General features: G+C 47.1%; 2 protein-coding genes across 2 annotated transcripts; one reads left to right on the top strand and one right to left on the bottom strand.

Annotated features, from left to right (window-relative positions):
• Positions 1 to 30,929: 30,929 nt before the first annotated feature.
• Positions 30,930 to 31,858, bottom strand: LOC147960414 (uncharacterized). Its single transcript, XM_087533337.1, has 3 exons — positions 31,852 to 31,858; positions 31,492 to 31,779; positions 30,930 to 31,414 (listed from the first exon to the last, which is right to left on the bottom strand). Exons 1-3 carry the CDS (start codon positions 31,856 to 31,858, stop codon positions 30,930 to 30,932), a joined length of 780 nt encoding a protein of 259 aa, XP_087389463.1.
• A 1,911-nt stretch (positions 31,859 to 33,769) lies between these two features.
• On the top strand, positions 33,770 to 40,713 carry LOC147960413 (uncharacterized). The gene is made up of 2 exons (XM_087533336.1): positions 33,770 to 33,864; positions 40,023 to 40,713. Exons 1-2 carry the CDS (start codon positions 33,770 to 33,772, stop codon positions 40,711 to 40,713), a joined length of 786 nt encoding a protein of 261 aa, XP_087389462.1.
• Positions 40,714 to 72,089: the final 31,376 nt, after the last annotated feature.

Raw genomic sequence — 72,089 nt, 5'->3', positions numbered from 1 at the left:
ACCCCGACCAGATCGATCTCAGTTGGCCCCATTTTTCCATCCCCGCTCGCGAATTTCCCCATTTCGGTGCCTGTTACCCTGAATAGCATCGCCGGTGCCAGCATTCCTTTGGAGAAGAAAAAGTGGAGGGGTTTAGCTTGAATCGTTCGGCAGCAGGGGAGCCCGAGTGTGTGATGTGGGTAATTACTAATTAGTACTCCCTCCGTCCAAAATTCTTGCCTTAGATTTGTCTAAATACGGATGTATCAAGTCACGTTTTAGTATTAGATACATCCGTATCTAGACTAATCTAAGACAAGAATTTTGGGACGGAGGGAGTAGAATTATGTTGAAATTCGTTCAGTTCAGTTGAGGATTCATGTTATTGTGGTGAAATTCAGGTGTCAAATCTCTGCCACACTCACGAATGTTTTGTGTCAAATGATCTCTGTAGCATATGTTGTTCTGAAATTATGGAGGTTGAGATGCAGTTTTATCCTTTTCGGCTCATTCTTTTTGTATTCTTGATTATTGCAGCCCTTCGCCGTGCCGAGGAAATCTGGAACTGTAAGTTGAGCTTTGGTACTCTTGGATGGAGTTCTCATCAAGTGAAGACCATGATCTTGTTGAAGATTTCATGGATGTTGAGGATGATACAGGCACCACTGATGTTGATCAAGGAACTAGTGTGATGTCTTCCCAGATTCATTGCATTGATCCTTCTGAGGGATCCATGTCGACTGCTGTAAATGAGCTGCTTCCGGCAGCTGACGAGCTGGGCAAAAATGCGGAACCGTACTTGGGCATGGAATTTACGTCTGATGCAGCTGCACGTGCATTCTACAATGCGTATGCACTAGGCCTTGGGTTCGGCATTCGTGTTGCCCGGTCCCGCAGTGAACGGCGAAAAGGTACCGAGGTACTTGTTATGAAGCGTTTTGTGTGCATGAAAGAGGGACATCACAAGAAGAAGAAGGATGTTGACTCTAGCAACAAGAAAAAGAGGAAGCGCCTCTCTATACGGGAAGGCTGCCCAGCAATGATGGAGGTGGTGAGGAGGGGCCCAGAAAAGTGGGTCATCACGAAGTTGGTGCTCGAGCACACTCATGTCATTGTTAGCCCAGACAAGGTGCGGGAGGTCCAGCTCCTTCGCCTCTCTGGGAAGGAGCATGCGGACCAATTGCAGGAGGCGCGGAGGAATGTGTTTGGAGACACAGGTGCATCTGGTCTCTTCACCTACCTGATGAGAAGGCAGTCGGAGAACTCTGGTTTTTTCTATAACGTACAAGTTGACGGTAGAAACTGTTTGAGGAATGCAGTTTGGGTTGATGCAAGATCTAAAATGTCATACAAGTACTTCGGAGATGCTGTTTACTTCGACACTACTTATACTCAAAACGAAAATATGTTGCCTTTTGCTGCTTTCACAGGCATGAATCACCATGGTGATTGTGTTGTTTTTGGTTGTGCGCTTATCTTGGATAAGACAGAATCTTCATATGCTTGGATTTTTGAGACATGGCTGACAGCAATGGATAAGCGGCTGCCATTTTCATTTACAACAGATGAAGGCAAAACAATGACAGAGGCAGTTGCCAAAGTATTTCCTCAATGTTTCCATCGTCTTTGTAGATGGCGAGTTCTTTCTAAATGCAAGAAGAAATTATCTGATGTCTACATGAGATTTCCTGAGCTCCATAACGAGTTAAAAAGATGTGTCAATGAGTGTGATACCGTGCCTGTTTTTGACATGTTCTGGGGTTCTATTCTCGACAAGTATGGTCTGAGGGAGAACACTTGGTTGCAATCACTGTTTGAAGCAAGACATAAATGGGTTCCTGCGTACCTAACAAGCTCCTTCTTTGCAGAATTGTCACTGACCCGTAGAGCAGAAACGATCAGTGGGTTTTATAGGAATAACTTCAGTACAAGAGCTCCCCTCCTTTCTTTTATCACTACATTTGATCAACACATAGACAGATTGTATATGAATGAAGCTCAGAAAGATCTTGCCTTGTTTCCTCCTGAACAACTCCTGAAAACCAATTCAATCTTGGAAAAACAAGCAGCGAGCATCTACACCAGGGCTGCATTTGAATTTTTCCAAACGGAGTTGATTGAATCACTGCATCACTATGCTGTGAAGGTTGAGGAAAGCCCTTATGAAGCCAAGTACTATGTTGAAAGAGACGGTGATCCTCCTACCAGGCACACTGTTGTCTACAATGTTGCCGAGAAGAAGGCTTGGTGTGACTGCTGCAGGTTTGCTTTCTCGGCGATATTGTGCAGGCATGTGCTGGGAGTATTCATCTTGGCTGACATCGACATGATTCCGGAGCCATGCATCACGAAGCGATGGACAAAAAAGGCGAAGACAGGGCCAGTGTTTGTTGGACGCATCCTTGAAGATGAAAACCAGCACACAGATTCTGTGACTTCGAGGTTCAGTGATCTCGTTCGCGACGCCATGAGGTGTGGAGAGAAGGGAGCTCTATCAGAAGGCTCCTTCAAATTTGCAAAGGAAGTACTGCGCAAAGCCTATAGAGAAATAGATAAACTGACCAAGGCTGGTCCCCAGCAAGTTGGCAACAGATAACATCAGTGGCCTTGAACATTGCTACCAAGGATGAAAACATGGTCTATTTCTGCTGTGCTACCATGAGCAAGAGCTTGCGCTTGCCGCCGTACCATGTCAATGACCAATGGCACTTTACCTTGTAAGTTGATGCTGTAAATCCAATCCTATTGACCTAGTGTTGGCCAAGTGATGAGTGCTGGCTGCTGCTGCTGCTGCTGCTTGCGATGTCACAACACAAACACTGGTATAGTGCAATCACCATTGTAGGAAACATTTACAATTTTATTTCGTGTGTCAAAATATCTAGCAAACCTTAATTTTTCTTGTGAATTTAAAAAAATTGAGCAACGTTTACAGGAACTAGGGTCCTATATGAACCTTTTGCGAGCCTGACCAAGCCAAGCCACGAGCCGGCTTGGCTTGGCTCGGCTCAATTCCACCCCTAGTTTGGACCATTTACTATAAAGATGACATGTGTGATGTTGTGGTCTTGATTGAAGGGGTGAGGGCCATCAATTATAACCAACCATAGATGATAAACAGGTTCTTGGTATTACGGGCATTAAGGTTCCATAAATGATGTTGGATGCAGGTTTTGTGCTCATGCATCATCTAAACTAACTGAAGAGGGGCATATCATTCAAAAAGTGAGAAGAATCTGACATAAAAGATAAATGGTTGGAAGATGTGAGCCAACGTGAAAGACTAGGGTAACTTGAAATGCATGCTCTAACTATGACCCACTCCCAGCAACCAGAGAGGTGAGGAACCCCTGGGCCGTAACACCACCACCTAGCAATGCAGTATTCTCCCGGTTGGCTTCTATTCAGGGATCACTTGAACTCCATGGGATCACCATCAGAACCAGGGAAAACTTTGTTGACACAGTGGCTAGGAACTGGCCGGTTGGAGCCAGAAGACGTGGACGATAGCGATGTGAGAAACAGATTGCTTCCCTAGAGAAGAAGGTGATGAAGAGGGCTGGACAACTAACCCAGATCTGGCCTGACAAACCCGGGGAGACCTTACCTTACCAGCTCCCCGACGAAGCCAAAGTTGACTATATACACTTCGTCGGTTGTAGGAGGAGCCCAAGGACCAAAACACCAGTTCACTCCGCTAGACGACGCCTTCGAAGACCACCTGCCAAACACAAACACACAGCCAGATCCGCCGCTTCGGAAGAGCAACAACCAGACGAACCCCCTCCCTCTATCTCTAAACAATAACAAACTCTGTAAGTTAGGTATCCAGTTTTCTGCAACTGTTAACTCGCTGAGAGCATAATGATAACCAAACTTGGTATTTCCCTGTCGTACTTTTACATAATACCCATCTTGTCCTCATTGAGACTCGTTGAAGCTGGTATGATCCTCCTAAGTGTAGTTCCTTCATTGTTCAACCCCCTGCTGCAATACCATGGCCGATAGCATCACCTAGACCTTGGTGCTCGCCTTCCTCATAATTCTTCCAAGCCTTGTCGTCGGTATGCTTCAGCCTTGTCTCATTGCTTCTCTCTCATTACGGGGTTCTGCCTCTTGGCATTCAAGCAGCCAAGACACCTTCCTCTTGCTACCACCTGCTGGAGTTTGCCGCTGCATTGCCAGGTTATGGTCCTAGCCTGCCATGCCATGGAGAAGATAAACATGAGTTGGGTGGAGCCAGTCTGATGAGAGCCGCAACCCTACGTACTTGTTTTTGTGTGAAATTGAATAACAAATAACTACTATCTAGAAATTTACTGTAGTAGATTGACATGTGCACATTGTACTGAATTCAGATGTCGAATATTTCGAATACTCTGTGCTTATTTCATGCCTTCCTGGCTTTCTTGAGTTTTGCTCCTGAAAACATAGCTTTTTTTTTTTTACATTGGTGAGTGTCTGTCCTTGGTTTTACAGGCAACTGAGTTACGTTGGAAGGAGGGCTCTCTTGAGAGTGGTCGACATCATCTCTTAAAGGTTTATCCCTACTATCCTGAAAATACTGTTCTCAAGTATTTGCCCTTGAGTCAAAGCTTAGCACAGTCACGGAGCTCCTGATTTGCTAACCACCTATTATTATCCTGCAGAGTGCAGACTAATCACTCGTATATTGCTGATGAGAGAGTAGGACGAGTGAAGCCTGCCGAAGGAGTGGAGCTGTGCCTCTGCCCTTCTCAAGGGAAGGCAGCTCAGATACTTGCTGACCACCTGCCAAAGGAGCACTCGGGTAGTTAACCGTGCCTGGAGCATCCATCGTCGGAGTCGTTGTGTGGCGAAGACCCCATGCCTCATCTAGGGTGCCCAACAGGCAAGAGGACTCCAAGTGGCAGGCTGCCACTTCTGGTTCAGCTATGCCCATGATCTCTCAGCCATCATCTCGCTCTTCCAATGCTTCTCATCAGGAAATTGTAACCGCTGATGTTCCTCCTGGCTTTGGTTCTGGTGTTGTTAGGGATGATGATGGCCTACCTGAATACAATTCTGTCAGCGTCTCAAACTCATCTACCTCACGCTTCTGTCCCGATAGAAGACTGAGCGAGGGAATTGGTTCGTAAGTATGGTGACAGACCTTCTGCAGCCCAGCCGTGGAAAGGCGATGGCAACGATGATGATGACATGCCAGAATGGGATTCGTATTATCAAGGTAATCTCCAGCAAGCGCCGATTCGGCAACCACGTTACCCTTATCAGCAGCAGATGCACTAACATTCCATGATTCGGCAACCATGAACCAGGGTCTGATGGCATGGTATCCAATCCACGGCAGTTTTGTGCAATCTGCAAGCGTCCGTTTTGATGGTTGCCTCGTCCTACCCGTCGATTCCATTGTTAGTTTGTAAGTCCGAGTTGGCTCAGGATAGAGTGACTCCGAGTCCGAGGTGAGCATGGATCGCATGCCATCATGCCGATCCGAATTGGCTTAGAAGTTAGAACTGAAGATCCGGCCGAGAGTTCACCGACCTGCCGATACCCATAAAAGGAGTCTCCAGGGCATACAGGAAGGCAACAACAGCCGCCGCGTCCTCGCAATCCAGATCAAGGCGAGCGCCGGGAGACCGTCGTCGTGACCGCAAGAAGAAGGAGAGGAGCGCGTCGGGGGCCGCCGTCGTAGCCGCAAGAAGGAGGCGACGAGTGACAAGGAGATGACGGAGGTGTCGCCGGCGGACGTCTTGCTGGGCAGACTGGGCAGGAAGCTGTCAGCACCTCAGCTCCACTGGGCGCTGCCGAGCCAGGCAGGCGCAAGATGAAGAAGATAGAACTAGGTGGCGACTGAGTCAAGGCGAGTAAACGGACTAAGTTGGGTCGGTGGGCCATGGGCCGTCTGGGTGCGAGCGTGTGTGTTGTAATGGGTATATATCCCCACAGTCTGTACTGGTTTGGTATCGAAAAAGAAGGAAATGAAATAGGCTCCGTCCTTCCTCTCCTTTCCCTGCTTTCCTCTGCTCCCCTCGATCTTCTTCTTCCCCAAGTCCCAAATCCTAGGGTTTACCCAAGGCAAGGACGTGACAGTTGGTATCAGATTGCCTTGTCGATCCGTTGTTCCCCGCTGCCTCGAGATCAGACTGTAACATCGACCGATCGGTTGTGCGGCTGCTTCGGTGGCTGCCTGTAAATCCGAGATCGGCGTTGGTCTGGTTCAGAGAGGGTGACGACGGCTTCGTTCAAGCTGAGCGCGCAAACTAAGCATCTGACGGAGGTCATGGCAACGTTCGAGGAGCGCGTGCTCAAGGAGCTGGCCGCCCTCAAGGAGATCGGAGAGAAGTTGTCGCGCATCGACGAGATCAGCGCACGACTCGACGACCTCGACACAAAATTCTCCGAGCAAGTACATCGCCTCGATCAGGTACAAGCAAAAGTCGATCTATCAGTTACTTCGATTGGGGAGATTCACCAGGAACAAGTCCATGTCGCACGGATGATCAAGCAGTCCCACAGCACTCGGGATGCAGAGGTAGATCGCTTGGTGCTGGCAGGGTGTTTGGCGGCATCTCCGACGGCAGTACAGGCAGGGTCATCAGTTCAGGCGCCACCACCTCTTCGCCGACCGTTTGACCCAGGCAGGACTCCCCCATCACCGCGTCCCCCTGATGAACAAGGTTCCAAGCGGCCCTGGATGCCGAAGATGGAGTTTCCTCGTTTCGATGGTGAAGGGGTTCGCATTTGGTTGGATAATTGTGAGGTATATTTCCAGTTGTATCAGATTCCAGAAGGATTTAAGGTCATGTCCGCCTCACTGCATTTGCAAGGGAATGCAGCTCATTGGTACCAGGCAAACAAACACACTGATGGGTGTTCCGATTGGCCGCGCTTCAAGACATCCATATTGCAGGAATTTGATGTCAACATACATCGTAACTGTTTGCGTGAGCTGTTGTTGTTGAAGCAAGAGGACTCAGTACAGCAGTACCGTACGATGTTCAGTCAGTTGGTGTATCAAGTGCGGCTATATGATGCAACGATTAGTGAGACTATGCTAGTCACTCAGTTTATGCTTGGTCTTAAGGAAGAAATTCGAGCAGCGGTGGAAATACAATTACCTCACACGGTTTTATTGGCTGCTGAATATGCTCTAGTGCAGGAAGCAGTCTTGGAAGACAGAAACTACAGGCTCCTAAAGTTCAGAAACAATGGTCTCCTTCCAAAATCACCGCCCCTCGCCAGGATAACACAACTAGACCTCAGTTTGCAGCTGGGAATCTTTGGCGTGCCAAACAACTCAAAGAGTTCAGGAGAGCCAATGGGCTCTGTTATAGCTGTGGAGAGAAATACAGCCAGGGACATATGTGTGCCCCAAGCCACCATTACAGTTAAAAGCATTGGAAGCCCAGGAAATTGAAGGGAGACTATCTGATGAGATGTTGAATGCTATCACAGTGGAGGAAGCTGTAGATGATGTAGCAGCATACTTGTCAGTCAATGCCTTGGCTGGGTCTGACAATCCCAAGACCATCAGATTGAGAGCTTTGGTAGAAAACAAAGTTCTGTTGCTGTTAGTGGATTCAGGAAGTTCACACACATTTATTGACAAACAATTGGCTGACAAATTGAAACATGAGGCAACTACTCTGAACAAAACCCTCACAGTCAAAGTGGCAAATGGAGAACAGTTGCAATGTAACTCTGAACTGCAAGGGTTACAATGGTGGATCAGTGGGCACACCTTCACATCAGACATGAAAGTAATTGATCTGGGTGGTTATGATGCAATATTGGGCATGGATTGGTTGGAGCAATGGGGAGCTATGACCTGTCATTGGGAGGAGAAATGGTTGCAGTTTGACAAACAAGGCCAGCAAGTAAGACTTCAGGGCATTGTTGAGAAACAACAAACAGAGCTACAAGCCATCACCATGGACCAGATGCTGAAATGGCAAAAGGGCAATGATATTTGGGCAACTGCAGTGCTGTCCCCATCTTTACAAACTGAAGATCATGTGGTGCCTGAGTGCATTCACAAGACACTTGCTGATTTTGCAGATGTATTTGAGGACCCGAAACAACTTCCTCCCCATAGAGTGTTTGACCATGCAATATCTCTACTGCCTGATAGTACACCTGTCAATGTGAGGCCTTACAGATACAATCCACAACAGAAGGATGAGATAGAAAGACAGGTGAATGAGATGTTACAAGCGGGACTGATTAAACCTAGCATGTCTCCTTTTGCCTCTCCAGTGTTACTAGTGAAAAAAAAGGATGGCACATGGAGATTTTGTGTGGATTATAGAAGACTGAACACCATGACCATTAAAAACAAATTTCCAATGCCTATAGTGGATGAGCTCCTGGACGAGTTGGCTGGAGCTAAATGGTTTTCCAAGCTTGATTTGAGAGTTGGATATCATCAAATAAGGATGGTCGAGGCAGATGAGGAGAAAACTGCTTTTAAAACCCATCATGGACAATATCAATTCAGGGTAATGCCATTTGGGCTCACAAATGCACCAGCAACCTTCCAGTGTCTGATGAATGTAATATTTGGCAAACATGCCAGGAGGTTCATTTTGATCTTTATGGATGATATATTAGTGTTTAGTGAAACCTTGGAAGATCACCACCAACACTTACAACAAGTCCTGCAGATTTTGAGGGAAAACCAGCTTTATGCTAAGATGAGCAAGTGCTCTTTTGCTACCCAGCAGTTGAGCTATTTGGGCCACATTATCTCTGACAAGGGTGTTTCTATAGATCCTGAGAAAACGAAGGCAATGGAGCAATGGCCTCAGCCCACATCTTTCACTGAGTTACGAGGGTTCTTAGGGCTTACTGGGTACTATAGGAAATTTGTGCCCCAGTATGGCATTATTGCTAAGCCCCTCACGTCTATCTTGCAACAAAAGACATTTCTCTGGAACCCTACAGCCCAGGCAGCTTTTGAACAACTGAAGACGGCCATGTCATCCACACCTGTATTGGCTCTCCCTGATTTCTCTTTGCCATTCAGCATTGAGACTGATGCATGTGACACTGGCATAGGTGCAGTCCTCAGCCAGCAGGGCCATCCAGTGGCATATTACAACAAGGCACTTGGGGTCAATAACCAGAAGTTGCCTACCTATGAAAAAGAATTTTTGGCAGTAATGATGGCAGTGGATAAGTGGAGATCTTATCTCAACATGGGGCCTTTCATCATCAAGACAGATCATAAGAGTTTGTGCAATTTAGAAGAGCAGGTTCTGCACACTGAACTACAAAAGAAAGTATGGCAAAGTTAGCCGGTCTACAGTTCAAGTTCCAGTACAAAAAAGGAACTAAAAACAAGGCAGCTGATGCTCTTTCAAGAGTGGGCCATGTGTTTGCAATTCATGCCGTGTCGACTGCTCAGCCTTTGTGGTTGCAGGAAGTAATAAATTCCTATACAGTAGATGACAAAGCTCAAGAACTGCTCACTAAACTGGCAGTATCTCCAAGTGCAGAACCAGACTTTACTTTGACTCAAGGCTTACTTAGATACAAAGGAAGAATTTGGGTGGGAACTAATTCAGTGCTACATACCAAGCTCATCGAGGCCTTCCATGCATCCCCTATAGGAGGTCATTCTGGGATTCAAGCAACGTATCAAAGAGTTAAGAAGCTCTTTCACTGGAATGGCATTAAACAAGATGTTCAGAACTTTGTGCAACAATGCCAGGTCTGTCAGCAAGCAAAACATGAAAATTGTAAGTACCCAGGCCTGCTTAATCCACTTCCCGTTCCTGCTCGGGCTTGGGAGGATGTGACTATGGATTTTATAGAAGGACTGCCCAAGTCCAATGGTTTCAGTGTGATTTTGGTGGTGGTGAACAGATACACCAAATATAGTCATTTTATTCCACTTAAGCACCCCTACACGGCTGCAACAGTTGCTCAAGTGTTTATGCAAAACATAGTGAAACTACACAGTATGCCCTTAACAATCACTTCTGACAGGGATACCATTTTCACAAGCCACTTTTGGAAAGAATTGTTGACTATTTGGGGCCCCAAACTGCAGATGTCCACTACTAGACACCCTCAAACTGATGGTCAATCAGAGTGAATCAATGTCTTGAAATGTACTTGAGATGTGCAGTACATGACTCTCCCACTAAATGGCACAACTGGTTAGTATTGGCAGAACTTTGGTACAACACTGCTCATCATTCCTCCTTAGGGTGCTCTCCATTTAAAGCTCTCTATGGACAGGAACCTCATATGGGACAGTTTCTGAGAATTTCTGCGGATGCATCTCCTGATGTGCAACAATGGTTGCAGGACAGACAAGCCTATTCTGAGCACTTGAGACACCATCTTCAGAGAGCTCAACAAAAGTTTAAGGCTGATGCTGATCGACATAGATCACCTAGGGAATTTCAAGTTAGAGAATCTGTTTTTCTCAAGTTACAACCTTATGGCCAGCTTTCGTTGATCAACAAACCATGCCCCAAATTAGCTTTCAAGTACTTTGGGCCCTTCCAAATTCTGGAGAAATTGGACCAGCGGCCTACAGGTTGGATTTACCCTCTGAAGCTCAAATACACCCAGTGTTTCATGTATCTCAACTCAAGCAGCATGTGCTAGATCAGACCCGTGTGTTTAGATCTCTCCCTAAACCTCTGTCTCTGGATACTGAAGACTTGACTCCCACTGAAATTCTCGACAGAAGGTTGGTCAAGAAAGGAAACACTGCTCTATTACAAGGGCTGGTTCGCTGGGCAGACCTGCCACCTGACTTTGCCACCTGGGAAGACTACACTGCCCTGCAAAAGAGATTTCTAGCAGCAGCAGCTTGGGGACAAGCAGCTTCTCAAGAGGAGGGCACTGTCAGCACCTCAGCTCCACTGGGCGCTGCCGAGCCAGGCAGGCGCAAGATGAAGAAGATAGAACTAGGTGGCGACTGAGTCAAGGCGAGTAAACGGACTAAGTTGGGTCGGTGGGCCATGGGCCGTCTGGGTGCGAGCGTGTGTGTTGTAATGGGTATATATCCCCACAGTCTGTACTGGTTTGGTATCGAAAAAGAAGGAAATGAAATAGGCTCCGTCCTTCCTCTCCTTTCCCTGCTTTCCTCTGCTCCCCTCGATCTTCTTCTTCCCCAAGTCCCAAATCCTAGGGTTTACCCAAGGCAAGGACGTGATAGAAGCCCGCGGCCGAGGAGGCGGGGGGCAGGAGGAAGAGGATGAAGGTGGTCAAGAGGAGGCTGCCGCAGGCGCTCATCGACCACATCATGGCCTACCCCTACAAGATGGAGCACATCCCCGCCGACCGCCTGGCCAAGCGCTCCAAGTTCTTCCGCGAGTTCTACGCTGAAAGCAAGCAGACGACCGACAAGATCGTGGCCTACCAGCGGGGACTCATCGACCAGTACAAGGCCAAGGGCTACGTGGAGGAGGATACGGAGGTCACCGACGACGAGGAGGAGACGGTGGAGAGCTAGGGCAGCAGCCGTTTTTCTCTCTCAAAACTTCAATCTAGGGGTTGATTATCTGCAAGGAGACTACGTAGTACGGCGTCCGTGTTTGGTGCGCCTGTCATGAGTGTCCTGACTCCCTCAGTAGCTACTATCGTGTAATCATTCTCGGTGTTATCTTCGAGTGCCTTAGTGACCTAAAACATCTTACATTTGTTTACAGAGGCGATATGTTGCCTTGTAAAATGAGAGAAGGTTACCTTCTGTCAAATTCATAGAGGTTCGGGTACAGAATGTGATACCCGATGGAGAGCTAGGGCAGCAGCCATTTTTTTTCTTTCTTTCAAAACTTCAATCAAGGGGTTGATTATCTGTGAGGAGCCTACGTAGTACGGCGTCCGTGTTTGCTCCCCTCACTAGCTACTATCGTGTAATCATTATCTTGGTGTTATCTTCGAGTAGCGAGTACCTTAGTGATCTAAAACATCTTACATTTGTTTACAGAGGGGTATGCTATTTATCATGTTGAATACCTTCTGTCAAATTCGTAGAAGTTCAGGTACAGAATGTGGCCACACCCGGGTGAACAAAAAAAATGACAATATAAATCAAATCCAAACATTCTGAAACTTTGTGACATCAAACACGATCAAATGTTTAGGGAGATATATAAGCTATGGTTGGGATGAAGCCACACAGAGCTGTCCAAATATTGCCCGGCCCGGCCTTTACTGAATTATTTTGCTCTCCACTTCACCGCAAGCAGTGCTTTGCAGCTTGGTGTGCTTTTGCCCGAGTATTAATCATCCTGATCGTTTTTGTGCTGTGTTCAGAACACATATACATCGGTGGTGAGTTCAGAGCAATTTAATAGGAGAAGCTACACCAACCAATACAAACAGAACTAGTAGCCCAAGATGAGGAGCTAGCTTCATATTGCTACATTTTATTTTGACTGTGCCGGCGCCTGAAGTTTTTGTGAAGTGTTGGACCGACAACTATCCTTGCTTCTCCACAGCTTTGCACTGTCCTAAAATTGTGTGCAATCTGCTGCACAGCAAGCATCCATGTTTGAAGGGGTGCTTTGCTCCCTGTAAGGTTTGGAGGAATTTTGTAGAATATAATTTTTATAGGAATCTTTCCTTCATAGAAATGGATTCCTATTCCTACATAAGATTGATTCCTATCCTTCACATTTCAAAGAAAAATAAACAAAAGTCTAGATTCAATGAAAAATTTCTTTGATGTGAATCAAATGACATCTCTTTTTCTATTCTTACTTATAGGATTTGAGATACATGTCATCTCATTTTCTATAAGTTTCTTATTCCTATGATAATTCCTATTCTATAAACCAAAGGAGGCCTAAGTTTTTCATCAGTTCTACATGACGAATGGTTTATTTTTTCAAAAAGGGGTGCTTTATTAATACTTAAAAGATTTAAGCATTACACCCGGCCTCTGCATAATTAAGATGCACACAGTCAAACAAGGTCCTCTCACACACAACGAAAAAAAAGATGAAATACAAAGAAGCATGTAGAGTCCGTATAACGCCTAAAGTGGAGGGAGGCTAATCCTATGATCATACTGCCACCCATGTTGGGTAAAAGGATCCCTCATTTGTAGCCTCCAATCCTGCACACACCTCGGTAAACAGGTCTCGATTCTCCACGTGTTGTAGAGAGGACCATAAACGAAGAGTCCCAGTACATCTGTAAATAACCTGCCACAAAGAAGTACTTTTATCGTTAAAAACCCTATCATTTCTACATAGACAAAGCAACCAGATAATGGCAAGCACTCCCACCCCGAGAAGAGTTCTAAACATGTGACCAATCCCATGTAACCAGTTGCCAAACACATTAGCATCACTACAAGGAGGATACAAATCAGAAGCTATTTGAATGACTCACCATATAGAACGAGCCAATTTACATCGGAAGAATAAATGTTTTATTGCCTCATCCCGGTGACAAAAAAACATTGTGAACTTCCATGCCAATTATGTAGGATCGAAAGTATGTCTAGAGGGGGGATTAGACTACTTGACCAAATAAAAATCTAGCCTTTTCCCAATTTTAAGTCTTAGCAGATTTTAGCAACTTATCACTAGTCAAGCAATCAACCTACACATGCAATTCTAAGAGTATAGCAGCGGAATATAAATCATTGCATATGAAGGTAAAAGGGAGGAGTTTGAGGGGAGCAAACACAATGTAGACACGGATATTTTTGGCGTGGTTCTGATTGGTACATCCACATTGATGGAGACTTCAACCCACGAAGGGTAATGGTTGCGGGAGTCCACGGAGAGCTCCACCCACGAAGGGTCCACGAAGAAGCAACCTTGTCTATCCCACCATGGCCATCGCCCATGAAGGACTTGCCTCACTTGGATAGATCTTCACAAAGTAGGCGATCCCCTTGCCATTACAAACTCCTTGGTTCAACTCCACAATCTTGACGGAGGCTCCCAAGTGACACCTAACCAATCTAGGAGACACCACTCTCCAAAAGGTAATAGATGGTGTGTTGATGATGAACTCCTTACTCTTGTGCTTCAAATGATAGTCTCCCCAACACTCAATTCTCTCTCACACAGATTTGGATATGGTGGAAAGATGATTTGAGTGGAAAACAACTTGGGGAAGGCTAGAGATCAAGATTCTTGTGGTTGGATTGGAATGTCTTGGTCTCAGCACATGAGTAGGTGGTTCTCTCTCAGAAAATGAGTAGTGGAAGTGTAGGCACATTCTGATTGCTCTCTCCATGAATGGAGGAAGGGTTGAGGGGTATATATAGCCTCCACACAAAATCTAACCGTTACACACAATTTACCAAACTCGATGGGACCGAATAGTGAAACACGGTCAGACCGATTCAGTTCAAAATGTGAACGTTAGGCTTTTTGGTGGGACCGATTTTGTTAGGGTTAGGGCATAACTTAACCTCGGTGAGACCGATCACATGAACTTGGTGAGACCAATTTCATTAATAGGCAAATAGAGAGTTGGTCAGGCAAACACGATGGGACCGATCACTCATTTCGGTGAGACCGAAACGTTACGAAAAGGAAACAAAGAGTTTGCATTGCGAACTCGGTGGGACCGATCGCTCATCTCGGTTAGACCGAAACGTTATGAAGGGAAACAGAGAGTTTGCAATCCCATCTCGGTGAGACCGAGATCCCTATCGGTGAGACCAAACTGATTAGGGTTTCTGGCTATGGCTATGTCAAATAAATTCGGTGGCGCCAGATAGATCAAATCGGTGGGGCCGAATTTGTCTTTTGGTTTGGGACATATGTGGATATGAGAAAGTGGTTGAGGGCTTTTGGAGCAGATCACTAAGCATTTTGAGCAAGCAAGCCATTAAGAAACACCTCAACCCCTTTTAATAGTATTGGCTTTTCCTATGGACTCAATGTGATCTTGGATCACTAAAATGAAAATGTAGAGTCTTGAGCTTGTGCCATTATGTGTCCTTAGCATTTTGAGGGGTCCACATCTCTAGTCCATGCCATCCCAATCATTGAACTTTCTGAAAAGATTATCTTGAATGGATATTACTTCAATGAGCTATATGTTATTAATAATTACCAAAACCACCCAGGGATTAGTTGCACTTTCAAATCGGAATACATCAGACCCATGTGACAATTACACCATGGACAAACGCTGGAGCAGGATGTTCCATGATTGTAGTCTGGGTCCAATTAAATCTCTTCTGAGCGTCACATTTGGTGGAAATGATTCCATTACCACGGCGATAGTATCACCCTTGTGGTGCACAATGTTGTATAGAGCCGAATATTGTTCCTGGAGTGTGGCATTTCATAGCCACTTGTCCTCCCAGAATCTAATTTCTGAGTCATCCTTAATCGAGAAGGATCCATAGCGGAAGGAATATTTCTTCGTAGCCATTAGACCCGCCCAAAAGTGGGAATCCCCAGGCTTCCAGTATACTTGGGATACCACCTTGGAACCCACATATTTCCTCCTTAGTAGGGTTTGCTATACACCATCTTGCGTCAGTAATTTAAACGACCATTTGCCAAGGAGGGCCCTATTATTAACCTTAAGGTCATAAATGCCTAACCCGCCTTGGTCTTTGGGACAGCAAACCGCACTCCATTTAGCCAGCCAATATTTCTTTCTCTCGATATCTCCTGGCCAAAAGAATCTGGATCGGAAGTAATCCAATCTATGTAAAACTCCTTTTGGTAATGGGAAGAAGGAAATCATATATAGTATCATATTACTTAGTATTGAATTTATGAGGACCAATCTTTCACCCAGAGACATCAGTTTACCTTTTCAACTGCTAAGCTTTTTTGTAGTCTCTCCTTGATGTGTTTCAATTCAGGATTTATGAGTCTTCAATAATGTATCAGTATCCTCAAATATGTGATCGAAAACTAGCCCAACCCGCATCCAAACAGTTTAGCATACAGGTGGGCCTCGTCTTGAGCCTTGCCAAAGCAAAATAATTCACTTTTATGGAAGTTGATCTTAAGATCCGAGAGTTGCTCGAATACTAATAAAATCAGTTTCATATTTTTCGCTTTCTCAAGGTCATGATCCATGAAGAGAATCATATCATCGACATATTGAAGTATAGAGAGACCACCATCAACTAGATGATTTATTACCCCATCAATTTGGGCATCAACCTTGGCACGCTCAATCATGACCGCTAGCATATTCGCCACTATATTGAATAGCATGGGCGATGATGAGTCACCTTGTCGCAATCCCTTCTTCGTTTGAAAATAGTGTCCAAAGTCATCATTGACCTTAATGGAACACTACCACCAGAAATGAAGTTATAGATCATAGCGCGCCACTCTTCAGAAAATCCTTTCATTCCGAGAATCCATCGAAGAAAGGGCCACTTGTTGCTTTTTGAGATAGCTTACCAGGCTTGCTGCCTGGTAAAGAAAGGGCCACTTGACTTTGTCATAAGCCTTTTCAAAGTCTATTTTGAATACCACCCCATTCAACTTTTTCCAGTGTAATTCATGGACTGTTTCATGGAGGATAACAACTCCATCAAGAATGTGTCTGCCTTGCATAAAAGTCGTCCGTGAAGGCCGAATCACATGTTCAGCAACCAAATTTAGCCTAATAGTCGCAACCTTCATGAATATTTTAAAACTAACATTAAGGAGGCAAATAGGTCTATATTGTTGTATCCTTTCAGCCTCATTAACCTTAGGTAATAAGATAATCTCATCGTAGTTTAAGCTAAACAATTTTAGTTGGGCAGCATGTAGGTCGCTAAACAAAACTATGAGATCTGGTTTGATGACGATTGATATATATATACGGTATCCCATAAAGGCATCAGATATGCATCGATGAAACAGTGCAAATGGATGAATGACGCAAAGCTATGATGGACAGTCAAAGCATCGTGTGATGTGGAGCATCCTACGAACATCACCATGTCAAGAGTCCGTTTGGCAAGTGACACGTTCGACATCCACTTCACATACACAAAGGTGAATCATCTCCTTTACGTGTGTTCACTTGACCCCTTTGAGGATGGTATACTACTTGACACTCCACTCACGTGCATGTATAGGTATTTTCGGAACACTATGGACGACGAGGAGGAGTGCGAGCGCAAGTGTACAACTACACCATCCGCGAGGGAAGCGTGGAAACGAAGACGCAAGAAGAAGAGCTGCCGAAGAAGCTCTAGCGAGCGGACGTTCGGACGACCGGCCCCTCCCAGCAAGCGGACATCTGGCCCCCACCAGACGACCGGTACATCTACACCCGAGCCAATTCAGCGGAAGACCGACGACACCAGACAACTGGCGACCGGACGACCGCTAGCTACCGGACGTCCGGTGCCACCTCAACCGAGCCAAAGTGAGCGAAAGTCCGGCGACAACCGGACGTCCGGAAGCCCACGAGCCACCGGACGACCGGTCCCCAGCGGACGTCCCGTACCTGTCTGCGTACAGAGATCGGGCCCGAGGCCCATGTATCCCTCTCCCACTTACCCGTTCGTGGACCTAGACTATATATACCACTGTTCAAGATATCTTCCGATATGCTGATAAATCGGCCGATTTATCTCTTACCGTTGTCAGACCAATAAGATAAATCGGACGATAAATCTGCCGATATGGCGATAAATCGGCCGATATGCCGATAAACTGGCCGATTTACCCCTTATCATGGGTCGACCGATAAGTTCCCGATAAGCGATATCCCCAACATTGATATATACTCCTCCACCTCCTCCTAGTTAGGGTTAGCGTTGGTTTAGCTCATATTTAGAGATAGAGCTACGCTCATCCACTTAGGATCTACTCCTTGAGAGAGACCGCGACCTCTTCGGAGAAGATCCCTTTGGATTAAAGACCTCCTTGCGGAGAAGAACATCAAGACCTCCTCACGAAGAAGATCGGTTACCTCTTGTATCGTCCGTTGTTGACTTTGGATCGTGTATCTTCCTTTGTGTTCATGGATCTAGCGCATGTGTGATCATATTTGTTGGTTTCTCGTGTTCCTCTCGTGTCTTTCCCCTCGTTTCTATCCTTGTGTTCTTCGTGTTCATCGTGGGATCCGCTCCTTTCGTGAAAGATCGGGTGATTAGGGTTCTACCCTACATCATCTTGGTATCATGAGCCACGTTGATCACAATTTCAGAGCCTCCCCTCTTTGTTTTCTAGCCTAATTTTGTTGTGTTCTTCCCCAATTTCGGAAATCTCCACCAAAAATAGCCCCAATTCTTTTTGATTTGTTGGTTTGAAGAAGTTTTGTTGATTTTGATCCATGGATTTGCTTCGTTTCAAGTGGATCTAGCATCTCCCCAAGTTTCCCCATTTTTCATCCACGAAATCTCTTCAATTTTGACCCCCAAATCCTCAAATTCCGACTAAAATCGCGTCCCGGATCTCAAATCCCGCGTTGACCCCGACCCACTGGACGACCGTCACTTTACCGGACGTCCGGAGCCGCAGGAACCACCCGACGTTCGACCTTACCGGACGACCGGAACCCCCTAACCCGAGCAGAATCAACGGACGTCCGCTACCTGTAGTTTCTCATTTCGGCTGATTTTTATTTTGTCCATAACTAATTCAGCCGGAGTCCGATTTTCGCGTTCTTTAGCTCGTTGAAAATCTCTTGACATCCTCCTTCCCACAAAAATACAACCAACATATTTTGACTCCATCAAATTTTGACAATTTTGGCATCTTTGCCTAGGGCTTCCACCACATCATCCGCTACACCACCACCGACTTCCGCAACCTAACCAATTTTGTTCCCCATTGCATTAGTGGTTGCTTGAGGAGTGATTTGAGTCTCCTAAGGTGTCTAGGCTACTTAGGGACGGTTGCTTCTTCTTCAACCACCACCACTACTTCCGCATAGGCATAGCCCACCATACATTTCCGCCACCCCAACTTAACCCAATTTTGTTTGTGTCATGAGTTGTGTCTCCTAAGGTGTTTAGGCTACTTAGGGACCGTGCTTCCAACTCCGACACCGTGTATAGTCCACCACCTTAACCTCCACTTTGCCTACTCACATAACCCATCATTGCATTTCCGCAATTCCACTGAGCATCCACAAAACCACCACCGCATTCCCGCTACCACCATTTGACATTTCACGTTTGAGATTTTGAGTTCGCGGTTTTTCCATTTCCTAAGGTGTTTCGGCTACTTAGGGACGAGTCTCAATCATCTTGGTATCTCCATCAAGATCACCGCCACTCATCATCGCCAAGGACGGTAACCTCCATATCATCTCGGTATCGTGGTATCCCTCCATTGTATATTCCCTTGCCATTGCATTGTTAACCCCTAGCCCATTTTGCGCTACTTGCCTATCGAGACTAGCCATTTGAGTATTGCCGGCAACGTTACTTGTGCACATTAGTGATCTACACCATACATTGCACACATACCATATCATATTGGTATCATCATATCATCTCTTGTGCCTCAAGTTTGTTCCCACATATACCCAATCGCTATCTTGGTTTGTGCATTCTGCATAGTGGCCATATAAAAAAAGAATGAGCTTTTAAGCAAAAGAGAAAGAGCAAAGAAGCTTGTAAGCAATAGCCATAGCATCATACCACATTGTCATATCCGATCATCTTGGATCATCTTGAGAAACACCGGGAACCATACATACATAGCATACTTGGGATAGAAAGTTCATACATTTTGCATCTTATAGGTTGTGCACAAGTGTCGTATCCGCCTATTGAGCAATCTTGCTAGCGTCTCTCTTGAGTTGTGCAACACGAGCGTTTTCCGTGGATTCCACATTTTGTGCACATCCTTGGTTGCACGACCCCATTTATCTATCCGTGTGTGCATTTCCGTGTGCCATTCATTGCTATTAGTATACTTGTTTCACTTGCGAATTTGTGAATCTCTTTCAACATTATGGACTCTCGCTAACATTTTACATCAAATTTTTGTGCCACTATCCTCACCGAGCTCCACCATAAGCCTTATTTGTGTAGGTGTGAGAAACCGACAAGAATTGGTACCAATTGTGCTATTTCCTTGTCCACATTGGAGTGATCATTGATCCACTTTCAACTTCGGTCAAGGTACATTTGGTATTCGTTCTTCTCTTTCTACCACTCACATTTTTCTCTTGGAGGGATGGATAGGCAAGGCATTTCATCTTCGGTCTACAACAAGAACGACGAGTTCGATGCCACGAACAACTCCAACGATGCCAAGATGCAAGCTCAAATGGAGGAGATCAAAGCCCTCATCAAGTCCTACAAGCGGTCTTCCTTGTCTTTGAGAAGATGCTCAAGAGCACATGCCTCCGAGCTACCATCTCCGGCAAAATCACATTGGCATCGACACCATCACCAACAAGGACGTGAAGGTCAAGAGCTCAACACCAAAAACCGCTCAACGACTTCACCATCTCCCTTGGCATCTTCGCCAAGCGACTTCAAGGCATCTTCGCCTTTGGATATACGACATCTTCGCCAACAAGCACCTCAAGACTATGCTCAAGAGAAGCTCCCCAAGCTCAAGTCCGCGACTTCCACGAGCTACTACGACCTCGACACCGACCATGAGATTCCTTTCTATGGGACTCTAGAACCCGAGGAGTATCTCGAGTGGGAGCGTTTGGTGGACGACTACCTCAAGCTACATCAAGTACCTCCCGAAGATCAAGTGAAGTGCGCCACAAGGAACTTCCACGACTACGCGTCCACATGGTGGCTTCACGCACCTTCGGAGACCTACGACATGAGTTGGCCCAAGACGAAGAGAGCTTTTCGGCGAGAGTTGGTGCCTCCAACCTACACGGAACAACTTCTTCGCCAATTGGAGAACACCACCCAAGGATCCAAGTCCATCGACGAGTACTTCAAGGAGATGAAGAAAGCCTTGCGACGAGCCGACGTGGACGACCTCATTTCGATGAAGTTCCACTTCATGATGGGATTGCACAACGACATCTCCAAGACTCTCTTCCTCAAGAACTACAAGTCCCTCGACGACTACTATATTGGTGCTCTCAAGGCCGAACAAGAACTCATGAAGGCCAAGGCTTATCCACCCCAAGCACATTTATCGAAGACCAAGCTCCAAGAAGGTGAGTATGAGGATAGTACCACCAAGATGTCCAAGCCCGACGAGCTCCAAGACGATGATCCCAAGTTCGACTTCACCGCCATACCTCTTTATGGCATTGTTGATGCCGAGTCCTCCATGACTCTTTTTCAAGGCGGTGCGGCGACGAGTACGACTACGGAGACCCTCAAGGACCAAGCTTTGGAGGCGAGCGACATGGTGACAATCAAGGATGATGCTTCCATCTTAGGAGGCGAGAGTGATGATGTGCCATCTTCGGCCTTCATCCACGGCGATGGCGATGAGATGGTTGAGCATGGGATTTTCCCTTCGACCACGACGACGTATGATGACTTGAGTGACTTTTGCCACCATATTGAGAGTGAGAGTGACTTCACCACTAGCCCCATATATGATGTGTTTCCACAATTCCCATGTGAGGAGAGCCACAACCCCCACCACTTGAGTGAGATGAGTAACTCCACCATATGTGAGTTTGAGCGCACCTATTTTGAGGGAGTGAGTGAACCACCACATAGAGAGAGTGTGATAGTTGATAGGGAATGTGAGGCCATTTGCATTTCTAACAACTTGACCTCTACCTCTATTGTGTCTTCTCATTTGGTGCTAGGTCCCATCTATGATGACGCGCCGGTTCTCGACGACTTCATCCTACCTTTGGACAAGACGATGGCCATGGTAGAATATGATGCACCCCCACATGGTTGCATCAAGATGAAGATGACCACCATTTGGTCTTTCCCACCTCACCTACACCACTTGAGTGGAATGAACAAGGTAACATAGGTGAAGGTGATGCTCTAGTCCCACTAGTGGACATTCATGACATTGATTGCTTGCATGATGTTGATCCCCCTATTGCCATGCTTCATGCTAGTGCAACTTCCCCATGCGATGATTTACCCATTTATGATGAGTATGATGATTGCCATGTGGAGTCTATTAGTTGTGATGCCATGTTACATAGGATCTCTTATGACAATTCTTTAGGTCACATCATGTTTTCCAATCTGCTTGACTTGTCATATGCTATGCATGAGATCAACAATATGTCATATTTGCAATCTCTTCATAGTGACTATGCATATTCCATTAAAATTAACCCAATTTGCACATATGGCATAGATGACAAGCCCATGGTTATTGGCATTTGTTTCTCTTGTGATGATATTGATATGCTCCCTTTGCATCATTTATCTCATATGCCATGCCATGACTACCTAGCATCGGATATGCATTGTTGTGGATGTTGTCCATTTTCTCCATGTGATGTTTACGATATTGCTCATGAGGAGACCCCCATAGTTTCCTCATGCATTTTAGGAGATTTTGATTCATCCCATTCATTGCATGATCCCAATACTTGTGTGCACAATATGCTCCCCATGAATAACAATGCTATTGTTGTGCCTTATACTTGTATGCTCAATTTGCATCCCCATCGTGTTATACACAATAACTATTCTTTCATGATGGATGACATGTTCTTATACCATGCATCAAATTTCTTTGAGCGATGCTTAACTTGTACTAACTCTCATGTGCACATACACATCATGATGGATGATGTGTACATTTACCACACACACAATCTCTTTCGTTTGTGCCTCTTTTGTGTAGGTACCCACGAATACTTGTCAACCTCACAATCCCATGAGTTGACAAAACGAGCTCTAGAGAGCAATGATGACTTGGGATCCCATGGAGTGTCTTTCCTGATGAAGCTATGTACCTAGGGTAGGGTCATGGACCTGTCCAGCATACCCTCCCCAAGGACATCTTTACAAAGAATCGGAAGCAGTCGAAGAGAAATCATCATCCACACGACCACAGAGATGCGCTCACTCGACCACCTTGAAGACACTCGACCACCAGAAGATGGGGAACCCTCCACTCTGCAACGGTTAGGACTTAAACCATAGCATTATGAGCATTTATGACATTTTACTGTAGACATTACCAGTAACGCCTTTCCTTTATGAGCATTGAACCCTGAGTAACGGAGGGGAGCTGGGGTCCTGACGCACTCTATATAAGCCACCCCCCTCCTCTGGGACAAGGGTTCGCACTTTTGTAAACTCACACACACATATAATCCAGTCGACCGCCTCAGGGCACCGAGACGTAGGGCTGTTACTTCCTCCGAGAAGGGCCTGAACTTGTAAAACTCGTGTGTACAACTACTCCATAGCTAGGATCTTGCCTCCTCATACCTACCCCCCATTCTACTGTCAGTCTTAGATCCACGACAGTTGGCGCCCACCGTGGGGCAGGTGTCTTAGCGACTTATTGGAGAAGTTGCAATTTTTCCGATAGCCATCATCATGGTTCCAGGCGGAGGTTTGGCTGAGGGCCACGAGATCCATCTCGGCGCGCTCGTGTTTGTCGCCGACGGCTCCGCTTGGCTTCAAGAGGCACCACTCGACGTCGACGCGCTCCCCGCCCGCGGGGCGATGCACTTTCACGCGTGCGTCCGCGGCGTCCTCCTGCGGCAACCGTCGACCCAGTACCAGTCGACTCCAACGGCTTTCCCCCTCCTTGCGACCCGCCGGAGCAAGCACACCGACCGATCGAGGATTCAACGGTGGGTGAAGCATGCGGTGGCCCGCCAGTCGCCCACCCCTCAAGTCACGGCGCTCGAGCCCGACGAGTCTCTCTACGGCCTGTTCGATCTGTTGACTGGCTCCGTAGAGACTGCATCCGAGTGCGGCAGCAATGACTCGGCAGCGGAAGTCCTAATAGTCAATGGACCACGCGGTCCTCCTGGCTTCGATCATGAAGACGGAGGTGACGGGAACGGTGATCCATCGCGCGTTCACGAGGAGTACCGCCCCGAGCCTCTCTCCTCGCAGCAGAGAGAAGAACTTCGTCACCGAAACATGGATGCCCTGCATACTCCTATAGTTGGAGAAACGCCCGAGGCCCAGGCCTTGGAACAGGCTCGCTTGGCCAATCTGGCTGAGCGCACTCGGCTGGAGAACCTACAGCGCGCACTCGACGATCGCGCTTGTCAACGTGCTCCTGAGTCCAGCCGACGCCAACTTTTTCCACCTCCGGCTCAGGTATACCGGACACCGATCCAAAACCTAGCAGCTGCTTCCCGGATAGCAGAGTCAATTCAACCTTCCCAGTCAGAAGCTGGCCGAGGTCTGGCGCAGATCAGGGCCTTGCTCCGGGCAGGAGGAGAGCAGAATACGGCCGTGTCTCAGTCGCGGGATAGGATCCATAGCAGATCTGTGGTCGCAGATACGGTCCAGTCGGCCCATAGCCCGAGATCGCCCCCGAGGCGTGAGGGACATGGAGAGCGGCGTGATCAGTACAGAAACTAGGAGCAGTATGATCGTCGAGCCGATCGCGATGGTCACCGTCGAGTGCCCACGCCTCCTCCAAGGAGTGGGTCATACGTGCCGCGGCCACATGAAGACAGGTGCCCTAACAGCGTCGGAAGAGGTATTCCAGTCGACCCCAGGGAGCCAGGCTTTGATGCGAGATCTATTCTCGTACAAGGCTTGGTCGACAGAAACAGAGCTCACCGAGATGGCCATGACAGAGGCCTGCAAACCAGCAATAGGGTGCATGTCTCTGGCCCAGAGTGCTTCAGCAGCGCTATCAGAGCTACAGTGATTCCCCCCAACTTCAGGTTGGCGACTGGAGTCAGTAAGTTCATCGGAGAGTCCAAGCCTGACACCTGGCTTGAAGACTACCGAGTGGCTATCTAGATTGGTGGTGGCAATGATGAGGTGGCCATGAAACACCTTCCTCTGATGTTGAAGGGCTCGGCTAGGGCGTGGCTAAATCAGTTGGCACCTAGCAGCATCTATACTTGGGAAGATCTCGCCCGAGTGTTTGTCAGAACGTTTGAGGGTACTTGCAAGCGGCCAGCAGGTTTGACAGAATTACAGTGTTGCGTCCAGAAACCGAATAAAACTTTGAGAGATTATATCCAGAGGTGGATCACCCTGCACCACACGGTGGAAGATGTGTCTGATCATCAGGCAATTTGTGCTTTTAAGGAAGGCGTCAGGTACCAGGAGTTGAACCTGAAATTCAGTCGGACAAGAAACATGACTCTGACTCGGATGATGGAAATCACCAAGTATGCCAATGGTGAAGAGGAGGAGCGACTGCGGAGCGGCAAGCACAAAGCAGTCGCCCATGAAGCCGGAGGAGGAAACTCCAGTCGGAAACAAAAACGCAAGGCCGAACCAGCTGCTCCAGGTGAGGCCTTGGCTGTGGTTCAAGGAAAGTTCAAGGGGAAGCCCAAAGGGCCGTGGAACCACAAGAAAGTAAAAGATCAGGATGGAAATGACGTGTTGGATCTGCCGTGCCATATCCACACCAAAAAAGACGAAGAAGATAATTTCATTTACCCGAAGCATACCACTCGACAGTGTCGGCTCCTGATCCAGCAGTTCCGAGAGAAACAACCCAAGGAAAAGGAGAAGGAGGCAGACAAGGCTGAGAGTGAAGGAGAAGAGTTGATTGATATTCATCAACAGAGAAGTGAACATGGTCGCTCCGGCGACACCCAGTTACTTGAAATGGTCGCAGACTGCCATTACATTCGACCAGTCTGATCATCCAGCGCACATCGCCACCCCTGGGAGGCAAGCGCTGGTGGTCGACCCGGTGGTCGAAGGCACTCGACTGACAAAGGTCCTGATGGACGGTGGCAGTGGCCTGAACATTCTGTATGCAGAAACGTTGAAAGGAATGGGGCATTCTGATGTCCAGACTCAGTGAAAGCCATATGAGTTTCCATGAGGTCATCTCGGGCAAGAAGGCTGCGTCCCTCGGTCAGATTGCACTCGACGTGGTTTTCGGTGATGCCAAAAATTACCGCAAAGAAAAGTTGACGTTTGAAGTTGTGGATTTTCAGAGTGCGTATCATGCAATTCTGGGCAGGCCAGCTTATGCACACCTCAAACTGAAGATGCATGGTCCCAGCGGAGTGATCACTATCTCTGGTAATCAGAAAAAGGCGGAAGAGTGTTTCCAGAAGGGCTCAAAGATCGCCGATGCCCAGATGGCCGTGGCAGAATTGCAAGAATACCAGAAAAATGCAGACCCGAGTGGCTTGTTGCGAGCCAAGAAGCCAGCCACGGATTCAGCATTCCAGTCGTCTGGCGAGACGAAGTCTGTTCACATCCACCTGACGGACCCCAATGCAGCTCCGACCCACATTTCGACCACACTCGACTCCAAATAGGAAGAAGCGCTCATCCAGTTCCTTCGTGAGAACTGGGACATCTTTGCATGGAAGCCTTCTGACATGCCAGGTGTTCCCAGGGGACTGGCTGAGCATCGTTTGCGAGTCGACCCGAAAGTGAAACCAGTCAAAGAGCATCTTCGACAGTCCGCCATCCAGAAAAGAAAAGCAATCGGCGAAGAGGTGGCTCGGCTTTTGGCAGCTGAGTTTATCCGAGAGATTTACCACTCCGAGTGGTTAGCCAATGTTGTCATGGTCCCAAAGATAGATGACTCACTCCGCATGTGCATCGATTTCAAGCATATCAATCTGGCCTGCCCGAAAGATCACTTCCCTCTCCCTCGCATCGATCAGATAGTCGACTCGACTGCTGGGTGCGAGCGTTTGTCCTTTTTGGATGCCTACTCTGGGTACCACCAGATCCGTCTGTACGGACCCGATGAAATAAAGACAACCTTTATCACCCGGTTCGGTTCGGGTGCTTCTGTTATGTCACAATGCCATTCGGCTTGAAGAATGCTGGAGCCACATTTATGCAAATGATTCAGAAGTGCCTGCTCACTCAGATCAGTCGGAATGTGGAAGCATACATGGATGACATTGTGGTCAAGTCACGTAAAGGTTCCGACCTGCTGACCGACCTCGCTGAAACCTTTACCAACCTTAGAAGGTATGATATCAAGCTCAATCCATCAAAGTGCACGTTTGGAGTTCAAGGCGGAAAGTTGCTCAGTTTTCTTGTTTCGGAATGAGGAATCGATGCTAACCCAGAGAAAGTAGGCGCTATACTCCAAATGAAACGCCCTGTGTGTGTGCATGATGTCCAGAAGCTTACTGGTTGCTTAGCCGCCCTAAGTCGATTCATTTCTCGCCTCGGTGAAAAGGTGCTGCCTCTGTACCGACTGCTAAAGAAATCAGATAAGTTCGAGTGGACTCCAGAAGCTGATGCAACATTTGCAGAGCTAAAAGCGCTGCTTTCAACCCAGCCGGTGCTTGCTGCTCCAATTAGCAAAGAGCCTCTTTTGCTTTATATAGCAGCCACTGGACAAGTCATCAGTACAGTACTTATGGTCGAGCGGGAAGAAGAAGGAAAAGCGTAGAAAGTTCAACGCCCAGTTTATTATATTTCCGAAGTCCTGGCCCCGTCAAAGCAGAGATATCCTCACTATCAGAAGCTTGTCTATGGAATTTACATGACCACGAAGAAGGTTGCACACTACTTCTTAGATCACTCTGTTACAGTCGTCAGCGACACTCCATTGTCAGAGATTCTGCACAACAGGGATGCAACTGGTCGAGTGGCAAAATGGGTGATTGAACTCCTTCCCTTGGATATCAAGTTTGAGGCAAAGAAAGCTATCAAGTCCCAAGCAATAGCAGATTTCCTCGCCAAGTGGATCGAATAGCAACTGCCGACTCAAGTTCACTCGGAGCACTGGACCATGTTCTTTGATGGATCCAAGATGTTGAACGGTTCTGGTGCTGGAGTAGTTCTGGTATCCCCCCGAGGAGACAAGCTCAGATATGTCCTCCAGATTCACTTTGATTCCTCCAACAATGAAGCAGAGTATGAAGCACTCCTGTATGGGTTGCGCATGGCCATCTCACTTGGCGATTTGGTAGTTAATCAAGTGATGAAGGAGTGGGACGTCAGAAGCCCAGCCATGACTGGTTACTGCAACACGGTGAGAAAGCTTGAGAAGAAGTTCGAGGGGTTAGAACTCCACCACATCCCCCGATTGAAAAATCAAGAAGCCGATGAATTGGCAAAGATAGGTTCCAAGAGAGAAGCCATTCCCAGCAATGTGTTCTTGGAGCATATTCACACACCGACAGTTCAGGAAGACCCTTTCACTGAAGAGCCCCCGCAACCCAAGAGTGCCACGGATCCGACTGAAGTTGAGGTCCCAGCTATGGTCGACCTAATCATGGAGGTTCTGGCCATTACTCCCGACTGGACGGTGCCCTACATTGCGTACATCCTCAGGAAACAGCTCCCAGAGGATGAAGAAGAAGCTCGACAGATCGTCCGCCGATCTAAAGCTTTTACTGTGATAAGAGGGCAGCTGTTCAGAGAAAGTGTGACTGGAGTCGGTCAGAAGTGCATAACACCAGAAGAAGGTCGAATGATCCTCAATGATATCCACTCGGGGACCTGTGGCCACCATGCGTCCTCTCGGGCCATCGTGGCTAAAGCATACCGAGCTGGATTCTATTGGCCACGAGAAAATGAGATGGCGAAAGATATAGTCGACAGATGTGAAGGCTGTCAATTTTACTCTGATATGTCTCACAAGCCAGCGTCAGCCCTGAAGACCATTCCCCTCATCTGGCCCTTCGCTGTTTGGGGACTGGATATGGTTGGACCGCTGAGGACCGGTAAAACCGGCTTCACTCACGTGCTCGTTGCAGTCGACAAGTTTACCAAATGGATCGAAGCCAAACCTATCAAGAACCTTGATGCTAGCACCGCTGTCAGTTTTATCAGAGAATTGACATTCAGATATGGAGTCCCACACAACATCATCACGGACAACGGGTCGAACTTCGATTCCGATGAGTTTAGAATTTTCTGCGCCTCTCAGGGCACTCGAGTCGACTATGCTTCTGTTGCTCACCCGTAGTCGAATGGACAAGCAGAAAGAGCCAATGTCCTAATTCTCAAAGGACTGAAGCCCCGACTGATGCGTGATCTCAAACACGCAGCAGGTGCTTGGGTTGATGAATTTCTGTCAGTTCTGTGGGGTTTAAGGACAACTCCTAATCGGTCGACTGGAAGAACTCCTTTCTTCTTAGTCTATGGAGCCGAAGCTGTTCTGCCAAGTGACTTGCTCCACAACGCACCCCGAGTTGAACTCTTCTCCGAAGCAGAAGCAGAGCAGGCCCGGCAAGATTCAGTCGATCTCTTAGAGGAGGAAAGAGAGATGGCCTTGATCCGCTCGATCATTTATCAGCAAGATTTGCGTCGATTCCACGCCAGGAATGTGAGGGGTCGGGCCTTTCAAGAAGGAGACTTGGTTCTTCGAGTGGATCAGCAGAAACCACACAAGCTCGCTCCAACTTGGGAAGGCCCCTTCATCGTCACCAAAGTTCTCCACAATGGAGCATACCATCTTTACAGTATCGAGCATCAGAAAGACGAGCCACGGGCTTGGAACACCGAGCTGCTCCGCCCCTTCTTAGTGGAGAGCAATCCTCCCACTCGGGGGCTTAACTGCAGTCGAGCACTCGCCTAAGTTCTCTCACTAAGAGGCTTAACGGCAATCCAGCACTCGCCTAAGTTTGAAAAAATCCTACCGAGTGGAGAGCAATCCTCCCACTCGGGGGCTTAGCTGCAGTCGAGCACTCGCCTAAGTTCCCTCAATAAGAGGCTTAACGGCAGTCCAGCACTCGCCTAAGTTTGAAAAAATCCTTCTGAGTGGAGAGCAATCCTCCCACTCGGGGGCTTAGCTGCAGTCGAGCACTCGCCTAAGTTCTCTCACTAAGAAGCTTAACGGCAGTCCAGCACTCGCCTAAGTTTGAAAAAATCCTACCGAGTGGAGAGAAGTCCTCCCACTCGGGGGCTTAGCTGCAGTCGAGCACTTGCCTAAGTTCTCTCACTAAGAGACTTAACGGCAGTCCAGCACTCGCCTAAGTTTGAAAAAACCCTACCGAGTGGAGAGCAGTCCTCCCACTCGGGGGCTTAGCTGCTGTCGAGCACTCGCCTAATTTCTCTCACTAAGAGACTTAACGGCAGTCCAGCACTCACCTAAGTTTGAAAAAACCCTATCGAGTGGAGAGCAGTCCTCCCACTCGGAGGCTTAGCTGCAGTCGAGCACTCGCCTAAGTTCTCTCACTAGGAGACTTAACGGCAGTCCAGCACTCGCCTAAGTTTGAAAAAACCCTACCGAGTGGAGAGCAGTCCTCCCACTCGGAGGCTTAGCTGCAGTCGAGCACTCGCCTAAGTTCTCTCACTAAGAGGCTTAACGGCAGTCCAGTACTCGCCTACGTTTGGAAAAATCCTACCGAGTGGAGAGAAATCCTCCCACTCGGGGGCTTAGCTGCAGTCGAGCACTCGCCTAAGTTTGAGACCCATCCCTATCCGGAAGGACGACAAGGTGCAGGTCGACTGCAACCTTCTCCTTCGGAGCTGCGACACAAATACAACGTCCGCTCCATCCCTATCCGCAAGGACGACGAGGTGCAGGTCGACTGCAACCTTCTCCTTCGGAGCTGCGGCACAAATACAACGTCCGCTCCATCCCTATCCGCAAGGACGACGAGGTGCAGGTCGACTGGAACCTTCTCCTTCGAAGCTGCGGCACAAATACAACGTCCTCTCCATCCTTATCTGCAAGGACGACGAGGTGCAGGTCGACTGCCACCTTCTCCTTCAGAGCTGCGGCACAAATACAACGTCCGCTCCATCCTTATCCGCAAGGACGACGAGGTGCAGGTCGACTGCCACCTTCTCCTTTGGAGCTGCGGCACAAATACAACGTCCGCTCCATCCCTATCCGCAAGGACGAAGAGGTGCAGCAAGCAAAGTCCATCCGGAGGCAAACACAAGCACATTCGGAGATAAACCAAATTCAGATAAATACTAAAAGGTTCCAAGCAGCGAATCAAAGGTACTCGGGCACCAAGCCCGAAGGAGTTTAACGGTTACAGAAACCACTCGGCGTTCCGAGGCAAATTTAAAGTGTATCCAAGTTTCATAAGATTGTTCACTCGGCCGGAGGAGGGCTGGCAGGCTCCATGAATGAGTCCAGATCGATCCCATCAGCGATCCGAGTGGCGGCAGCAATGAAAGTCTCCATGAAGGACTGGAAGTCGTGCTTTTTGGTGTTAGCGACTTTGATCGCAGCCAGCTTGTCTTCACGAGCCTCCTTGCAATGGACTCGCACCAGGGACAGCGCCACGTCAGCACCACACTGGGCGGAGGATTTCTTCCATTCTTGCACTCGGTCAGGGATCTCGTTCAGTCGAGTCATCAGTGATTCCAGATCATTCTGAAGCATCGCCCCCAGCGAAAGCGTCGAGTCGATTCGAGAGACAACCTCCTTCAGGCGTGCGAGGTAGCTTGTGGCGCTGGCGATACGGGACTCCAGTCGGAGCACGTTCATCGCAATTTCGTCGCAGACCGGGGAAGCGATAGGGTCCAGACCCGTCTCGATCCTTCCAGTTTCTTCGTCAAAGTCTTGACAGAGTTCTGTAGCCAAAAGTCAGTTCAATCAACCAAGCAAAATTCGATGGCAAGCATCAACACAGTCGGATTAAAAGAAATACCTCCCAGCACGAGATAAAGCTTCTTAGCGAGGGTCCTCAGATAAGCTTCCGTGTCGTTCCTCTTGTGGATCGCAGACTCCAACTTTTCGTTCAGGACGACCTTATCCTTCTTCAGGCTGGTCACTTCGCGGTTAGCTTCATTAAGACAAGATGTCAGTCTAGTCACCTCTCCTTCAAGCGTTCCGACTGAAGCAAGCTTCTTGTCTGCGAGAACGGTTTTGTCTTGGGCTGCTTTTTGCGCGGCGGCGAGGTCCGAGTCCTTCTTGTCCAGAGCCAACTTGACTTTCTCTGCAAAAAGAAATAATCGAATCAAAAAAGATATCAAAGAGATATATTGAACTTCAGTCAGCAATCAGTTACCTTCCATACCAGCGGCCTCGTCTTGAGCTTTTCTCAGATTTTGCTGAGCCAATTCCAAGTCTAAGTTGAGTTGCCTCTGCTTCTCTTCGAGTTCGGCAAACTTGGAGATAAGAGTACAAGACTTCTGCAGGAGGCAAGGGACAGATCAATCGATAGGTTCGAAGGCAGTTCATTTCCGAGTGAATAAAACCTAAAGAAGTGGACAACAAGCTGTTCAGACCCCAGTCGACTGCCAGCAGTCGACCGCGGTCTCGGGGACTACACCCAGTGGGTGCACTTGGCGTGCCCCCACCGGTTCTGATCCCACTTGACCGGCCCGCCGGAGTCGAGTGCAAGGAGTAAAAAAAAGAGAGAGAAAGAACAATTGCGCCATCAAGAAAGAAGAACTCAGACCACAGTCGACTGCCAGCAGTCGACCGCGGTCTCGGGGACTACACCCAGTGGGTGCACTTGGCGTGCCCCCACCGGTTCTGATCCCACTCGCCCAGACCGAGTGGAAGAGCGAAACTACCAACAACGACAGCAACACCCAGTGGGTGCTCTAATTCAACACGAACAATAGGAGATTGTGCAGAAGAAGATTTTTCGAGAACAAAAACAGTCGGAAAGTCTACTCACCTGGACATTGGCCCGAAGGGCGGCACTAGCGTCGTAGGCAGCCTGATTGCTCTCGTGCACTATCTTCACCCGCTCCATCATCTATCAGCCTGTCGGATGGCTTCCGCAGCCGCTTCCGACTGGTTGTCTGGGACGGGGTAGCTGGTGAAAAAATGTGCAGACGACCCAGGCGCGGCTGCTTGAGGCTCCGTGGTGTGGAGTTGGATGGTTGAAGGAACCACAGGTGCGGTCAACCGCGTGGGATGCCCACTCGTCAAGGGTGCAGCGAACGTCATAGTGGCCCTGCCCGCGCCTTCAGCTTGACAGACAGGAGGCGTTGCAGTTGGTTCTTGCCGAGCCACCCTGCCAGCTATTACCTTCTTGCTCTTCCTAGGCTTAGGAGCCACATCTTCGTCGTCGTCCGGAAGGTCAATGATGTTGGGTGGAGCTGCAAGACAGAACTTTCGACCCCAAGTGAACCACTCGACCCTAAAAGGATCAAGAATCGAAATCGCAAGAGTTCATACCTGGGTTAGAGGTTACCGCATCCTACATTTCCTCGTCCCGGTACTGGTATGAAGAGGTCCCTGGCGTAGCAGCACTGCAAAGGCCCGCATTCAATCGGTTACACCTAGTGGGTCGAATCCACATAAAGGACAAGTCAGATGGTTACCCGAAGATAGTAGGAACGGTCACTTTGATCCGAGGCAAAGCTTTGGGCGGTTTGGAAGAGATGGCTTTCGGCACTTCGGCGCTGGAAGCGGCGCGACCTTGGATTGCTTTGGAGGCTTCTCAGTCGGCGTCGGGAAAGACGTCCTGGGGCGCTTCGAGGATTGCCCGATCGGCGCAGTCACCAAGTCCGGAGCGCGTGCCGGGTCATGAGTGTGCTTGGACCTCCTCTCCCTGCGAGGAGGCGAGTCGACTTCTTCCTCATCGGCCGATTCATCGCTCTCCTCGTCCTCCTCGGCTTCCGAATGCTCCTCGCCGCTCTCGCCCCCGCTCCCTTCTTCTTTAGCGCCTGGGTCCTGCACTCCGTTGGGCATGGAGTACATTTCAATGAGGGCCTGAAAGAGTAACAATCAAAAGACATTCAGTCGACCACAAACGGGACATCACGTGGTGAATCGGAAAGATACTTGATAAAACAGAAATATACCTGCTCCAGCTGGTGCGAGTTGTCGAATGGAATCACCCTCCTGGATCCCCGAGGGTTGTCTTTGTTGCCAGTGATTCCCCTCAAGCAGTTCTCCAAGATATCCTTGCTAACCTCCTCCGGGTGGATCCGAGTGGTATCCTCAAGCCCAGAGTTCATCCACATCGGATGATCGCGCGCCTGAAGAGGTTGGACGCGTCGATCGAGAAAGACCTCCAGCAGATCCATCCTGGTCACTCCGTCGCGGACAAGTTGGATGACCTGTTCAACCAGCTCCTTGACCTGCGCCTTCTCTTCTGGAACTACCTTCAGGGGAGCAGGCTTATCCACTCGAGCCAAGGAAAAAGGAGGAAGTCCAGTCGACTGGCCAGGGGTTGGCTGATCCTTGCAGTAAAACCAAGTCGACTGCCAGCCCCGGACCGAGTCAGGAAGGATCATCGCTGGGAAAGTGCTCTTGCTCCTCATCTGGATCCCCAGACCACCACACATCTGGATCACCCGCGTCCTCTCGTCACTTGACTTGGCCTTTTTGACCGACTGGGAACGACAAGTGAAGATGTCTTTGAAAAGCCCCCAGTGCGGTCGACAGCCCAAGAAGTTTTCGCACATGGACACGAAAGCAGCCAGATAGACTATGGTGTTTGGAGTGAAATGGTGGAGCTGAGCCCCAAAGAAGTTCAAAAAACACCGGAAGAAAGGGTGGGGAGGCTGTGAGAATCCGCGATCTATGTGGGTTGCGAGGAGGACACACTCACCCTCTCTAGGATGTAGCTCGGTTTCGTCCCCCAGGAGCCGAGCCGACTTGTGAGAGATCAATCCCCCCTCCATCAGGTCGTCAAGGTCGTCCTGCGTGATTGCCGAGCGGATCCAGTCGCCCTGGATCCAGCCCGCCGGCAGGCCGGACCTCGACGAGGATCCGCCCCGGCTGGTCCGCTTGCCCTTCGCCTTCATGGTCGCCTTCTTCACGCGTTCCAGCGCCCCCGTCTTATCCTTCCCCATGGTGGCGGATCGAGCTCGAGCGGAGGTCCGGCGACGAGGCAGAAGCGAGAGTGGCAGAGGGATCGGGAGAAAGAGAAGAGAGAATGGGAGCGTGCGGAGCAGAGGCCTGGCCCGAGACCTTTTATAAGGCCTTCCACCGAGTGGCTGACTGGTGGACCCAAGCGATCTAAAAAAATCCCGCAACAGTCGCGCGCGCACTACGTGGCGAAAAAGGTGGCGCGGGGATCGAGGAGACTTGCCTAATCCGTCCCGATAACCTCGGTTCCTCCCATCTGGCGCACTTCCCAAAATTTGAATCCCGTGAGATCCGCGGAGAGCAGAACAACCTGTCAGACTGAAGACAAACACCCTCTACATCATCATTCGGAATTCTACCATGAAAGTTCACTCGACAACAACCAAGAATGGACCAAGGCGATTGAGAAAGGAGTCGACGTCATCTCCTCAACTCATTGTTTCAGGACAAGGTATATTCATAGCGCAAAGAGTGGGTTGGAAGTGTTCTCAACCCCTTCCTCACTCAAACCTGATCCATTCGGGGGCTAATGATGAAGCTATGTACCTAGGGTAGGGTCATGGACCTGTCCAGCATACCCTCGCCAAGGACATCTTTACAAAGAATCGAAAGCAGTTGAAGAGAAATCATCATCCACTCGACCGCAGAGATGCGCTCACTCGACCACCTTGAAGACACTCGACCACCAGAAGATGGGGAACCCTCCACTCTGCAACGGTTAGGACTTAAACCATAGCATTATGAGCATTTATGACATTTTACTGTAGACGTTACCAGTAACGCCTTTCCTTTATGAGCATTGAACCCTGAGTAACGGAGGGGAGCTGGGGTCCTGGCGCACTCTATATAAGCCACCCCCCTCCTCTGGGACAAGGGTTCACACTTTTGTAAACTCACACACACACATATAATCCAGTCGACCGCCTCAGGGCACCGAGACATAGGGATGTTACTTCCTCCGAGAAGGGCCTGAACTCGTAAAACTCGTGTGTACAACCACTCCATAGCTAGGATCTTGCCTCCTCATACCTACCCCCATTCTACTGTCAGTCTTAGATCCACGACATTTCCCACCTCTCTCTTCGCGCAAAGACTTCACGCATTTCTTCTACATGACCCTCACTTGGCTATGGGTTATTGTCCATTACATATTCTATGCCCATCTTGCCATGTTCACTTTGCATGATATGCACATTACTATGCTTTTGCCATGCATTCATGGCCCATGCTTTGCATTACACATGATGATTGATTCTCATACTTGTATGTGTATTTGCAAGCTTGGTGGAGACATTGCTTGTTATTGCCATGTTTGCTTTGTGCCCCATGCCTATGATGATACTTTCATCTTGCTTTGTGTTCGTGCTTGCGATGTGTCATGTGCATTGCCTATGCCTATTATTTGCTCTCATGACATGATTGCCATGATTTACTCTAGTATGTTGCATCTTCGCACTACTAGCTTGCACAACTTGATTACTATGTTTGCTTGCCTTGTTGCATCACTGATGACTCAAACTTGCTCGCTTCATGCGGTTGATGACAACCATCTACATACTTTGCACATGATTGTTATTGCTTGCCGTCATATATCTCCATATATTGCCTCTCTCGTGCTAGATGATTTTCCATGTATTGAGTGCAATTATGCCTTTAGTCTTGATAATGAGTTTGCCCCCATATCATTCTCGCATATATTTGGAGATTTTGACATTTTTCTTGTGAAGCATGCTTGTCTTGCCTCTTTGCACCATATACCTAGTGCCAGCCATTGTTGCATCATATTATTCATGCACTTGTACTTCTAATGGTTATGTGCAAAAGAAGAGAACCATCATGATGGATGATGTGTTTATCTACCATGCGCATATGTTCTTTGCCTTGTTTTGTGCATGTGTAGGAAACTTGGACCTCGTGTCAACTTCCACGTCACGTGAGTTGACCATTCGAGCTCTTGAGAGCGAACCACCTCCTACCACGACGATTCTACATCGCACTTGCTTGTACTTCGGCATTGTGAAGGACGCACAAGGACATGCTTTCAAGGTGATATCCTTCTCTTTTGATAACCCCCAAACCATGAACTTGGACCACTTGATTGCACACTTGTTAGAGATCTTGCTTTGAGTTGTCATTTTCACCATTCCATGCATCATGATATATATGCCTTGTGTGTTGCATCCAATTCTTGGTTTACTTGCTCCTCTCATATGTTTGGTTGCAACAATATCAGCACTTCACATATGCCATGTCCCATTGATTGCTACATGCTTGCCTTGATTGCCTCACACATGATGAACAATTGCTCTTTCTATTGTGTTGAGTGCCACACTATCTTCACTAAACCCTATGCACGTTATGCTTGGATTGTCTTGCACTTGACCCATGTGTTTAGACACTTCATTTCTTTTGGTGTTGTGAATGATTCCTATGCCTACCATAGACCTTTCATTGAGCGCTCTGCACATGTTTGCTATGAACTTGAGGTAGATGCTTCTTCTCTTGTGACACATATTTGCATCACTACCTCACATTCACATGCATGTTCCCATGATATCTTTGCTTGTGCTCAATTTATGTTCTTACATGCCATGTCACTATCCTTTGTCAAACCATATGCTTCGCATGATGACGACACTTGTTTGGTGAATCACCTCTTGAATGCTTGGTTTTGCACTAATGCTAACCAAATTTGTTTTTCCAAGTGTTTGTTATCTTTTCTTCTTTTGAAGGAATCCCAAGATGGTGCGACATTGGAGAGTGCCCACTTCAAGCTTGAAGATGATGACTACTTAGTGAACGTCCACTCCTACACGGCGAAGCCATCTCTTTCCCATGGTGATTTGGTTTTTGATCCGAGGTCGGATCTTTCCCAAGGGAGGGGAGATGATGCGGAGCATCCTACGGACATCACCATGTCAAGAGTCCATTTGGCAAGTGACACGTTCGACATCCACTTCACATACACATAGGTGAATCATCTCCTTTACGCGTGTTCACTTGACCCCTTTGAGGATGGTATACTACTTGACACTCCACTCGCGTACATGCATAGGTATTGTTGGAACACTACGGACGATGAGGAGGAGTGCGAGCGCAAGTGTACAACTACACCATCCACGAGGGAAGCGTGGAAACGAAGACACAAGAAGAAGAGCTGCCAAAGAAGCTCCAGCGAGCGGACGTCCGGACGACACCGGACGACCGGCCCCTCCCAGCTAGCGGACGTCCGGCACCCACCGGATGACCGGTACATCTACACCCGAGCCAATTCAGCGGAAGACCAACGACACCGGATGAACGGCGACCGGACGACCGCCAGCTACCGGACGTCCGGTGCCACCTCAACTGAGCCAAAGTGAGCGGAAGTCCGGCGACAACCAAACGTCCGGAAGCCCACGAGCCACCGGATGACCGGTCCTCAGCGGACGTCCGGTACCTGTCTGCATACAGAGATTGGGCCCGAGGCCCATGTATCCCTCTCCCACTTACCCCTTCATGGACCTAGCTATATATACTCCTGCACCTCCTCCTAGTTAGGGTTAGCGTTGGTTTAGCTCATATTTAGATATAGAGCTACGCTCATCCACTTAGGATCTACTTCTTGAGAGAGACCGCGGCCTCTTCGGAGAAGATCCCTTTGGATTCAAGACCTCCTTGCGGAGAAGAACATCAAGACCTCCTCACGGAGAAGACCGGTTACCTCTTGTATCATCCGTTGTTGACTTTGGATCGTGTATCTTCCTTTGTGTTCATGGATCTAGCGCATGTGTGATCATATTTGTTGGTTTCTCGTGTTCCTCTCGTGTCTTTTCCCTCGTTTCCATCCTCATGTTCTTCATGTTCATCGCGCGATCCACTCCTTTTGTGAAAGATCGGGCGATTAGGGTTCTACCCTACATCATGGTGACCTGGCGTACAACCGACGCCTGCTATTGTGCTATTCTCAGCTCATGGCTCATTTCTTCAGAAGAGAAATAATGAGTAAGGATTTTTCATAGACTATTTGAGCTTGTTTGAATAGTAAAATAAAAAATCTGAATTCTTTTTGCAACAAACATTAAGAATTTTGTACATGCATGCAAAAATTTGTGATGAAATCACATTCCTGAAAGTGTGGACAAAATAAACAAAATCGATGGTAAAAGAAATATTTTTTGGAACATCTTTTTGGTTTTTTTCCATAGCTCCACGAATGTGATTTCATCACGAAAATTTACACGCATGTTAAACTTTTGTCAATGTTTGCTGAAATAAAAATGATTTTTTTTCAAAAATTTCTGATTTTAATGTTCGCTCGAGCTCATTTGATCGAGGTGAGAAGGTCACTTTGGGTCTGGAAGTGCATCGGGAATCTGGGTACATATAAACTCACTTTGAAAAACACATTTCTAAATGCTAAAAAATCTGAAAAAGGTTGCACGAAAACGTCTTTGTGTGTTTATGTGCGTGCAAAAGGTTTCAGGAAAAATAACTTTTTTGTGTGGCTTGAGCAAAAAAGATAAAAAATTGTGTCGTAAAATGTTATTTAGAAGCACTGCAATTTGTCTTGTTAGCGGAGACAAAACAAAATGACATTTTTTCCACAAAACTTTGTGCCGCGCGCACACACTTATGAACATGTATGCATGAATTATTTTTTAAAATTTTCAACATTTTAAACATGTTTAAAATGCATTTTTCAAAAACTGAATGCATATGCCCATGGATTCAGGACGTGGCGACTCCTTTGGGTCTTCGCTTTCATCCGTAGTACCTACTACTACCCGCTACCGCTGTACCGCACTCCGCACACCTTGGAGTCATCCACCCGAATTTCAACGGACGGTCTGGCCGTCCAGGCGGCGTGGCGTTAGAGCATCTCTAGCCGCGCCCCTAACAAGGCCCTCCAGGCGACTTTTCGGTCGTCGGCGCCAAAAAATCGGCCCAGTCGTGCCCTCAAGGGCCCAATTTTCGCCGACTCGGGTCGAAATTGGCGCCGGCGGACCCAACCCGAACCCGGTGCGCTGGGGGCGCTTGGGGGCGCCGGGCGAATCGTTTTTGGCACGAAAGAGCCACGGGCCCTCCTTGCCAGCGACCCGTCTGGCTTCTCGCCGCGTCCTCATCGCCTCGTTTCCCGCGGCGAATCAATGCCAAAGCTGCCGCGCGCTGCCGCGCGCTGCCGCGCCGGTCAGCCTCCGCCATTGATGCCTCACAGGCGGCGCAGTGAAGGCGTGACGACGCGCGTCTCCGCGCATGCCACGCGTAGACGAGGCGGCCATGCGTGCTCGCGCCGCCTCCGCCTATATAAGCCGACCCAGCTCGCCGATGGCACGCACAGAGTCTCCACCGCCGACGCGCCCTCTCTCCCCTTCCTCCCCCTCCCCTCACCGTCCCAGTTCAAAAAAATGGCCGAACGATTTCCAGGGACGGCGCGGCGGCGAACGGCTTGGGCCACCGCCACCTTCACGAGGACGAAACTCAGCTCCTCTTCGAGGCCGAGTACCCGGTCCCGCCGGACATGCGGGTGCCCGGTGCGTGGAGAATCAGCGTCGGTGGGGTCCCGGTGCCACCACCACCCACCGGGGCAGGGCGGCGTGCGGAGATCGCGCGTATCCGCGCCTCTCTGCCGCGGGCGGCGAGGGAGGGGCCGCGCTACGTCCCAGACAGCCCTCTCTGGGAACCGTACTTCCGCCACCGTCACGCCGAGCAACTCGAGGCCACCAATGGTGTCGTGCCCTCCGGCAGGCTCAACCCCGATGGGCGGCGCCGATGGTGGGGCGTGCCCGGCCACATGCTGGAGGCCGTCCTCGAGTACATCGAGGGCGGCAACACGCCGAGGCTGGAGTACCCGGAGCCCCTGTCCTTCTCTCGCCGCTGTGGGAGCTCGTGGACGCCGAGGCGCATGGACCCCGGGGCGTCCTCCTCCTCGTCCGGTCGGTCGGGTGGCTCTCCCTGCCTCCGCCCCATCAAGCCGGAGCCCCAGGACGACACGCCTGTCAGCCGGCGCACCCACAGCTCCGGTGTCCGCGTCGCCGACTCCGCCCCGCCTCGGGCCGCCTCGTCCTCGTCGCGCCCAAACCAGAGCCCAGCCTCCCCTCGGAGTACGAGGAGATAGCCCGAAGCGGCTTCTCCGACGCGGACGCCCTACAGTGGGCGCGCGACGACTACCTCCGGACTGAGATGACCCAGCAGACCCGGGCCCTGGAGGAGATCGCCGCCCGCAAGCGTGTGCGCGAGGATGAGCACGATGTCGTGATCCTCGATAGCGACGACGACGAGGACGCCGCCGGACCGTCCAACCCGCCGCGCCAACCGGGGGAGGGTTGCAGCAGGGACGGCGGCCAAGGCGGAGGCGGCGACGATGACGACGACGGCGGCGGCGACTACACGCGGTTCTACAGCCTCCTCGGCATGTAGAACTGCAAGGGCGGCGGCCGGCGAGGAGCGGAGCGGCGAGCGAGACGGCAGGCGGGCCTAGTAGTGTGTTTTTTTCTTTTTGTAAAATACTTTAAATATGTATGAGCGGGCATATTTGTGCCGTGTTTGGTTGAATTTGGTTTGAAGTCGCCGAAATATGTATGAACTCGGCGTGTTTGTGCCGTTCAAAAAAATCCCGTGGGCGCCGCGACTGGATGGCAACACGCCCCCAGCGCGCATTTTGCGCCGATACGCCTCTAGGGGAGATTTTTTTTGAATGTTGGTAGCTCTACCAAATTCATTGATCAGAAGAAAGAAGGTTGGTCCAGTTTATGAGGAAAACCGGACCCAAAAACCATACAAACAACGCCTTTCGGCAGCAACACACACAACACATCACCTCCCGAGCCACGGGTCCCTCTAACCGGATCCATCTCCAGGACGATGCCCCCAAGAGAGAACACGACGCCGAATGGCACCGCCATCGTCCGATCTAAACTAGATCAAGAGTTTCCCTTGGAGCACGTTGGAAAAGGCAAGGTAAGATGCTACATCGATGCCTCCAACGAGGAAGCGACGCCTGAAAGCGCCACCATCGACGACTCCGGCCGCAACCGCAGTACGACTTGTAAGTGCATCTAGTGCCCCTTAGTGATTTTGGTGTATTGAAGACTTATAGGTTAAGGGACTAATGCGTGTGTGAGTGTACACGGGTCTATAAGTCTATGAGGAGTTTGATATTTACAGGAAAAGTCGACCCCTAAAAATGGATATCTTCGACTGAAGATTTTGGTATTTCTGAAGACTTTCATGAAGACTTTGAAAGTGAAGAAATTGGTGTGTCCGTGAAGACTTGATATTCATGCGAGAAATATGAAGCTTGAAGACTTTCGTGTTCATAGTTTTGTTTTTCTCTTTCTTGAGTCATAGGAAACACCGTACTGTTAAAGGGGTCGAGGAAATACTAAGGAAAAATTTCCATGTGATGCTCAACTCAAAATGCTACACCTACCAATCCCTTCGAGTGAAGCCATTGGAAATCTCATACAGTTCAGTCAATTTCTTCAGTGACAGAGAAGAAGTTCTTCTGGTCTTTGAGGAATTTGTCCTGACTGAGGAGTTAGGAATTCGCCAGTGCAGATTGCCTACACAGTGAGGAACATGATAGCCCCGAGGATTTTGCTACTCAAAATTCCGACCGTTGCTATGCTATGCGCCAGCTGTCCCAAAATATCTATCCACCTAACGGTCATATCATTGAAGGGCATTTATGTCTTATCATGTCGGGCTGCTCCCTAGGCTATAAATAGCTACCCCCTACAACCACTAGCTGGTTGGCTGCTCCGAGAGAAACTGACACTTGTCATTTGAGAACAACCCATCCTCCGAGGACTTTGAGCAAAAATCATCAAGTGAGGAAAAACCAAAAACCCAAAACCCAAACACCTACAAACCCCAAGTGATTGAGCATCACTGAAGAGATTGATCCTGAGTGGATCCGACGCTTGTTACCTTTGAAGACTGTGCTTCTTCCAGACGGTTAGGCGTCATGGTCTAGAGCATCCAAGAGGAATTGTGGATCACCAAGTGACCAAGTTTGTGAAGGTTTGGAAGTCGCCTGAAGACTTACCACGTGTGATTGGACGAGGTCTGTGTGACCTTAGTTCAAGGAGAATACGGTGAGGACTAGATGTCTTGGACTAAGTGTCCTTGACTGGGTGTCCGGGACCGTGTGTCCTCGAGTTTAAATACTCAGCCACTCCAACCAGACGTACAACTGAGACAGCAGTTGGAACTGGTCTACCAAATCATTGTCTTCACTGAGCTTACTGGTTCTATTTCCTCAACTCTTTCATTTCCTCATAACTGTGTTGTGTGTTTGTTCATATCTGTGTTTGAAGACTTTGACTGAAGACTTTCTCAATTTCCTCAGTTCAATTTCTTCAGTCTGTTTGTCTTCGTCCTGTGTTATCCTGTGATTACGCTTCCTGTACTCTGTGCCTGTCTTCATTTCATCATGATGACTATGCTTGTATTCTGTTATGTTTACTTTTGAGTACTTATTCCGCTGCTAGTAGTTCTTCGCTAAGGAATTTCCTCACCGGCAAATTCCTCAGTGAAGAATTTCATAAAAATTGCCTATTCACCCCCCTCTAGTCGATATAACGCACTTTCAATTGGTATCAGAGCAAGGTACTCCCTTGTTCTGTGTGATTTTGGTTTAACCGCCTAGAGTTTTAGTTATGTTGACCGCATGTATGATCAAGGTCTCTGCTGGGTGTCCTACCTTCGATGGGACGGACTACCCCTACTGGAAGAATAAGATGCGAATGCATCTTGAAGCAATTGATAACGATCTCTGGTATGTTGTGGAAAATGATGTTCCCTCAGTCACACCTTCTTTGAATGCTACCGATGTGAAGAGATTCAAGCAACTCGACTCTCAAGCGAAGAATATCATATGTGGCCATCTAAGCAAAGGACAGTATGGCAGAGTGAGTGCTTTGGAAACAGCGAAGCTTATCTGGGACAGGTTGTCCAAAGTGAATGAAGGAGTCTCAACTCAGCATGACTCTCGAGTTGATGTTCTTCGCAATCTCTTCAACCGCTTCAAAAGACTCGACAATGAAAATGTTCAACAAACCTTCGATCACCTCACTGACATCTCAAATGAGCTTCAAGCACTTGGTGCCACTGACATCACCGACCATGAGGTGGTGAAGAAATTGCTGAGATCGCTTGATTCCTCATTTGACACTCTGGCATTGATGATACAAGAACATGCTGATTACAAGTCACTTGATCCCGCTGATATTCTCGAGAGGCTAAATACTCATGAGTTCCAACTTGCTGAAAAGAGAGATCTCTATGGTTCAAGCTATGGCAGAACACGTGCACTGAAGGCCAAGGCAGTATCTAAGTCCGAAGATGAAGACTCTGGTAGCAGCCTTGGTGATCCTGAAGAACTGAGCCATGATCTGGCTCTGCTCGTGAAGAAGTTCCAAAAGTTCTCAAGACGTGGTCGCCTTGGAAGATCCTCAAGGAGCAATGATACCTCATCCAGTGACTACAAGAAGAGGCTCTGTCACAAATGCAAGAAACCTGGACATTTCATTCAAGATTGTCCTCAGTGGGAAAAGGAATCAAAGAAGAAGAAATACAAGGATTACAGTTTTGATGATGCGAAGAAAAAGAAGAAATCCACAAAATCCTTATCATGAAAATCCTCCAAGCGTTCATATCACAAGAAGAGCATCTCCAAGAAGGCCAGGGCATTCATTGGCAAGGAAATGGACTCTGAGGCTGAATCTGAAGAAAATGAGGAAGAGGAGTCATCTGAGGAGTCCGAATCCGGAGTGGCGAGCCTTGCTCTCGCTACTGCATTCATCAGCAAGTCTATCTTCAACACTGAAGAAAATGACCTCACTAACAAGGCTGATGAAGGCGATGATGACTACGCTCCCACCTATTGCTTCATGGCAAAGGGTGCCAAGGTACTCAAATATACCTCCTCTAAATCAAGTGAGAATGAATCTGATGAAAACCTTAAACCCAACTATTCTAAACTTGCTAAGATTGCTATAAAACAACAAAGGGCTTTAGAAAAGGTTCAAAACATGCTAAATAAAAGTGATGATATGTTGGGTGAAGAAATGGATCGCACTGAAACTTTGACTGAAAATCTTCAGAGACTTTAGTCCAAGCTTGACAAACTTCAAAGTCATCATAACACTCTCTTACCGGATCATGAGAAGCTTTCTTATGAATTTCTTCAAAGAAAGCAAGACCTTGAGAAGCTAAGAGTGAGTTATGAAGATCTTCAGAAGGAGCGCGATTCATTACTTGCTCAACAAATTAGCGCATCTCAGGAAGAATTTGTTCCTCCATGCTTGAAGTGCATTGAACGTGAATCTGCTAATTCTTCACCTGAATGTTCAAATGCTGCTAATATTTGAAATTCTTCACATGCCTCTGATATCACTAATTCCTCATCTGAGGACATTGCTAGTATCACTGACAATGCAGGGCTGAAGGAATTGTACACGACAGGCATGTACAAAAGCCTCAAAGGGCATCAGGCTCTTTGTGATGTGCTTAAAAAGCAGATCCTCAACAGGAACCCTAGGAAAGAGGGTATCGCCTTTGAGAGGAAACTCAATGCTGATGGTACATATTGGAAGCCTGAGCAGTACCCCAAAACTACATGGGTTGCTGCAAAGGGACCCCCAGTTGATCCATCTAACTTATCTGGATTTGCATGTGAATCTCCTCATTCTGACGATGAGTCAATTGACTCCAACTATAAGCTATTCAAAAATCAGAATGGTGAAGTATTTGCTAGATATGTTGGCACTAACTGCAGGAATGGCTCCCCTATGCAGAAAATCTGGGTTCCCAAAAGATGTCTTGAAAATCTTCAGGTGAATGTCATCATGACACCACCTGTGAAGAATAGGAACCCCAGATCAAATTCCTCATACGGAACAAATTCCTCATATGGATCAAAGTCCTCATATGAACATCATCGTGCTAACCCGTCTGTTTCGCAGGGAAGATCTAAGGATTATGGATATATGCATTATTCTTCAAATCATTATGTCCATAAGTCCTCGAAGAATTTCTCTGCATATGCTTATGCTTACTCTAACCCCTCTTATGTGAAATGAAATGCACTGGCTTCTATGCCATCCTTCTCGTATGGAGCTCGCAGAATGATGAACTCTTTGCCACCCCTTCAGATGTGGGTGGTGAAGAAAAAGAACTAATCTCTTCTGCAGGGTCAGGTCTCCAGACGCACGTAATCGACTGAAGAATTTGCTGGAGACCTGAGCATGCCTGAAAGGACGCAGGCTAACCATGAAGAAATGAACTTTCATTTCTCACGTCCTCATATTGCGTTATTAGTTCTCTTACTTGATGAAATTGATCTGATGAATTGATGTCATATTCTTCACTGATGAAGTAATTGAGTTTGTAAGCTGCACTAATTCATCTGCAGGATGATCAACCCAACGTCACTGAGTGGGTCCTTGATAGTGGATGTACAAACCACATGACTGGTGACAAGAATCTATTGATGGATGCTCCATTATCTCCGTCGCATCTGAAGCATATCATCTTTGCTGACAAAGGCAAAAGTCAGGTATTGGGTCTAGGTAAGGTTGCGATTATAAAGGATCGACACATGGACAAAGTCATGCTTGTTGAGTCCTTAGGATACAACCTTATGTCTGTCTCAATGCTTTGTGATGTTGATATGGTTGTTGTCTTTGGCAAGTACCGTTGTGTTGTGGTTATGGAAGATGACAATTCCAAAGTCTTTGAAGGCTTTAGGAGAGGAGACCTGTATATTGTTGATTTATCTACAGGACCACAACCAGCTGTGTGCTTACTTGCAAAAGCTTCAGAAGGCTGGCTCTGGCATCGATGACTTGGTCATGCAGGCATGAGGAATTTGCACACGCTTGCGAAGAAGAAGCATGTCATTGGCATCGAGAATGTCAAATTCCTCAAGGATCACCTATGCGGAGCCTGTGAAGGTGGGAAGATGACCAAGGCCAAGCATCCAGCGAAGACTATCATGACCACCACTCGCCCATTTGAATTGCTTCACATGGATCTCTTTGGTCCTAATCATTATTCTGCTATCTCAAATGAAGCATCTCAATATGGCTTCGTTATTGTTGATGATTATTCTCATTACACATGGGTACACCTTGTTACTTACAAACATGAAGTGCAGGAAGTCTTCAAACGATTTTCCTCGAGGGCTTCAACCAACTTTGGTGTGAAGATCAAGCACATCAGAAGTGATAATGGCACTGAGTTCAAGAATTCTGGTCTCGATGACTATCTTGATGAACTTCGTATCACATGAGTTATCTGCTCCTTACACTCCTCAGCAGAACAGCGTCGTGGAGCGCAAGAACAGGACTCTTGCTGAGATGGCTCGCACTATGCTTGATGAATACAAAACGCCTCTTCGTTTCTGGACTGAGGCAATTGATACTGCATGCCACATCATCAACAGAGTATATCTTCACAAATTCTTCAAAAAGACTGCCTATGAACTCCTCACTGGTAAGAAACCCAATGTAAGTTATTTCAAAGTCTTCAGTGCTAAATGTTGGATTAGAGATCCTCATCACAACTCAAAATTTGCACCGAAAGCACATGAAGGTTTTATGCTTGGTTACGGAAAGGACTCGCACACCTACAGAGTCTTCAACAACGTTCTTCACAAAGTTGTTGAAACTATAGATGTTTGGTTCGATGAAACTAATGGCTCGCAAAGAGAGCACCTACCTACTGTGATAGATGAACTAGCACCTGAGGAAACTATCAAGTTTAAGGCTACTGAGGATATCATTCCTACTGAAGAATCTGCTGAAGAATTCATTCCAGAACATGAAGAACGTCGAGCTAATGCACCTGAAGAAAATGCTGAATAAAATGGTGCCGAAGAAAACGCTGATCAAACTCTTCAACGACAACCAGCTCATCCTCGCATTGCAAAAGAAGTGCAAGTTGAAAAGATTATCAATGACATCAAAGCGCCAGGTCCTCTCACATGCTCAAAAGCTTCACATTTGTCTAACTTTTGTGGGCAGTATGCTTTTGTCTCTATTATAGAGCCCACTAAGGTAGATGAAGCATTTCTAGAGCCTGAGTGGATTCAGGCCATGCAAGAAGAATTACATCAGTTCGAGCTCAACAATGTCTGGGAACTGGTCAAACGTCCAGATCCTCGCAAGCACAATATCATCGGCACAAAGTGGATCTACCGCAACAAGCAAGATGAAAATGGCCTTGTGGTGAGGAATAAGGCACGGCTTGTAGCTCAAGGCTACACACAGGTTGAAGGAATTGATTTCGATGAAAATTTTGCACCTATTGCTAGACTTGAGGCTATTCGCATATTACTTGCTTATGCTAACCATCATGATAGCACTCTATATCAAATGGATGTGAAAAGTGCATTCCTCAATGGTAAGCTTGAGGAAGAAGTATATGTTGCTCAACCCCCAGGTTTTGAAGATCCAAAGAATCCTGACAAAGTCTTCAGACTCAACAAGGCCCTCTATGGCCTCAAGTAGGCCCCACGGGCTTGGTATGATACTTTGAAGGAACTCTTCATGAAGAAAGGCTTCAAACCTGGTTCACTCGACCCTACTCTTTTCACTAAATCTTATGATGGTGAATTGTTTGTGTGCCAAGTATATGTTGATGATAGTATCTTTGGCTGTACTGACCAACGTTATAGTGATGAATTTGCCTATATGATGAGTGAAGAATATCAAATGCCTAGGATGGGAGAGTTGAAATTCTTCTTAGGTCTTCAAATTCGTCAACAACACAATGGCATATTCATATCTCAGGAGAAATACCTCAAGGATGTACTAAGGAAATTCGGCATGCAAGATTGCAAAGGCGTCAAAATTCCTATGCCCACAAATGGCCATCTGTGCACTGATGAAAATGGTATTGACTTCGATCATAAGGTATACCGCTCCATGATAGGTTCCTTATTATATTTATGTGCATCTAGGCCAGATATAATGCTTAGTGTTTGCATGTGTGCCCGATTTCAAGCTGCACCAAAGGAATCACACCATAAGGCTGTGAAGCATATTCTTCGATATCTAGCTCACACACCAACACTTGGATTATGGTACCCCAAGGGCTCAACTTTTGATCTTGTTGGATATTCTGACTCTGACTATGCTGGTGATCGTGTGGATCGCAAGTCAACATCTGGTACATGTCATTTCCTCGGACGATCTTTGGTCTGTTGGTCCTCGAAGAAACAGAACTGCGTATCACTATCTACTGCTGAAGCTGAATACATTGCCGCTGGTTCTTGCTGTGCCCAATTTCTATGGATGAAGCAAACTCTCAAGGACTACGGCGTCAACATGAAGAATGTGCCTCTCTTCTGTGACAATGAGAGTGCCATCAAGATTGCTCACAACCCAGTTCAGCACTCGAAGACAAAGCACATTCAGATTCGTCATCATTTTCTTCGTGATCATGTGTTGAAGGGCGACATTTCTATTGAGCATGTGAAGACTGAAGAACAGCTAGCCGATATCTTCACAAAGCCCTTGGATGAGAAGAGATTTAGCAAGTTGTGGTGTGAGCTAAATACCCTAGAATCTTCGAATGTTCTATGAAAAGGACACTCATCCTAACACTTATGCAAAATTGATAACTTAGATGTGCAACACATGAAGAAACGTTTTTGTTCAATCAATGAAGAATAACACTCTTAGTTGAAGAAATTAACGAAGAATTTGATTCTCAGAACCCTACGATAATTGTACGCGGTGTCTGAAATCATCATTCTTATACGGTGGGTCACGCCACCACCAAAAGTTGAAATTCCTCAAATTATTCATATTCTTCAACCTTGCATAGTCTTCACTGGTTCCGTCGTTTTTCTTCATTGGCTATATATATATATGAGTTTATGTCCTCTATAGCATTCACTTATTGCTATTTCTTCAAGTTGGTTTTCTGCTAAGTGAATGTGATCGGACCCTTCCTCTCTATGCTATACTCAACCCAATCTGTTCACAAATTCTTCATGTGCGTTCTATTTGAAACTCGTTCAAAATCTTCACTGTGTCCTTGTCAGCTGAAGAAATTGCGAATGGAACTTTAAAACCTATCATATCAAAAATTTCGGTTTTGCCGCTCAAACCATTCCGCATCCCACGATACACTTATCCACTCACCCACGATCTAACATGATCTCCACCTCTCACTACATGGGTGACACATGTCATGCGAATGAGAAGGGTCAGGGGCACGTTCGTCCAATTTCTTCGGGCGAGCAGTTTTTCACCGTGGCTATAAATACCCCTCCTTCACTTCCTCACTTCTTTTACTCCGCTCGACCTCTCTCTCCAGCTCGAGCTTCTCAAACCCTAGCGCCGCCGCTACTTCATCGCCGCCGGTGAGGAAGAGCTTCACTGCCTCGACCTCGTCGCCGACGTACTCGCACCGACCGCGGACATCTTCACTCCGCCGCCGCTGTAGCCGTCTTCCTCCGCCAAGTTAGGGCGTGGAAGATCTGCACAGACGAACTTCACATCTCCTCACTCCAGTTCAGCGTGTTCTTCGTCCAGGGTAAATAAAAGTTACTTTTACTGCCCTTGTTGATTCGAATGATTATCTACAAAATCTTCAAAAGTGTTTTCTTCATATCTTCACACACTGAACATCTCACAAAGTCATCTGTTCTTGATTCGTTTCTCTAAGCATCATTTTTCTTCAAGATTCCTCAATTGTGTGGATCATCGATGTATACAACTCTGGAACCTAAGACAAAGAACGCTTAGTGAAAATCTTCAAGACTCATCCGGTCAAATTCCTCAAACTTGTTCTTTTTGAAAAACCTTCTGAGAACGCATATGACCTCTCCAAATTCCTCGCAACTATACTCTGTTCACACGTACACATGTCAGCTGCTGAATCACTAGGTTCTCATCAACTTAACTCATTTGCAGCGTTCCTCGAAGAAAAGTTGCATACTTCTTCAGAGAATTCGATTGTTCAAATTCCTCAACTGAAGAAAATGGCTGATGGTAAAAGGCCACAGAAGGGAGGAAAGAGGCCTGAGGTAAATACAACGTTTGAGATCCCTGATGACATATATGTTGGGTACTGCACACCTACTGAGGAAACCAAGAATGAGCACAAAGTGCGCATTCAGAAGATAGAGAGGAGATGGGCAAGAGAATGGAGGGAGTACAGATATGTCACTCCTAAGTACATGAAGAAATTCGCACTCAATCCTCCATGCCCAAGAGCTCCATTGGCACCTGGCCAAATAGCAGATCCCACCAGCCTCAAGCGCGGTGAGGACTATCCTGATGAATGGGCCAAGCACCAAACCAAGCTGGCTAAGCAAGCCAGAGAAGCAGTGAGGAAATTTAATGAAGACTTTGTTGCTGCTGCTACTACCTCTGCCGAGGCCTCTGCTGTCAAGCCAAAGAAGGCTATGTCTAAGAAGCCTGCGCGCAGGACAAGTTCCTCAGCAATGCCCTCACAGCTAGAATCATCAAAGCCCTCACGGCTAATTCCTCATGCTACTCATGTTCCTCCAAAGTCCTCAGCTCCTCCACCAAAGCCTTCAGCTGTTCCGACCAAATCCTCAGCACCTATGCATCTCGCTTCGTGCCAAAGGACTGTCGGCATCTCCATTGCCTCAGGTGTCTCAGCTAGTTCCTCAGCTGCACCAAGTTCCTCAGCTGGCCCCTGTAAGTGCATATGGTGCCACCCCTAGTTGGTTTTGGAGTATTGACGACAAACCTAGTTGAGGGACTAATGTGTTTGTGAGAATTGCAGGATAACACATGTAGAAGTCCCTCATTGATTCGGTTTTCCTACCAGAGATGACCCCTAAAAATGTATGAAGACATTGAAGTCAAAGGTGGTATGTGAAGACATTCACATTGAAGACTATGACAAGAGAAGACATCGCGTGAAGACTATGGAGCGCGAAGACTTAGCAGTTTCGTCGTTCTGTGTTTTTCTTTGTTGAGTCATAGGAACCACCGTACTGTTAAGTGGGGTCCAAGAGAACCAGTCAGAATGACTGAAGTGATGCTTAACCAAAACCCTATGTCTTCGAGTGAAGACTATGAGAGCAAATCTTGTCCAGAGTTGGATAAGTCAGCTTTGCTTGTAGCCCAAGTAAAGTTGCCGTGTGTGTTTGAAATCTGACCGTTGGAACACGTGTCAGTTCCTTAGTGCCCAGGGTCATTTCGGATAAATCAGGTCGGGTTGCCTAGTGGCTATAAATAGCCCACCCCCTACAACCATAAACGGTTGGCTGCTCAGAGTTAAAGCACGGCTTTTGTCGTTTGAGAGCAACCCACCTTGAAGCCTTTGAGAGAGAATTCCTTGAGAGGATAAAGCCCTAACCACCCAGAGCCAAAGAGTGTTAGGCATCACTTAAGTCTTCCTGTCTGTGTGATCTGAAGACTTATTACACTTGAGGACTGTGAATCCTCCAGCCGGTTAGGCGTCGCGTTCTGAGCATCCAAGAGTCATTGTGGATCGCCGGTGAACGAAGTCTGTGAAGGTTTGGAAGTCTACCTTGAAGACTTACCAGAGTGATTGGGCGAGGACTGGGTGTCCTTAGCTCAAGGGGAATAAGGTGAAGACGAGGTCTTCTGAGTTGAATCTCAGCCTCCCTAACCAGACGTACAGTTGTCACAGCAACTGGAACTGGTCCAACAAATCATTGTCTTCAACGAGTCACTGGTTTCGTCCTTCCCTTCCCTTTACTTACTGTTGGTCCTTGTGAAGTCACTGTACGATTGCAACACCATTTGGCTTCACTGAGTGATTACTTGTTCTGATTGTCTGCACAATATCTTCCTACCTGATCCTTACTGCCTAGCTGCTATTAGTCATTGTGCTTTCACTTCATTGAATACTTGACTATGGTTTGCCTAGTGTAGTCTACCTTCCGCTGCATGGTAATAGGTTTATTTCTATCGTTTGTCTTCGAAACTTACATGTTTTGAAGACTTTCATAAAAATCGCCTATTCACCCCCCTCTAGTCGATCACTAGCACTTTCAATTGGTATCAGAGCAAGGTACTCCCTTGTTCTGTGTGATTTGGTTTAACCACCTGGAGTTGTAGCTATGTCGACTGCAGGGATAATTAAAGTCTCTGTTGCGTGCCCCGTCTTTGATGGAACTGAATATCCCTACTGGAAGAATAAGATGCGCATGCATCTTGAAGCCATTGATGTCGACCTATGGTATGTCGTCAAGAACGGCGTTCCCAAGGCTGGAGAAGGTGTCACTGCTGCTGATGTCAAGAAGTTCGTTCAACTGGACTCTACTGCCAAGAATATCATCTGTGGTCATCTGACCAAAGGACAGTATGGCCGCATGAGTGCTTTGGAAACATCTAAGCTAGTCTGGGACTGGCTCTCCAAGGTCAACGAAGGCGTCTCAACCCAGAGAGATCAGAGAATCAGTGTCCTTCGCAACCTCTTCAACCGCTTCAAGAGAAATGACAATGAGAATGTCCAGCTCACGTTTGATCGACTCGCTGACATCACAAATGAGCTTCAAGCCCTCGGCGCTACTGAGATCACCAAGCATGAAGTCGTCAAGACACTCCTGAGATCACTTGACAGTTCGTTTGACACCCTAGCCCTGATGATTCAAGAACGTCCTGATTTCAAGACACTCGATCCGTCTGACATTTTTGAGAGGCTCAACACACACGAGTTTCAGCTTTCTGAGAAAAGAGACATCTACGGTCCCAACTATGGGCGAACTCGTGCCTTGAAGGCAAAGGCTATCTCCTCATCTGAAGAAGAATCTGACAGCAGTTCTGATGATCCTGTAGACATTGGAAAGGAGCTTGCTATGCTTGTGAAGAAGTTCCAAAAATTCACCAAGAAGAAAGGCTTCAGAAAGTCTTCACGATCAAGCTCAAGGAATGATGAAGCTTCTGCTCATGACTACAAGAAGAGAACATGTCACAAGTGCAAGAAACCTGGCCACTACATCTCTAAGTGTCCACAGTGGGACAATGAGAACAAGAAGAAGAAGAAGAGAAAGGAGTATGACTCTGACGACAAGAAGAAGAAAAAATACTCAATGTCTTCTTCCAAGTCTTCCTCAAGGTCTTCATCACACAAGAAGAGCTCATCTGGCAAGGCACGTGCGTTTGTTGGCAAGGAAATGGATTCTCAGGAGGAGTCTGCTTCTGAGGAGGCGGAGGTGGAGTCTGAGGAGGAGTCCGATTCTGGCTTGCGAGTCTGGCTACAGCATACGTTGCCAAGTCCATCTTCAACACTAAAGACAATGACTTCATCACCGACACCGATGCAAATGACAAGGACTACTCCGCTCCTTCCTACTGCTTCATGGCATGCGGTGCCAAGGTAAACACACGCACTACTCACTATCAAACATCTAGTGATGATGACTCTGATTGTGGTTCCAAACCCAGCTACAAAACACTTGCTAAAATTGTGAGTAAACAATAGAAAGCTATGGAACACATTCTAAAACTGTTAGACAAAAGCGATGATCTGTTAGACGCTGAAATGACTCGATCTCAGTCCTTAATTGAAGACATAAAAAATCTTCACGTTAAGTATGAGGAACTTGAAAGTCGTCATGAAACGCTCTCAACAACTCATGAAAGGCTTTCCTATGATTATCTTCAAAGGAAGCAAGATCTTGAGAAATTGAGAGCGGCTCATGAAGATCTTCAAAAGGAAAACGAGTCACTTCGTGCCAAACAGATCAGTTCAGCTCAGGAAGGATTTGAACCACCATGTCTTAAATGCATTGAGCATGATAACGCTACTTCTGTTGCTGAATGTTCTATTGCTGCTACTGTTGCAATATCTTCAACTGTTGATGTGGTAACTAACCCCGCTGCTGAGGATACCACTGCTATTACTGATGAGAATGCCAGGTTGAAGACACTTCTTGAAACAGGGATGTACAAAAGTCTCAAAGGGCATCAGACACTATGTGATGTCCTCAAAAGGAAGATCCTGAACCGAAACCCTAGGAAAGAGGGTGTTGGGTTCAAAAGGAAAATGAATGTTGATGGCTCTTACTGGAAACCTGAGCAGTACCCCAAAACCACATGGGTTGCTGCAAAGGAACCTTCAGCGGATCCATCCACCCTATCTGGCTTCACTTGTGCTAATCCCATTGTTATTAATGAATCCTTTGATGCAAACTATAAACTGTTTAAGAATCAGAATGGTGAAGTGTTTGCCAGGTATATTGGTACTAACTGCAGGAATGGACCGCCTATGAAGAAGATCTGGGTGCCGAAAAGGTGTTTGGAGAATCTTCCTGTGAATGTCATCATGACACCACAGGTGAAGAAGACAAACCCCAGACCACAGGCTTCATACGGTCCAAAGGCTTCATACAGACAGAGGACTCACCTGAGTCGCACTAACGCAAATGTTTTGCAGGGAAGCCATACTCAGGCCTATGAATATGAGCGCGGTTCAACAAACCGCCATGTTCATAAGACCAAGAACTATTCTGCCTATTCTTATGAGTACTATTGTCCACCTGCAATACTTTTTGCTAGGGCTCCAAAGCCAAAGTTCTCAGATGCTGCACTTAGACTCGTTGCTTCGAAGCCACCCTTGAAGATGTGGGTGGCTAAGAAAGCTTAACTCTCTTTTGCAGGGAAAGGTCTCCAGATGAAAACCAAAATCGTCTAACGCTATTGCTGGGGACCTTAAACATCTTGTAGGGCGCAAGATCAAATGCCTAAATGGTCTTATTATGAACTTTGTTCCTGAATCGCTTGCTACTTGCCCTATCAATCCTAATCTCGATCTAAGCTTTAATAATCCACTGGTTCGTCAAATGTTTTTGCTTCACAATTCTCTTCATGAAGCCTATCCCCCTAACTGCACTGTAGGGTACGACACCAGCAGCTTCAGAATGGATTATTGATAGTGTGTGTACCAATCACATGACTGGCAAGCTAAGCCTTCTCATGGACTCAACTTTACGTCCATCTAACAAAATTCACATCACATTTGCTGATACTGGTAAAAGCAAGGTATTGGGTCTAGGTAGAGTTGCAATCTCAAAGGATCAACACATGGATAAAGCATGCTTGTTGAATCCCTTGGTTTCAACTTAATGTCTATCTCAATGCTTTGCGATTTAAACATGATTGTGATATTTGGAAAATATTGCTGCCTTGTCCTAATGGAATCTGACAAATCTCTAGTGTTTGAAGGGTATCGGAAAGATGATTTGTACGTGGTAGATTTCTCAGCAGGACCACAACTTGTCGTATGTCTTCTAGCCAAAGCTTCTGAATGCTGGCTCTGGCATCGGAGGCTAGGGCATGCTGGCATGAGGAACCTCCACACCCTTGCAAGGAAGAAGCATGTCATAGGCATCGAGGGCGTCAAGTTCAAGAAGGATCACTTATGCGGTGCCTGTGAAGCAGGAAAGATGACGAGGGCCAAGCATCCCTCGAAGACAATCATGACAATGACTCAACCCTTCGAACTGCTCCACATGGATCTTTTCGGTCCCACTCATTACTCAACTCTTACTACTACTGCTTGTCTCTATGGCTTTGTCATTGTTGATGATTATTCAAGATATACTTGGGTGCATATAATCCTCTACAAGACTGAAGTGCATGATGTCTTCAGACGCTTCGCCAATCGAGCAATGAACAACTATGGCGCCAAGATAAAACACATCAGAAGTGACAATGGCACTGAATTCAAGAACACTGGCCTAGATACATATCTTGATACTTTAGGCATCACACATGAATTCTCAGCTCCATACATGCCACAGCAGAATGGCATCGTCGAACACAAGAACAGAACACTTATTGAGATGACCCGGACGATGCTTGATGAATACAAGCCTCCAAGAAAGTTCTGGCCTGAAGCCATTGATACTGCATGCCATATCATCAACCGTGTTTATCTTCACAAGCTTCTGAACAAGACATCCTATGAGCTCCTTACTGGCAAGAAGCCAAATGTCAGTTACTTCAGAGTATTTGGCGCCAGGTGCTGGATCAAGGATCCACATCACACTTCAAAATTTGCACCAAAAGCACATGAGGGTTTTATGCTTGGATATGGAAAGGATTCGCACTCCTACAGAGTCTTCAACCTTTTTCACTATAAAGTGGTTGAAACAGTGGATGTGTGGTTTGATGAGACGAACGGCTCACAAAGAGAGCACCTGCCAAATGTGCTAGATGAAGTTCCATCCAGTGATTCAATCAAACTTATGGGAACTGGAGAAATCATACCGTCTGAAGCTCAGCCTGAAGAGGAACTTATCATCTCCGCACCTCATCAACCTGAAGACAATGCTCAGCCTGAAGAAAATCCCTCTAACGATGACAATGATCAGCAAGAGCAAAATTTTCGTCCTGTACATCCTCGTGTTGCAAATGAAGTACATATTGAGAGAATAATTGATAGCATCAATGCACCAGGTCCACTCACTCGTTCAAGGGCAACACAGCTAGCAAATTTCTGTGGGCACTTCGCATTCGTCTCAATATCTAAACCCAAGAAAGTTGAAGAAGCCTTCATGGAACCTGAATGGATTCAAGCTATGCAAGAAGAGCTTCAACAGTTTGAGCTGAATAATGTATGGGAACTGGTTAAGCGTCCTGACCCTCGCAAGCACAATATAATAGGCACCAAATGGATATATCACAACAAGCAAGATGAGCATGGTCAAGTTGTCAAAAACAAAGCTCGTCTCGTTGCTCAAGGTTACACTCAAGTTGAAGGGATTGACTTCGACGAAACATTTGCTCCTGTGGCCAGACTTGAAGCCATACGCATACTGCTGGCTTATGCAAATCATCATAATATTCTTCTATATCAAATGGATGTGAAGAGCGCTTTTCTCAATAGCAAGATTGAAGAAGAAGTGTATGTTGCACAACCGCCTGGCTTTGAAGATCCAAAACATCCTGACATGGTGTACAAGCTCAACAAGGCACTGTATGGCCTCAAACAAGCCCCTCGGGATTGGTATGACACACTCAAATACTTCCTGAAGAGCAAAGGCTTCAAACCTGGTTCCCTCGACCCCACTCTCTTCACGAAGACATATGATGGTGAACTGTTTGTGTGCCAAATATATGTGGATGCCATTATCTTCGGCTACACCAATCAGAAATACACTGACGAGTTTGGATATATGATGCAAGAGCAATATCAGATGTCCATGATGGGTGAGCTGAATTTCTTCCTTGGTCTTCAAATACGTCAGCAACGCAACGGCATCTTCATATCTCAAGAGAAGTATCTCAAAGATTGCCTGAAGAAATTTGGGATGCAAGACTACAAAGGCTTCACAACTCCAATGCTAGCCAAACATCATCTGGGTCCCGACAACAATGGTAAAGAGTTCGATCAAAAGCTATACCGCTCCATGATTGGGTCTTTACTTTATCTTTGTGCATCTAGGCCAGATATTATGCTTAGTGTTTGCATGTGTTCTCGATTCCAAGCGGCACCAAAGGAATCGCATCACTTAGCTGTGAAGCGAATTCTTCGATATTTAGCTCACACCCCAACATTAGGATTATGGTATCCCAAGGGCTCAGAGTTTGATCTGGTTGGATTCTCGGATGCTGATTATGCTGGTGACAAGGTGGATCGCAAGTCTACGTCAGGCACATGTCATTTTCTGGGACGATCACTTGTATGTTGGTCTTCAAAGAAGCAGAACTGTGTATCTCTCTCCACTGCTGAATCTGAATACATTGCTGCTGGATCTTGCTGCGCTCAGCTTCTGTGGATGAAGCAAACACTCAAAGACTATGGCATTCATCTGAAGCAAGTGCCACTCTACTGCGATAACGAAAGCGCCATCAAGATTGCCAACAACCCAGTTCAGCACTCGAAGACAAAGCACATTGAAATTCGTCATCACTTTCTCAGAGATCATGTTGTGAAGGAAGATATTGATATCATACACGTCAACACTGAAGAGCAATTGGCAGATATCTTCACCAAGCCCTTGGATGAGAAGAGATTTTGCAAGTTACGGTGTGAGCTAAATATCTTGGAATCCTCAAATGTCCTGTGATCAGGCACACATCCTAACACTTATGCATATTGATGACTTAGATGTTCAACGCACGAAGTAAAGTATATCTTCAATCAATGAAGACATACATTCTAAGTGTGAATACATTAATGTGGAATTTGACTTCGGAGCGCCACGATAATTGTGCGCCGTCTCTGGGTCTAATACTTCCTATACGGTGGGTAACGCCACCACCAAATTCTTCTGTTTGAAGTGTTTCACCCATGCGTTACATTTGCTATGTCTTCACATTTGGTTTGGCTTCAATCTCAACCTGTCTTCATGATTATCTTCGCTATGTTGATTATATATATATATACTAGTGTTCTGTCCTCTACAGCATTCACTTATAGCTATGTCTTCTTGTTGAATCTTTTGAACTAAGTGAATGTGATCGGACCCTAACCTCTCTATGCTTTCTATCTCAAACTCTATCTCTCCAAATCATATGCATTCTCTTGAAACTGTCGAATGTCTTCTCTGCGTCCTTGTCACTAGAAGATATAGAGACAAACATTAAGTCCTCTTTCAATGCTAATTCCTTCACCTGAAACCCGGAGAAGTGGGAACGACCACCTGACAATCCAGGTGTGCGTGGGAACGTGGAGCAACCTCCGATATGTTGCATGATGGCCACGTGTCCTTTAGATGTGAATCACCAGGGGCACCTGTATAATAACATTGTGCCATCCCTATCCCTATAAATACACGCCTCACCACAGTCATTATCCTTTCTTCCACTCTCGCACAAACCCTAGCACCACCACTAGCCCTTGACGACGCCGGCGACGAAGCTCTTAGCTGCCGCGACCTCTCCGACACCGTCTTCATGCCGGCCGCAGACATCGTCTTCTCCGCCGTCGCCGTAGGTGTCCTCCGTCGCCAAGTTAGGGCACGGACGATCGAACTGCTCGGCCTCCTCTTCCACTCCGTCTAGTAGTTCTTCGTGTGGTAAATAAAACTTCCTTTTTACGACCCCTTTGATCCTATAGATTCATCACTTTCTACCACAAGAAGTTTCTATTCACACAAGTTGGATCTATTTCATACTGCATCTCATAATATGCCTAGTATGTTCACTTATGCTTCACAAAGTAGTTAGATTCCTCACTTGTATTGATCCATGGATTCGTACAAATCTGGAACCAACTCTTTATCTATGAGTGAATGTCTCCGCACGTTGATGTCAATGTCTTCTAAACAGATTTATCTTCAAAATCTTCTGAGAATGCATATGACCTCTTCCCCTTCCCTCGCACCTTAATGCTGTCACAGGTACATGTCCGTGGGAGAATCCCTTGGTTCTCATAGTCTGCATTCATTTCCGGAATTCTTACAGCATCATATAAATTCTCCCGAAGCCAGTTCCTGTTTGTCCAGCAAGCGAAAGCCTTTGAAGCCTTTGAACGTGTTGAAGCCATTCAGTTTAAAGTTCATGGCTGCAGAGAAATCAGTAAGGAAGGGTGGCAGAAAGCGTCGAGGTGAAACATCAAGAGATCTGCCCGATGACCTCTCAGAGCTGTACAAGACAGATCCAGAAGAGGATTACAATCAGCGTAAGACATGAATCCAATGGATTCGACGATATTGGGCAGAATAGTGGTTCAAGTACAGGTTTGTGACCAAGGAATATGCTGAGAAGAATGCCATCAAGCGACCATGGGGAGACATCCTATACAGAAATCTTCAACCCAGGTCCAGAGATGAAGCCATTGAACAAGGCTTCTATCCCTGCATGGTCCGTGGACGACAGCCTGCGGATGCTGACCCATCGTCATTGCTATGGTGTCGTGACGACAATCTGTTCAAGCGCAACTTCTAGTTTGCCCAGAATTCGGCGAAGCAGAACAAGAAGTCATTGGGACTAGACTTCAACCCTGGTCCCTCTGCTCCCCGTGCCGATGGCACCCGCGAAGCTGAACCCAATCTTGTTGGGCCCTTCTACAACCTGGAAGGTATCATCACTCATATCATGGTTCAAGGGACAGCCGTGGATGAGCCTGCAGATGACGCTGAATCTGATGAAGCGCCTGCACCGTCGAAGCCAAAGAAACTGAAGCAGCCTAAAGCTTCAAAGCCTGCCTCAGCACCAAAAATCTCACGAGCGAAGCCACTGGCTACTGCACCTCCTGAAGATAGTGTGCAGTCTGAAGATTTGTCACGCATCTCCAAGCCCTCGAGAGTAAAGATGCCTTTGCAACACACCAGCCAAGAACTGACTGCTGCTTCTATTCTGCGCAACGACGCCATTGATCTGTCCAGCGATGAAGATCTTGCAGATGACGCTCTTGAGCAACTGATCAAGAGCAAAGAAGAAGCAGAAATCTTCAATGATTTGCCTCTCTTTGACGTGGCAATCATCCACAACTTCATTGATGAGTGGTTTGACACGCCCAACCTCAGCTTTGATGATCTGCAACTTTCAATTAGCCTCGGTGTCGCCTTCCATGGCGCCGTTGCTTCAGAGCTAGCTCTAGCTCAGCGCATTGTCGAACTGAAGCAAAAGATTGACTTTGAGAAAGCTCAGTTCAAGAAGCACATGGCCAAGCTCAGCATGCAAGAAGTCAAAAACTTCAAGATCATGCTGCACGAGCTCAAAGAAGCCTTTCTCAAGAAGCGTGAAGAAGCTCAAGGTTCTCGTGAGCGCATGAAGAGCCTGGCTAACAAGTGTGTGCAAGCCTACAATGAGGCTGAGAAGCGCAAGGCCCTTGGTCGTCCTGGCATCGATCCCAGGATGGCTACAAAGAAGAAGAAGAAGCCAGCTGTGGTCGAACTCGAAGCACCAAGGCAAGAAGCACATCCCATTGTCTTCCCAGCCAGCATGACTGGCTCGAAGCCAAAGGTCAGGTCAACCGCTTCAGAACTAAAGAAGACGAGGACTGCTGAGGCTGAAGTGAGAAAGAGGAAACATCCTGAAGCCTCTGATGCTGCTCCCTCCAAGAAGAAGCGCAAGACCAAGAAGGATCGGGCTGCTCCCACAGAGCCCTTAGTTGTTGAACCTATCTCCATGGTTCACCCTGCAGCTGAACATCAAGAGCGCCAACTGACTGTCCATGAGCCTGCTTCCACAGAGGCTCATGAAGCTGAAGACATTCCAGTAGTTGATCCCACCATTGCTGAAGACATTGGTCACCATGACAATGTTGAAGATGATGTAGTTCTTCCTCAGATCGAGCACAACTTGGTATCATCGCCTGTGCTTACGCACAGCGAACTCATCAGCATTGGTCGTCCTCTGACGCCAATTGCTCAGGATGCACCATGGGCTGACCACCCACAACAACAAGTCACACCACCCCGGCAAGAAGAAGAAGATGACTTTGAGGCCCAGCCAACTCCGTCTCCAGAGGCGTCGCCAGCGTTATGCAGGCTTCGCAAAGGACCAAGGTCTCAAGTCCCTCTTTCGAGTGTTCCAGAAGGAGAAGTGCCCCACCAATCTATTACACGTCAAGTGTTTCCAGATGCCACTCCTACTGCGAATGTCTCCGAGTCTGAGGCTAAAGCTGCTGAAGACATTCCGGCTGCATCAGCCGACGACACACAAGAAGAAGAACGTGTCCCTACTCCCCCCATTACTGAAGAAGCTGTTCTCGAGGAGAACGTGTCTGTGCCTGACCCTCCAGCTCATCAAGTGGAGGTTGAGAATCTTGAGGCTGCCACCACCAACACAAATGAAGCCAATGACGTTGTCATGGCTGAAGCAAATGTGGAGCCTGCACCAACCAATGTGCCAGAAGTCAATGAAGCCAATGATGCTACTGCTCCTGTGCCTGCTGCTGGTCCTCAGTTTGACTATCACGTTGAGCACAGGCCTCAGGTACAGAAGCCAATTCCAAGGTTGCCCAGGTTTCCAGGTCCTGCATCAGCACCCGGATCCTTTAATGTCAACGGCTTCAAAGCAGACAACACCTTCTTCAATAGCGCCAAGAACCCCTACTCGAGGGAAAGAATATCTTCTGATCGGTTCTGGAGCTATCCGCAGCGAAGTTATTACTCATGCATTTGTTGGAAATATGCCCTAGAGGCAATAATAAATTGGTTATTATTATATTTCCATTTTCATGATAATCATTTATTATCCATGCTAGAATTGTATTGATAGGAAACTCAGATACATGTGTGGATACATAGACAACATCATGTCCCTAGTAGGCCTCTAGTTGACTAGCTCGTTGATCAATAGATGGTTACAGTTTCCTGACCATGGACAATGGATGTCGTTGATAACGGGATCACATCATTAGGAGAATGATGTGATGGACAAGACCCAATCCTAAGCCTAGCACAAGATCGTGTAGTTCATTTGCTAAAGCTTTTCTAATGTCAAGTATCATTTCCTTAGACCATGAGATTGTGCAACTCCCGGATACCGTAGGAGTGCTTTGGGTTTGCCAAACATCACAACGTAACTGGGTGGCTATAAAGGTACACTACAGGTATCTCCGAAAGTGTCTGTTGGGTTGGCACGAATCGAGACTGGGATTTGTCACTCCGTGTAACGAAGAGGTATCTCTGGGCCCACTCGGTAGGACATCATCATAATGTGCACAATGTGACCAAGGAGTTGATCACGGGATGATGTGTTACGGAACGAATAAAGAGACTTGCCGGTAACGAGATTGAACAAGGTATCGGGATACCGACGATCGAATCTCAGGCAAGTATCGTACCGCTAGACAAAGGGAATTGTATACGGGATTGATTGAATCCTTGACATCGTGGTTCATCTGATGAGATCATCGTGGAGCATGTGGGAGACAACATGGGTATCCAAATCCCGCTGTTGGTTATTGACCGGAGAGTTGTCTCGGCCATGTCTGCATGACTCCCGAGCCCGTAGGGTCTACACACTTAAGGTTTGATGACGCTAGGGTTATAGGGAATAGATATACGTGGTTACCGAATGTTGTTCGGAGTCCCGGATGAGATCCCGGACGTCACGAGGAGTTCCAGAATGGTCCAGAGGTAAAGATTTATATATGGGAAGTCATCATACGGTCACCGGAATAATTCGGGGGTTTACCGGTATTGTACCAGGACCACTGGAGGGGTTCCGGGGGTCCACCGGGAGGGTCCACCTGCCCCGGAGGGCCCTATGGGCTGTGTGTGGAGAGGGACCAGCCCCTTAGTGGGCTGGGCACCTCCCCCCTAGGGCCCATGCGCCTAGAATTTGGGGGAACCCTAAAGGGGGGGGGCCCTTGCCTTGGGGGGCAAGGAAACCCCCCTGGCCGCCGCCCCCTCCTCAGATTGGATCTGAGGGGGCCGACCCCCCTCTCCCTTGCCCCTATATATATGTGGGGGGTGGGAGGGCAGCCGCACCCAAGTTCTGGCGCAGCCCTCCCCCTCTCCCAAGTCCTCCTCTTCTCCCGCGGTGCTTGGCGAAGCCCTGCAGGATTACCATGCTCCTCCTTCACCACCATGCCGTCGTGCTGCTGCTGGATGGAGTCTTCCCCAACCTCTCCTTCTCCCCTTGCTGAATCAAGGTGTAGGAGACGTCACCGGGCTGTACGTGTGTTGAACGCGGAGGTGCCATCCGTTCGGCACTAGGATCATCGGTGATTTGGATCACGACGAGTACGACTCCATCAACCCCGTTCACTTGAACGCTTCCGCTTAGCGATCTACAAGGGTATGTAGATGCACTCTCCTTCCCCTCATTGCTAGATTACTCCATAGATTGATCTGGTGATGCGTAGAAAATTTTAAATTTCTGCTACGATCCCCAACAGTGGCATCATGAGCTAGGTCTATGCGTAGTTTCTATGCACGAGTAGAACACAAAGTAGTTGTGGGTGTCGATATTGTCAATTTACTTGCCGTTACTAGTCTTATCTTGATTCGGCGGCATCGTGGGATGAAGCGGCCCGGACCGACCTTACACGTACTCTTACGTGAGACTGGTTCCACCGACTGACATGCACTAGTTGCATAAGGTGGCTAGCGGGTGTCTGTCTCTCCCACTTTAGTCAGATCGGATTCAATGAAAAGGGTCCTTATGAAGGGTAAATAGAAATTGGCATATCACGTTGTGGTTTTCGCGTAGGTAAGAAACGTTCTTGCAAGAAACTTATAGCAACCACGTAAAAACTTGCAACAACAATTAGAGGACGTCTAACTTGTTTTTGCAGCATATGCCTTGTGATGTGATATGGCCAAAAGGATGTGATGAATGATATATGTGATGTATGAGATTGATCATGTTCTTGTAATAGGAATCACGACTTGCATGTCGATGAGTATGACAACCGGAAGGAGCCATAGGAGTTGTCTTAATTTATTATGACCTGCGTGTCAACATAAACGTCATGTAATTACTTTACTTTATTGCTAAAGCGTTAGCCATAGTAGTAGAAGTAATAGATGACGAGACAACTTCAAGAAGACACGATGATGGAGATCATGATGATGGAGATCATGGTGTCATGCCGGTGACAATGATGATCATGGAGCCCCGAAGATGGAGATCAAAAGGAGCAAAATGATATTGGCCATATCATGTCACTATTTGATTGCATGTGATGTTTATCATGTTTTACATCTTATTTGCTTAGAACGACGGTAGCTTAAATAAGATGATCCCTCGTAATAATTTCAAGAAAGTGTTCCCCCTAACTGTGCACCGTTGCGAAGGTTTGTTGTTTGGAAGCACCACGTGATGATCGGGTGTGATAGATTCTAACGTTCGAATACAACGGGTGTAAGCCAGATTTACACAAGCAATACACTTAGGTTGACTTGACGAGCCTAGCATGTACAGACATGACCTCGGAACACGGAAGACCGAAAGGTCGAGCATGAGTCGTATGGAAGATACGATCAACATGAAGATGTTCACTGATGTTGACTAGTCCGTCTCACGTGATGATCGGACACGGCCTAGTTGACTCGGATCATGTTTCACTTAGATGACTAGAGGGATGTCTATCTGAGTGGGAGTTCATTAAATAATTTGATTAGATGAACTTAATTATCATGAACATAGTCTAAATTGTCTTTGCAAATATGTTGTAGATAAATAGCTCACGTTGTAGCTCCCTGTTTCAATACGTTCCTAGAGAAATATTAAGTTGAAAGATATTGTAAGCAATGATGCGGACTAGGTCCATAGTCCGAAGAGTGTCCTCACTGCTACACAGAAGGCTTACGTCTTTGATGCACCGCTCGATGTGCAAACCCCTACAACGTCGTCTGTGGATGTTGTGAACACTTGACAGACACATCCTGATGACTACTTGATAGTTTAGTGCACCATACTTTACGGCTTAGAATCAGGATTCCAATGACGTTTTGAACGCCATAAGGCATATGAGATGTTCTAAGAGCTGAAATTGGGATTTCAGGCTCATGCCCGTGTTGAGAGGTGTGAGACCTCTGACAAGTTCTTTAGCCAACAAGATGGAGGAGAATAGCTCAACTAGTGAGCATGTGCTCAGAATGTCTGGGTGCTACAATCACTTAAATCAAGTGGGAGTTAAACTTCTAGATAAGATAGTGATTGATAGAGTTCTCTAGCCACTATCACTAAGCACTAGATCTTCGTGATGAACTATGTCATGCAAGGGATGGAGTTGATCCCGGAGCTATTCGCGGTGCTTAAGACCGCAAAAGGTAGAAATCAAGAAGGAGCATCAAGTGTTGATGGTTTAACAAGACCACTGGTTTCAAGAAGGGCAAGGGCTAGAAGGGAAACTTCATATGGATGGCAAACCAGTTGCCGCTCCAGTGAAGGAACCCAAGGTTGAACCTAAACCCGAGACTAAGTGCTTCTATTGTAAAGGGAACGGTCACTGGTAGCGGAATTACCCCAAATGCATGGTAGATAAGAAGGCTGGCAACTTCAACAAAATTTATATGTGTTATTAATGTGTACCTCACTAGTACTCCTGGTAGCACCTGGGTATTGGATACCGGTTCAGTTACTATTATTGGTGACTTGAAGCAAAAGCTACAACTAAACGGAGACTGGCTAAGGGCGAGGTGACGATGTGTGTTGGAAGTGTTTCCAAAGTTGATGAGATCACCATCGCACGCTCCATCTGCCTTCGGTATTAGTATTGAACCTAGATAAATGTTATTAGGTGTCTACGTTGAGCATGAATATGATTAGATCATGTTCATTGCAATACAGTCATTCATTTAAGTTAGAGAATAATGGTTATTCTGTTTACATGAATGATACCTTTCATGGTCATGCACCCTATGTGAATGGTTCATTGAATCTCGGTCGTGGTAATACTCATGCCAAAAGATGTAGAGTTAATAATGATAGTACCACTTTCTCGTGGCACTGCCGCTTAGGTCATATTGGCGTAAGATGCATGAAGAAACTCCATGTAGATGGATGTTTGGAGTCACTTGATTTTGAATCGCTTGACACATGCGAGCCATGCCTCATGGGCAGGATGACTAAGACCCCGCTTTCAGGTACAATGAAACGGGCAAGTGACTTGTTGAAAATCATACATGCTGATGCGTGTGATCCAATGAGAATTGAAGCGTGCGGTGGATATCGCTATTTTCTCATCTTCACTGACGATTTGAGTAGATATAGGTATATTTGCTTAATGAAGCACAAGTCTGAAACATTTGAAAAGTTCAAGCGATTTCAGAGTGAAGTTAAGAATCATCATAACAAGAAGATCAAATTCCTATGATCTGATCAATGAGAATATCTGAGTTATGAGTTTGGCAAACACTTAAGACATTGTGGAATTGTTTCACAGTTGAAGCCACCTGGAACACCACTGGGTTATGGTGTGTCCGGACGTCGTAATTGAACCTTATGAGATATGGTGAGATCTATGATGTCTCTTATCAATCTACCGTTTTCATTTTGAGGTATGCGTTAGAGACAGCTGCATTCACTTTAGATAGGACACCATCTAAGTCCGTTGAGACGACGTCATATGAACATTGGTTTGGCAAGAAACCAAAGTTGTCGTTTCTTAATGTTTGGGGCTGCGATGCTTAAGGCTTCAGCCGGAGAAGCTCGAACCCAAAGCGGACAAACACATCTTCATAGGATACCCAAAGGTGACAGTAGGGTATACCTTCTATCTCAGATCCGAAGGCAAATTGTTTGTCGCTAAGAACGGGTCCTTTCTCGAGAAGGAGTTTCTCTCGAAAGAATTGAGTGGGAGGAAGATAGAACTTGATGAGGTTGTCGAACCTTTACTTCAACCAGAGAGTGACGCAACACAGAAAGATGTTTTCTGTGGCGCCTACGTCTGTTGAATAGGAAGTTAATGATAGTGATCATGAAGCTTCGGATCAAGTTGCTATCGAACCTCATAGGTCGACAAGGATATGTACTACTCCTAAGTGGTACGGTAATCCTGTCTTAGATATCATGTTGTTAGACAACAATGAACCTACGATCTATGGAGAAGCGATGGTGGGCCCGTATTCCGACAAATGGTTAGAATCCATGAAATCCGAGATAGGATCCATATATCAGAACAAAGTATGGACTTTGGTGGACTTGCCCGATGATCGGCAAGCCATTGAGATAAATGGGTCTTTAAGAAGAAGACGGACGTGGGCGGTAATGTTACCGTCTATGAAGCTCGACTTGTGGGAAAGAAACTTTTCACAAGTTCAAGGAGTTGACTACGATGAGAATTTCTCACCCGTAGTGATGCTTAAGTCCGTCGGAATCATGTTAGCATTAGCTGTATTTTTCGATTATGAAATCTTACAGATGGATGTCAAAACAAGTTTTCTTACAAGTTTCGTAAGAAAAGTTGTATGTGATACAATAAAAGGTTTTTGTCGATCCTAAGGATGCTAAAAGGTATGCTGGCTCCAGCAATCCTTCTATGGACTAGAGCAAGCATCTCGGAATCGGAATATATGTTTTGATGGAGTGATCAAAGCTTTTTTAGGTTTATACAATGTTTGCTAGAAACTTGTATTTACAAAAAAGTGAGTGGGAGCACTACAACATTTCTGATAAGTATATGTGGATGACATATTGCTAATTCAGAATAATGTAGAATTTCTGGAAAGCATAAACGGTTTTTTGAAGAGTGTTTTTCAAAGGCAGACCTGGATAAAGCTGCTTACAAATTGGGCATCAAGATCTATAGAGATAGATCAAAACGCCTGAAGATACTTTCAAAGAACACACACCTTGACATGTTTTTGAAGGAGTTCAAAATAGATCAGTCAAAAAAGGGGTTCTTACCTGAGTTGTAAGGTGTGAAGTTGAGTAAGACTCAAAGCTTGACCACGGCAAAAGAAAGAGGAAGGACGAAGGTCGTCCCCTATGCTCTTGTCATAGGCTCTATACGGTATGCCATGCTGAGTACCGCACCTGATGTGTGCCTTGCCACATGTCTGGCAAGAGGGTGCAAAGGTGATCTAGGACTGGATCACCAGATAGCGGTCAAAATTATCCTTAGAAGAATAAGGAAATGTTTCTCGGTTATGGAGGTGATAAAGAGTTCGACGTAAAGAGTTACGTCGATGTAAGCTTAACACCTATCCGGATAGCTCTGAGTAGAGATACCGGATATGTATAATGGAGCAACAATTTGGAATAGCTCCAAGTGGAACGTGGTAGCAGCATCTACGATATGACATAAAGTTTTGCGAAATACATAGGGATCTAAATATGGCAAGACCCGTTGACTACAACCTCTCTCACAAGCATAACATGATCAAACCCAAAACTCTTTGAGTGTTTATCACATAGTGATGTGAACTAGATCATTGAGTCTAGTAGACTCTTGGATGTTGGTCACATGGCGATGTGACCTGTGAGTGTTAATCACATGGCGATGTGAACTAGATTATTGACTCTAGTGCAAGTGGGAGACTGTTGGAAATATGCCCTAGAGGCAATAATAAATTGGTTATTATTATATTTCCTTGTTCATGATAATCGTTTATTATCCATGCTAGAATTGTATTGATAGGAAACTCAGATACATGTGTGGATACATAGACAACACCATGTCCCTAGTAGGCCTCTAGTTGACTAGCTCGTTGATCAATAGATGGTTACAGTTTCCTGACCATGGACATTGGATGCCGTTGATAACGGGATCACATAATTAGGAGAATGATGTGATGGACAAGACCCAATCCTAAGCCTAGCACAAGATCGTGTAGTTCGTTTGCTAAAGCTTTTCTGATGTCAAGTATCATTTCCTTAGACCATGAGATTGTGCAACTCCCGGATACCGTAGGAGTGCTTTGGGTTTGCCAAACATCACAACATAATTGGGTGGCTATAAAGGTACACTACAGGTATCTCCGAAAGTGTCTGTTGGGTTGGCACGGATCGAGACTGGGATTTGTCACTCCATGTAACGGAGAGGTATCTCTGGGCCCACTCGGTATGACATCATCATAATGTGCACAATGTGACCAAGGAGTTGATCACGGGATGATGTGTTACAAAATGAGTAAAGAGACTTGCCGGTAACGATATTGAACAAGGTATCGGGATACCGACGATCGAATCTCGGGCAAGTATCGTACCGCTAGACAAAGGGAATTGTATACGGGATTGATTGAATCCTTGACACCGTGCTTCATCCGATGAGATCATCATGGAGCATGTGGGAGCCAACATGGGTATCCAAATCCCGCTGTTGGTTATTGACCGGAGAGTTGTCTCGGCCATGTCTGCATGACTCCCGAGCCCGTAGGGTCTACACACTTAAGGTTCGATGACGCTAGGGTTATAGGGAATAGATATACATGGTTACCGAATGTTGTTCGGACTCCCGGATGAGATCCCGGACGTCACGGGGAGTTACGGAATGGTCCGGAGGTAAAGATTTATATATGGGAAGTCATCATACGGTCACCGGAATAATTCGGGGGTTTACCGGTATTGTACCAGGACCACTGAAGGGGTTCCGGGGGTCCACCGGGAGGGTCCACCTGCCCCGGAGGGCCCTATGGGCTGTGTGTGGAGAGGGAACAACCCCTTAGTGGGCTGGGCGCCTCCCCCCTAGGGCCCATGCGCCTAGGGTTTGGGGATACCCTAAAGGGGGGGGCGCCCCCCTTGCCTTGGGGGGCAAGGAAACCCCCCTGGCCGCCGCCCCCTCCTCAGATTGGATCTGAGGGGGCCGGCCCCCCTCTCCCTTGCCCCTATATATATGTGGGGGATGGGAGGGCAGCCGCACCCAAGTTCTGGCGCAGCCCTCCCCCTCTCCCAAGTCCTCCTCTTCTCCCGCGGTGCTTGGCGAAGCCCTGCAGGATTACCACGCTCTTCCTTCACCACCATGCCGTCGTGTTGCTGCTGGATGGAGTCTTCCCCAACCTCTCCTTCTTCCCTTGCTGGATCAAGGCGTAGGAGACGTCACCAGGCTGTACGTGTGTTGAACGCGGAGGTGCCGTCCGTTCGGCACTAGGATCATCGGTGATTTGGATCACGACGAGTACGACTCCATCAACCCCGTTCACTTGAACGCTTCCGCTTAGCGATCTACAAGGGTATGTAGATGCACTCTCCTTCCCCTTGTTGCTAGATTACTCCATAAATTGATCTTGGTGATGCGTAGAAAATTTTAAATTTCTACTATGATCCCCAACAGCATTCTGTACAATCATGGTCGCATTTTCCCTCATATGCGTCTTGACACTGAAGCCATAACTGGTCTGCCTTGCTTGGAAGAAGCTCTGGATTGCTTCAAAGAGTCTGGACTATTGCCTTTCGTCACCGACCAAGAGCACTGGAACAAAGAGTTGTTGCTCCAATTCTATGCCACTCTTCACATTCGTGGCTACAACAGAGATCCGAAGACTTGGGTCCTTGAGTGGATGACTGGCAATGTTCATCACGAAGCCAAAGCCTTTGATATCATTGAGCTCACTGGTCTGCCCACTCCTGGAGATCTTTTTGAACCTGGTTGTCAGCTTCACAGTGTAGCTATGGAGAGCATCTTTCAGAAGCCTGAACCAAACATGAGTCAGATGCTTAGCATGATGAAGCCTTTGCCTCCAGATGCTGCATATCCTAAGGAGTTCTTTGTTGAAGACCTTGAGTATTTGCCATGCACTATCTATCACACTATCAGGCGAACTCTCTGGCCCATCAAAGGACATTCTCCACATGCAAAGCTGGAAGGTGCAATGAAGACTTTGGTCTTTTATATTCTTCACGGCAAATGCTTCAATGCACAAGACTTCTTCATCCGCCAACTTGCTGCATCAGGATCTGATCTTTTTGGCTTGAAGTTTTACGCTCCATGGATAATGCGGCTGATCAAACTACACCCAGCTGTCTCATATCAGCCCTCTGCTCGCAATCATCGGATTTTTCTGCCTGACGTTGATATGTCTGTTGAAGCCATCTATCCAGAGCCTGCCAAGGAGCCTCTTAGTCTTCAGAATGCTGAGCATCAAAGTTTCTCGCAAAACATTGAAGGAGTTGAAGCAGTCACTCGTGTTTATCCTCTGGCTGGTACTACACGTGCACCTCATCGTGCCCTCACTGAAGC

The sequence above is a fragment of the Triticum urartu genome, chromosome 7A, assembly GCF_056163025.1.
Source record: "Triticum urartu cultivar PI428250 chromosome 7A, HENAU_Tu73, whole genome shotgun sequence".
In the NCBI taxonomy this organism is placed as follows: domain Eukaryota; kingdom Viridiplantae; phylum Streptophyta; class Magnoliopsida; order Poales; family Poaceae; genus Triticum; species Triticum urartu.
Note: the sequence above shows the minus strand (reverse complement) of the source record. Positions and strands in the feature narration are given on the sequence as shown.

Bases quoted from the DNA above. Each gene is read 5' to 3' on its own strand.
- LOC147960414 (XM_087533337.1), bottom strand. The intron at 31,415-31,491 runs GTATTTCTTTTA...TTTTGGCTACAG, and splicing joins GCTTTATCTCGTGCTGGGAG to AACTCTGTCAAGACTTTGAC.
- LOC147960413 (XM_087533336.1), top strand. From the start codon at position 33,770: ATGATCGCGCGCCTGAAGAGGTTGGACGCGTCGATCGAGAAAGACCTC. The intron at 33,865-40,022 runs GTTCAACCAGCT...AACGATTTCCAG, and splicing joins GCGGACAAGTTGGATGACCT to GGACGGCGCGGCGGCGAACG.